The sequence below is a fragment of the Typha latifolia genome, chromosome 6 (assembly GCF_019914945.1).
Source record: "Typha latifolia isolate L0001 chromosome 6, TyphaL0001v2, whole genome shotgun sequence".
NCBI classification, from domain to species: Eukaryota; Viridiplantae; Streptophyta; class Magnoliopsida; order Poales; family Typhaceae; genus Typha; species Typha latifolia.
In genome coordinates this window covers 10,628,273-10,689,792 of record NC_133091.1, presented here as the reverse complement: position 1 = coordinate 10,689,792, position 61,520 = coordinate 10,628,273, and the positions used below count along the sequence as shown (strand labels likewise).

Sequence of the window (61,520 nt, the reverse complement as noted above, 5' to 3'; positions counted from 1 at the left end):
GCCCAACCTCCACCTTCTCCTCGTCTCCTTGATAGAGAAGGATAAACAAGAGAGAAAGGGATGATGCTGCCGGTGATCCTCGTCACCGGCAGCCCCCCGGCTTCGGCAACTCCTCCCCAAGTCGACTTGGGTGCAGGAGCGATCAGAACCTTCGGCCAGTGCAGCCGGAGGGTGAGAGTTGAGGAACTCCATGGCCGGCGGCCATGGAGCTTCCCGACTCAGTGCAAGGTGGGCTCGAAGCTCTCATCTCGGGTACCTATCTCTTCCAAGTGAAGAGGTGGGTCAGTCGAGGTTAACGAGCGAGGCCACCACCGTCGGTGGTGGCTGCTTGTGCCAAAGAAACCCGACGGTGGGAGGCGACATGGCATTGCCTCCCTCGCGCCCCGTGGGTACCCAATTTGGGTATCCACAGTAAGGGATTGAAGCGGGGAAACTTCCCGGACTGGTGGGTTGTCGACCCGAGGTCGCCGGCCGACAAATTTCTCCGGTGAAGGCAGTCATAAAAAATTCCTAATTTCACATGATTTCCTAGGCTATTTTTAAATTAAACTAAAGAGGGAATGGAGACTAACCCGAGGATTGAGGTGAGGGGTTTTGGTTGGCTGCCGGCGCTCCGGTGACTCGCTGCCCGCGACAAAAACTTCGGCGGCTCGGGAGAGAAAAGAGAGAAGGGAAAAGCGAAGAAGGAAAAATTTCGAAAGAAGGAAACTCGAGGGGAAATAGTGGAGATTAAATAGAGAAGAGGTGGAGAGGGCAACGGAGTGGAGTTAACTCCACTTCGGCGCACTTCTCTCCCACCTCTCGCAACTGACTGCGAGAGGTGGGGGAGGGGGGAGAAGGAGTCAGCGCACGTTGGCGCGTGCGCTGCGGTTAGGGTGCACGCGCATGGCGCGTGCGCTTAATTAATATTTTTTTTTTACGGGTGTTACAATGACTCTGCATATTATTATTTGTATCTATGTAAATTATAACGGTGAAGTATGTAAATTCTAGAAAAAACAACGAAAGTTATTAAAAATCAATGAAAGTTGTTATTATATTTATGAAAGTTGTTTATATATTTTTTCTTCTTTTACTACTTATTTTCTGCTATTGCTTTTTCTTCTTCTTTCTTCCTTTTTTTTTCCTTTTTCTATGCCTTAATTATTCTTTATTTTCTATACAAGTCTCTCTAATAACTATTTAATAAAAAAAAGTATGGGATAATCAGAGATAGTTGTGACAATTTACATTTCATTGTTATTTAACAGCTTTTTTTTCTATACATATTTTGTTATCTTTTAACAAATTTAGTAGTGAAGTAGATTAATAAGAAGAAGCAACAACAGAAAATAAGAAGAAGAAAACATATTAAAAACTTTCATAAATATAATAATAAATTTTTGTTGCTTTTTCTATACATTATCTATCTATACACTATAGAATTTATATATTTCACTGTTATAGAGCCATATTTTTTGTTATTTAATTAATAGAAATGACAAAAGATAATTATGATTAGTTAAAAAATAAAAAACATGACTCAACATGATTATTGTTTATTTTTATGTGAATTCTATTTCTTATTTTCTGTTATTCCTTCTTATTCTTTCATTCATTAATCATTCATTTTTTTTCTATATAAGTCTTTATAATCGCTTTTTAATTAATAAAATAAGAGATTATTTTGAGATAGTGGTAAAATAATTAGGACAAGTTAAATAACAAAAAAAATATAATTCTACATGATTATTATTTGTTTCTATATAAATTGTAATATAGAATTTCATATTTAAATATAAAATTTTGTACTTAAACTAAGAATTATTCATTCCGACACAGATAGATTCATAATATGAAAAAACTTTGATTACAAAAGTCATAGATTATGATGTCACTGATTATTTAATTAGTTTCATAATTTTTGGACATCAGATAATTATCTTTTAGCTATTTTTTTGAAACTATGAAGAATTGAAATTCTTTGTTTAAGTATGAAATTCTGCATTTAAGTATAAATTTTTTGACTATGATTCATAATTTCATATTTAAACTATGGATTATTCATTTCGCCATAGATAGATTCATAATCTGAAGCAACTATGAATATAATAGTTGTAGTTCATGATGTCACCGATTTTATCAAATTAATTTCAGAAGAAAAAGATAGAAAAAAGAGTAGCATTAGTAAAAGAAAAGGAAGAATAAGAATTAACACCCGCAAATAAAGTAGAAGATGAAGAAGAAGAATTAACATTAGCATATTAAGTAGATGATAAAGAAGAAGAATATGAAGATGAGTACGTAGTCATTTCTCTCTCTTTCTTTTATAGTGTCCTATCAATATTTTAATAATATACTAAATAATAGAAATGACAAAGTTGGAAGAAAAATAAGAAAAAAATCTTATGTGCAATGGAAACGAAAAAAAACCCTAGCTTGCCAAATCAAAAACCCGGTGAATTTTTAGTACAAATAATGCAAATAAAATAGATATTAGAAAAATAAAAGAAAGAGCTTTATTCATGGTAGTTAAAAGATAATTGTTGATAAAAAAAGAGAGTTTTTGATTAAACTAAACCTCTTCTTCTAAACTTTATATACCAATTTAGATTTCACCTCAAACTTAATATATAAGAGTTTATTTTACATTAGCTACTAGTAAAATATTGAATTGATCAGATTTTACTCAAAAAAATTCCGGTAATAAGTACAGCTAAAAAGTTCAGCATATAATATATATATAATATTATTATTTTCTAATTAAAATGCTGAGCTATACAACGTTTTATAAATAAATAAACTCATTAGTATGCCTTTTGCTTTAATTTTTTTTTAAAAGGCCAACTAGAAGATCATAATTTTATAATTAATAATCTAATACACGATTATTTATATTAGTCATTAAAAAATATTGTTATGAAGATAAAAAAGATGCCAAGCGTTGGAATGATGTGGCTATTTCTCCACGACAAGACTTGTAAAAAAAAAGGACTATACGCCCTCCAAACTTTTAATTTTTAATTTTGTCCTTTTTTGCAAAGAAAAATGATGAATAATCAAACATTTTCGAAAAAGACAAGATGCTAAATTGTTCAATATTTTTCTTTTCTAAAAATAAAATATTAATACATTTAGTGTTTTACCTAGAAGATAAAAAAAATAATAATAAACTTATCAATGTATTACTAACAACTGTAGTAAAATAGACCAAGTTTGTTATTAAGTTTGAGGTATTATCTATTATGGTAAATAAAATTTAGGAGAGAGCTAAATTGGTTAAAATATAAAAGAATATGTTTTAGCTAGCTTAGCTGTTATATTATAAGTTATCAAAAGAACAATTAAATTATTTATAAATATAAACGGTTGATTAGTTCACTATTTTTCATAAATTAGTGAAACGTTGAACAATTGAGCATTTTATATAGAATACTCAATTTAAATAGAACATGCAGCAGATAGAGAATCCAAAATATTTATTAATAAAATGTTTACTGTTTAACAATTGAGACCCGTTTGTTAACTAGGGCTGGCAAAATAAACAAGCAGCTCGAGCTCTGCTTGACTGAAGCTTGTGCTCAGCTAGACGATTGAAGTTTGAATTCCGCGTTTTAGATATTGCTACAGTAAAAATAAGCCCAACTGCTACATGATTATAATTATTCTTCCTACCTTTCTATGCTATTTCCCTGGTACCAATTTAGGACTTTCCCAATCTTTAGCCCTACCAAAATTCTATCGAACTTACAAATTTTTAATTCCACCGACTTCCTTGCACGTTAATTTTTTTTTTTTTCAAATCCGGAAACACATTGCTCAAAACAAATAGGGAATTTTTCAACCCATTAATTGATGTCTTTCTTCCTCTCCCTCAACAAATAGAGAGAGATAGAAGCGTAGAGATAGAGGACGGGATCGATGGGTGGATGCTGCTCAGATGTGAGAGGAGGGATGGAGGCCGTCGGCGTGGGCCCACGCGGCGGGCCGGCTGGTCCCTCGGCGGCGGCGGCGCAGACCGAGGTCAGCCAAGCCGTGGACTACTTCTTCCAGTCTCGTGGCCTTCGAGGCTTGTACATGCCGCTGGAGGTGAGCGCATCTTGAAATCCTATGAAAAAGGTTCCATTGCTCTGCATTCTTTAGTTGATTCCTTTTACCGTCAGCCCAAAGAGGAGTCTGGTTAGTAGATAATGTTGTGAAAAGCGCCGGCGGTCATATGACTGCATAGTGCCTATGCAGTCTGTTCTAGCAATAAAAGTATGAAACAAAATTATATATGATTTACCTATCCGTTTTTTTTTTAATCTAAAAAATTAGTAGCATAGCAAGCTAATAGATAGGTAAAAGTTGCAAAGTAACATATGGAGAATCATTTTCATAATATCCTATCCACAAAAGATACTGCTTTCTAAGCATACAATTACTCAATAAATATAAAATTAATCAATACAAATTGTTATGAAGTGCTAAATATCCATTATTATGACAGTGCTTTCATATGCATATGATGGTAGATATGTATATGCAGTCAATATGCGGGTGCCTATGTGTTTGCAGTCCTCATATGAGATCTATATGCAGTCGCACTGCATATGAGGACTGCATAATGCATTTGTTGCGCGATTGACCCACTGTCAGTGCCTATGTGGCCGCATTTGTGGTTTATGCAGATAGATAGGTAAGTATATAAAATGCAACGTTTTTTATGTCCTTGTTTAATGCATTTTGTGGTTGCGGGATAAGGAAATCCCCATTAGTTTATTAAGAACCAAAGAGGTACTGTACGTTGTCTTTTGGTTGGGAGAATGGGACTAGATGCTGATAGAATTGAAACTTGACATATGACTTTTTTTCAATAATATATAAAAACTGTTTCTAATATTTGGTATTGGCCTTTGGAACTTTGGTTTGTCATCCTATTTCTTTTCCCCGTTATTCATTATAAGACTGGTCAGCTATGCAGAAACCTTGATAATCTCAGTTTGACCACAATTTATTGGGATCTTTTATCCTGTCTCATTTTCCTTTTTGTTGTTAGATATTGGTCACCATGTTGATAATATTGTCATTTTCCTTTTTGGTAACACAAGAATGACTACTGAGCCATTACATATTTATCTTCAAAGTTATCATGATATTTCAGAAAGACAGAACACAAGATAAAATTTTTTGGAGGAAAGAATAATGAAAATTTTAAAAATAAGTAGTAATGTAATAATGTTCCTAATTATATGTTTCTCTACCTCAATTAGCAGACTAATCAGTAGGAAATTTCACTTCTCTGTAAATTGGAGTGACGTAGGACAATATAGGGGGTGTTCTATGATGTGATGATGGGCCTGATACTCTATGATGTCCTACTGCAGAAAATAGGCAAGAAAAAGATATTTTAATAGTGATATGTTAAGAACAGTACGAAAGAAAATTATGACAAGAGTGTATAAATGCAACTAGAGAAGAGAAAAGGGTATGTAATAGATAATACTAAGAGATAAAAGATAAAAAATAAGAAGTGACAAAGAAGACACAAACCTGGCTTCAAGCATTTTCTTTTTTATCAACAATCATTTATACATCCATAGGACTAGCTAGTTCACCTCTTTATTTAGAGAATACAAACCCTGAGTCAAGCATACCCTAGTTAGACTCTGACAACACTAAATAATAATACAATAAGTCGTGGCTATTGTTCACATGAGTTGGTGAAAATTTTTAATATGACTTCTGCAGCCAGTTGACGTTAACTTCTGAAATTAATCTTAAGTTCGAAGATATATAAGAGTAACAAATTAAATTCCTTGATGCAATGTCGCTATGCAAATAATCTTGCTACTTATTAGTGCATTTTTTCTCTATACAGCTGATAAATAACATCTTCTTTTGGAACAATTACACTGTATTTTGTTGATTGAACAACATGGATTCATTGCCTTTACATGTACATTTTCTTAATATTCTGACAATGCTTCTTTCTTAGTTGTCATTGTCTGCTTCGAAGTTGCGGAACATGGACATACTTTCAAAGGTACACTTCCCAATCCCAATGAGGAATTTTTAGAAGTAATCTTCAAAACGCATTCTATTTGAAGATAGTATTAGAATAACTTAAACAACTTTTCTCTATATTTTCTTTCTGGTGCTCAAGTCTAAATGGTTCTCAAGTTTTCTTGTTGATTTCCTTAGGCTTGTTTATTTAGTGGTTATTGGAAAATCTTAGTGCATATTGAATACTTCATTGTTCCAAATTGTTATGTCTTGTACATGGGTGCTAACTAACTTTATCAGTTTATCATACAGCCTGTTTTGCGCGTAGTTGCTGCTAACTAATGTAAGAATATAAGATTAATCGCCCTGGTTGCTTAGTAGCTTTTGTGTTACTTGGAGTGGAACTAATATAATATCTAGATCATTTTAATGACTAGAAATACAGTAACATGACTTGAAGATGATTACACTATACTACCAACTCTAGTGTTGTTTGACAAGCTGGAACAAGATGGATTTTTGGGTCTTCGTCCTCGTCAAGTCATTGACTGCTAAATGCGTTCTTTGAATCAACAAATCTGGAAAAGGATATAATCCTATTTTTGAAAGTGATGTGGGACAAAAAGGAGGTCCTATGATTCAATGTTAGACCTTTGGGTAAAAGAGATTAAGGATAAAAAAGATGAGAGAGAGAGAGAGAGAGAGTTTCAGGCGAACAATAACTGTTATAGTCAACAATATTGTGCCAAGTGTCACTACAGTACCCTCAAAAATAGATTAAGGGTAAAAAAGTGGAAGATGAAGATACGAGAGAGAGTTCACGTGAACAATAACTGTTATAGTAAACAATACTGTGCCAAGTGTCACTACAGTGCCCTCAAAATTTTCAAAAAGTTTGGCTTTTTTCTTTCCGAAGAATGTTTTACAATTCATTTCCATTCCATTTGTACCTGTCACAATTGATACCTGCATCGGAGGTGGTCTTTAATTCCTCTGTCTAGTCTTTGATCATATGTATGGAACTCGGAGAGCGTTTGCCAAAGTTTCATGTGATTCAGTATAATGACTTGAAAAATTAGACATAAATAGTCAAAAGTAAAATGTACTAATAACTCTAAACCTAACACCTATGTAGACTTTAACTTAAATTTTTACTTCATCAATAACATTTTTTTTTTCTGGTCTTATCTGGGTGTAATCACCACCAATCTGTCTCTCATCATATATTCTTGTTGAAAGTATGCTTCCTTGATATGCTGAAGGTATAATCATATCATTTCTCTAGAAATTTACATACATTGCTGTTTTTCATTCTTATACCTTTTTTATTTTTCCTTCTCTTAATCCTCTTATCTACCATGGATAACATGGCTTTTACTGGTCTTTGATACCCACCTTTGGATCAAACTTCTTCAGATCTTATGAATGATATCCACTTGTGTACCACTGATGTGATACATCAAAGTTAGGGAAAATATAGTTCATAGTCCCTAGATCACCTTTCTGTTTTACTTCCCTTTAGTATTTGTGGATATAACAAATTTTAAACAAAGACACGATACACCAAGGGCACTTAGGTTGTGTATTTACTTGAACATATATATGTAAATATATCTATGCAAACAAAAGATTATATTTGTGTATGCTTGTGTTATATTGAATTAAGATTGTTATTACTACAAGTCTACAACATGTGATAATATATTTGAAGCACATCTTTAAGTTGTTCATTAACAAAGCTAATAATTTATAACGAATTTAGACACTTATATTAAGAGTGAAGAACATCTATTTATAAATCATAAGTTGGTTATGCATCTGTGGCATGAATCCTAATATTGGTTCCCTCCAAATTCATAGATCTTTATAAAAGAATATCTAGCATCAACTTTGGAGCTATCTGAGATTGTATGTGTCTGTTTTTATTTTTAATACATAAAGGAAGTATGCGACATGTATTAATGAATTTTCTGATAGCACTATATCTAACATGATATGGATAGAGTTTTAAAATATCTTTCCTAGGTGTCAATTACTAGGTGAAATCCTACAAAGTTTTTGGTTTTATTTGTTACATACTCTCCTTTGCTTGAAGCACAATCACATAAATAAAGTGATTTTTTAACAGTAGGATACTTGTATTGAAGTATGTCTGCCCGACTCAAAATCGGAATCATCACCGGGCATATACTGTTGAGTTGAGATACACAAAGCCGTAACATTAACTTTCCAAAATCTGCAATATAAATTAATAACTCCAAGTCAATTAAAAATTCTCAATGTAATAAAGAGGTTTAAAGTTAGAAAACCAATGCCTTTCAAATAATACTGAAACAACTAATGAGACTAAAGTGAAAACTAAATCCTAAGTAGAGGTAAAAAAAGTCTCAATGCACCACGTTTACTTGCCACCCTAATCAACATCTAAAATATTAAGAGAGTTTAATGAGCTAACAATTTAGCGCAATGGATGAACCCACTCTCTGTAGATAGAATAACAATTGAAAACCATAATCTGTAAAGCATTTTTTAAAAATCTAAGTTTAACAATTTCTAACACAAATAAAATCAAACATGTTCATATGATGAATAATACAACAATAACATGACAATACGCTTAAATTTTATTATGTGTAACTTCTCAATCTCAAACAAATGTCATATTTATTTTTTTGGATTTGTGCTCGTAGATCTATATCAACTAGAAGTCACCCTCAAAATGACAATGATATTTTTACCTTATAGCTGATTTGGTTAGACTTATCTAGAGGTGTTACTGAGTGATAAATGCACATTGTCTTTTTCTCTAACCATTAAATAGGGGTGTAATTGAGTCGAGCTCTGATCAAGCTTGAATTGAATTAATTTCGAGTCTAATTATAGAATTAAACTTGAATTGAAATATTTCAATTTGAGTCAATTTTGAGCCAATTTTGTGATCGAGCTAAGCTCTAGCCTAATTGAGCCGATCAATAAGCAATTTTAAGTTTGAATCATTTCAAGCCTAAATCAAGCTTGAGTTCAATCAAGCTTGATTTAATGATAAAGGTATAAGAACTAACGTAATAATATTATGAGCTTTTAGATCTTGATCTAAAGGTTCATATTAGTTATATGTATTATACATTATATACTATTAAAAATTACCTTGTCAAGTTGAGCTTGATTGAGCTGCCTCTTGATTAAGCTTGTCTCAAAATTAATTTTGACCTATTATGTAGATCAAGCTTGAATCAACTAACTTTTTGAGCCGAGCTTGATTGAGCCTTAGTGAGCCAAACTTAGTTGAGCTCGAGCCTGCTCGATTATTTTATAGCCTTATTGTTCAGAGAGATTAAAGTAACCTTGGAGAGATTTTTAGTCTAGCTTGGGATTGTTTCCTAACTTTGTTTGAGTCACTTATACCAAGGTTTTGAAACTCGGTATTTGAATCGTGATCGACCGCTAGGAAAATCGATATATATTAGCTGAATCGGTTGTATCAGTTACGGTCGTACTATTTTCATTTAAATATGCAGAATTTTTTAAAAATATTTAGAAAAAATAACAAAAAAATAAGAAAATAAAATTTAGTTATATATGAAGCCTAAAAACTAAATAAAAAATCACTCAAAATTATGATGAATTTCGACTTGAATCTACAAATTTTTATGCTCATAAATTACTACTATAGCACAATAGTAAAGAGAGAGATCTCTCTCTTACTATTATTCCATAAGAGTAAGAAAAAAGGAGTTAAAAAGTGTGAAAAAGAGACAAGAGAAGTGAGGAAAAAAAACACTCAATTGAGTTCAGCAGAGTGTAGAGTAATCGGAAGGGTTCACTGAATCGGCCGCCCTGATACGATTCGGACTTCACCGACGTCGTCTCGAGCATGAATTCACTTTAGGAGTGTTTTATTTCATATTTTAGTGTTTAATTTCTATTAAAATAAGTTTTCTGTAAGTCGCGTTCGAACGCGGGTGGAGTGAGTTCGAACGCGGTTTGTGAACGGGGTTGTGAACATGGAGAAGAGAATGTACTGTGCGTTCGAACGCACTGTGAACGCGCACTGTGAACGCCTGCATCACGTTCGCAAATACCGACAGGCGCGTTCGATCACGCGTTCGAACGCCTGCATCGCGTTCGCAAATCCAGAAGAGCTAATTCGGTGCGTTCGAACGCGGTCGGGCGAGTTCGAACGCGGTCGGCGAAAATTGTGTTTTAGGGTTAATGTGAGTTGTTGGTTAGCCTATAAAAGGATGTGTAGGGCAACCAAAATTATCATTGATTATTGAGATTGAGTTTTGCCTTGCATCCTTCGTCTTCTTCGCTCCCGTTCTCTCAATCCCCGGCGACGCCGCGCTAACCTCCCTCGTCCAGGCTAATCACCCTAGTCCCTAGGGGTGGCCCTCTTCTCCCCCTTCGTCCAATCTATCCAACACTTGCCCTAATCCTTCCATCAACCACAACCGTTCCACCATCACTTTTCACCGGTGCCACCACATTAACGCCGGTCCACCACCATCCACCACTACCTAGGATCTCGTGCCTCCATCCACGAATCCAAACAGAGTATCCTGATGTTCGACCACTAAACGAACGATATCTCAAGATCCCCAACTCCGATTCGCCTGTAACTAGATTTGTTGGAAAGCTCTTTTACGAGGCTACAACATATCAAAATCTCACGTCGATCCGACGACAGCATATTTTGGGATCTAATTTCAAAGTTCCGTGCCAGATCGTATCAAGCTGGTATCAGAGCCTTAGCCCCAAAGAGAAGATCGTATCACGCCCGAATGAGCTCGGTGAATTATAAGGGGTAGGAGGAGACTGTGTGTGAGAGATAGAGGGTAAAAATTGAAAACTTGAAAAGAAGGTAGCTGATAACATTAATTATTAATGTCTTCTAGGCTAGATACATTTTAAATTTGACCTAAATTTAAAAAATAAATAGTTTCAACAGATATGACTGAGATGGATTGCTAAAACTAGCCAATCTCTGACCCAATGTTAGCATCGGCTGATTTTGAGAACCATGACCTAAATGGATTACCATAGTGATGAGGAATAAGTTTGTTCCCTAAACTAAGGTAGGCTTGAGTTACCACAAGAAGATTTTTGATCTTGCTTAGGATTGTTCCCGAAGTCATACCTATTCATAATGTAGGTTCCACTAGATGTATAAAGAATACTATTTCATGAGGTACAATATTGTACAAAGGATAAAATGACACAGAATAATATAACACAGAATATTATTGCACGGAGAATAAGTAGTATACACATATTTTTGCAAAATACTATACGGAGTAAACTAAGTGAATCTCAAATTTTTTAATTTCTTGTAATAACAGTGTCTGTTGTCAAGATATAATTGCTGACTGGTTCCTTATGCATTTAGATATTTGATAGAGGGAAAGTTTCAAATTCTGATAAAAATGCTTTTTTCCTCATAACTTTAGTGTTTGAGCTTGTAAACTATATCTCAAAACCTTTTAGTGTTTTGTCACTATATCTCAAAACATTTTAGTGTTTTGACATTATAAATTCATGTTTTTCTTCACTATTTCTATTTTGAGTATCATTACCAAGAGAACCCTAGTCACTGGAAAATGTCACTTTCCTTGAAGTTGACTGTCATTATAATGTAGTTCGGAAGTTAAGACAAGGTTACTGTATTTTTGTGATATCAATAATTTTTAAGTATATAATTCTTCTGGAGTACATAGTTTATCCTAATGTTGCAGAAGTTGTCCTTGTTTTATTCCTGACCCATTGGGATGTGCAAATTCCACTTGTGCTAACTATGTCTATTCCACTGATGGTTCTTCTGTTACTTGACTCTAGAGTGATCCAATGGCAGTATTATATGTAAAGAAGCAAGATGGAAGTTTAGAAGAACTCAGTCGTACTGAAGTGATATTGAACACATTGAATCCTGCTTGGATCACAAAATTTACCATCAATTATCAGTTTGAGATTGTGCAAACATTAGTGTAAGTTTCTTAAAGATGGTGTCTATCTTGTTGGAGCTTATTATTGCTTCTTATTTTCTTCTTTATCGCATGGCAGATTTCAGATCTATGATATAGATACCAGCTATCATAACATTCCTGTGAAGGTATTGACTCTTGCTCACAGTTATACTTCATCGTGGTAATTGAATGAAGTGCTTAACTGCTTACTCAACAAGCTACAAGAGATATGGATTCTAATTTTTGGATTCTTTTCCTCTGTTTGTGTGTCATTTGATTGCTGAAGTGGATGCAAATTTCTGCTTGTACTTCTCATTCTTTATTATCCTGCACATATAGTTTAATTCTGATGCATTACCTACTAACATTTTTCTTCTGCTGGTCTACATTGAGACAGATATATTTTACTTTTTTTTCTGTATCTGTCTCAGTGATATTTAACATCATGAAGGCCTGAAAATTGTAGTTTGTTGAAATATTAGTAAGTATTTTTCTTAAAGGATTACTAGGGTCATTTTGTTACTTTTGGTAGCTGATTCATGCCTATGCTAATTTAGTTGCACATTGCTGTAGCTTTGATCTCCACTGTTCAGTGAACTTAACAGTATTTTAGAACATCTTCAAATTTCAAGTGTTGATTTTACTTGGTTTGATGGCTTGGTAGTTCTCAAGAGTTCTAGAGTTTTTGAGATTTGTCCATGACATGCCACTTATGGTATCATAATCAAATCAAACTGTCTTTGACAATTTTCCTCCACTATTTTTGCTGATAATTCATTGGTTCAGGGCTTCAACTTCTGTGCTGTATCATGCAGGTTACTATACTAAAGTCAGGCCTCATTTTTATGTTAAGAGCAAGGCAAGATCGAAAGTTGAGAGTTATCTGCAAATTATTTGGAGTGTTCTTGTAAGGTTATATGAACCTGTACAAGGGGGCACGTAATATGCTAGTGCAGCTTGGACAATTATGCAAGGGAGTGGTTTGAACCTTTGTCTTGAGCGTGAACAATAATCCAGTATCAGAGTTGATAAAGGGGATGCTTAACACTCTATTTACTGAGCATATCGACTACCAAGTCATTCCTACTCATGTCGATGTGATACAATGAGGGTCATCTCAATTAGTTTGACTTGAATCTACTCATCGACCAGAGTACGCAAGATATGAGGAGTAGAACAGCAAAATTTGAACTTCAATAAACAGAAAGCTTATTAGGGGGAATATTCATTCAAGTGTGTCCTTCGACGATTTACATGGTGGGAGTTTTGGGGAGCTTGAAGTCCCATTTTAAGTCATGGTCATCATGATTGATGCATAAATAAAGACAAACAGAAAATTACAAATTACTAAAAGCTACTTCTTTGGTTTATAACTTTACATGACAGATGTATCTAGTATCTACCCTTTCCCAAGGAAGTCTTTTGTCATATATTAAGTATCACCCTCAGTAGATCATATATCATATCTAGATGAGTTTAATCAGATCTAAAGATATGATCCTCAACAAATATAGTCAATTATAAGTAGTCTTTTTTAATTTTGACCAGATATGCCTATTTCTTTTCCAAACTTGGGTAGAATAATGTACTGTGTTTGATTCTAAGGACCTATCAATCGATCACTTGCCATGCCATACTTAAGGTCTTGTGCTTCATTTTTGATATAGGTTCATGATCAAGGATTAAATATGGATCCTCTTTGTGGATCCTGCTAATATCCTTTTGCCCCTGCATGATCCAACCCATGGATGGGCATGCACGATGGGATACAACTCTACATGCCATGCCATACTTAAGGTCTTGTGCTTCATTTTTGATATAGGTTCATGATCAAGGATTAAATATGGATCCTCTTTGTGGATCCTGCTAATATCCTTTTGCCCCTGCATGATCCAACCCATGGATGGGCATGCACGATGGGATACAACTCTACATGCCATTGCTACAAATTTTCCTTGTTAACGAGTTGCTTCTAAATCCCAAAATGCTAGTTTCTGTTGTTGAATTGATATATACTTTATGTTGTAATTCCTGTTTTTCCATTAATGCATCTTTTGTGCATGCAACTTTTAGAGAGAATCTGTATTGCAGTAAATGCTTAACCTTACTCAGAAACTTACAATTGCTGGCTTTGCAGATGCTGAAACTGAATCAGCAAGATTATATTGGAGGTGCTTCTTGTGCTCTTTCACAGGTCTACTCACCTCTTATGTAGTACTTCTGAGTTCTTTATTCTAGGTGTATATTGGGAGAATCAGTAGCCATTAAATTATGCAGTTAGAGGCTAGTGTCTATGAAAAGTTCGAATTCATTCATCTCATTAAAATACATGCAGATTAGGTGTAGTTTGAAACCATATGTGAACTGATAGGACCTCTGATTGTACCCTATCCCTCTTTCTTTGTTTGTTATGCAACTTCTGTGCCTTGATTTTTCCATGTACATTCCTTCAATTTGATATTAGCATGTAAAGATCATTATGCTCCTTTTTCATCCTCTTTTTCCTTGTACAGATTGTGACAAGACAAGACCGGAGCTTGACGCTAAATATTCAGAGTGGACCGTCAGGAATGCATTTAGGGACCATAACTGTCCATGCAGAAGAATCAGTTGCTTCAAGGATAGCAGTAGAGATGACATTCCGCTGTTTAAACTTGCAAAATAAGGACATCCTTTCAAAAAGTGTATGAATAAGAGAGCTATAATCTTCTTTCTAGTTTAAAATATATGTGGATATCTCAAATTTTGGTTCATCCTTTCTCAATTCTGACTACCTCTAATGTGTAGGATCCTTTCTTAAGGATATCCAGAATAGTGGAGACTGGTGTTTCTATTCCTGTGTGCCAAACAGAAGTGATCAACAACAACCTAAACCCATTATGGAAGCCTGTAACAGTAACAGCACAACAATTTGTTAGCAAGGCAAGTTTGTCCCATTTAAATTTAATAGCTTCCTACTGACAGTACACCAGACACCACACACCTGTGGTTCCTTTTGGGGCTAAGTTTGTGAATATTTCTTACTTACAGGAGAACCCTCTGATGATTGAGTGTTTTGATTTTAATGCAAATGGCAATCATAAACTTTTAGGGTAAGTATTTAGTTATAATAAATAAGATAATTCTTCATGCTTTCTTGGGTTTGATTTCTCATGTGGATCTAATTCTTTGAGCAGAAAATATCAGGGAAGTGTTATGGCACTTGAAAAACTCAACAGAGATAAGTCTGGGGCAAACTTTTATGTTCAATCTTCCATTCATCATGATCACAAGAAGGTGCCTATATTTGCACTTTTCTCCCATAAAGCTTTTCAGCTTATAGAGTAAGTGTTTACATACCTACTTTGGTAACTGCATTTTGTTTCAGATGCTGAAGGGACAGCTGTTTGTGGATAACTATTCTGAAAAGATTCAGTATAGTTTCTTGGACTATATCTCCAATGGTTTTGAACTTAATTTCATGGTTGCTATAGATTTCACAGGTGAACATCATTGTTGGCACTTGGCAGTCTTATTCTTTTAAAATTTTTAGGGTAGAAAATCATGCTTGCTTTTAATATATGTACTTTCTCAGCTTCAAATGGTGATCCTCGAATGCCTCAATCATTGCATTACATTGATCCTTCGGGCAGACTAAATTCTTATCAGCAGGTAAATTCTCCGTTTCACCAGATCTTATTGACACAGTTTATGCTATATTTGTATTATTGGAGCTAGCATTCAGCTATTCCATTTTCTTTGTAACAGGCTATAGTAGGTGTTGGGGAGATTTTGCAGTTCTATGATTCTGATAGTCGCTTTCCTGCTTGGGGTTTTGGAGGAAGGACAGCCGATGGTTCAGTATCACATTGTTTTAACTTGAATCAAATGCCTTCTGATTCTGAGGTGGATAATGAGACCGTAAATTTCTTCTTTTTTTCCCTCTCTCTTAGTTATATGTTATTCTTCTTGATGAGATGCCCAAAAAAAAAATTGATACATATTAATTGCTTGAATCGGCTGATATAATGTCAGACTATTTAATTACATAAAATTCGAAAAAGAATTTAAAAATGTAGGAAAATTTCTAAAAATTTAGAAAAAAATGAGAAAAAAAAAGAAAATTAAAATTATTCACATATGAAGTCTAAAAAGTAAAAAAAAAAGTATTCACTCAAAACTATGATGAATTTGACATGGATATGGTAAATTTCTATGTTCATAATTACTCTTGTAGAAGTTATATGAAGAGAGATATTTCTTAACTATTGTTCTGCAACAGTAAGAAATGAGTTAAAAGTGGGAAAAGAAGAAAGGAAAGAAATGGAAAAAGAAAAGAAAAACTCATCTGAATTCACTAGAGTGCAGAATAGCAAGAGGAGTTGTCGATGAGCTCGGTGAAGTGTGATAGTGGGAGGAGAGTGTATCATAAAGAGATTGTAAAATTAAATACTTGAAAAATGAGATAGTTCGGGACATCATTTACTGATATCTCTCCTCTCCCCCTTGGTCAGCTCATTAAAATCTGACCCAAGTTATTAAAAATCCATTTCGGCAAGTTTTGTCTTGATTTGACAAATATCGATATAGTCCATACAGCCGAAACTAGCCGATACTAGATCGAAATTAGTTGGGATTAGAATTGGTTGAAATAGGGATCCATGGCTTTAGGAATGACTAATAGAAATATCGTAGGAAATCTTGTTGTTTTCTATCCTTCTATTTTCTTCCTATCACCATGTTATCTTGAAAAAAAGATACCACACGCTTGGTTAGGAATGTTATATGCATATATTGACTTCTCATAAATAGGGATAATGCTGTTCTTTCAGTGAGATGTTACAAACCGGATGAAGGTGATGATGGTGGCGGCTTGCGGATGAGGATGCGATAGATGGTTAAAGGCTATGATTGACCTATAATTGTGATAGCGGATAAAGATAAAAATCGTATGGGAGATAGAGACGGTTAAAATAGAGAAGACAAAGGAGGAGAAATAGGTCTGCCCTACAGGATTAGGGGGATCGGCGGAAGAGGCAGATTAGAAGCTAGACGAGACCGTGCTAATGGAAGAGGTGTCGTTGGTTGGTAAAGGAGGAGAGAGATGTAGAGGCCGATGACCTAGTTGAGAGAGATGCCAGGGCAAAAGCCAATTAATCTTTCATTCCAAGCATGCCTAAGATACAAGTCATAATGCCCTATTTATAAAGATTAAATTAAAAAATCCTAAACAAATATAACTAAACTAGTCTTCCTTATCTTCTCGGATTAATCTTTCATTTCGCGGCAGATAGTTTCGAAATATGAAGAAGTCGTAAATACCAAAGTTGTAGATTTGGAGGTTGGTAATTTTATCCAACTAGTTTGATATTATTCAGACATCTATAGAATATTCTGTGAATATTTTTCTGAAATTGCACAGAGCTAAATTTAGCTAATTAAATAAAATACTAACCTATTAAGGCTCTAACTAAACCAAATAACCAAATAAGATAACTAGACTCAATCCATTGAGTGCAATGTCTTTCGAGGTGATCCGATCTAGTCCGAATCGCATCATAAGATGAACTCGTTCAATTTATAACTGCCTTGATTCAGCTTCAGAACATGAAACTTCTGGACATAGGTTTAGAAACCAGAATTCTCCGCCAAGAGCCTTCTGCCAATTTAAAGAGAGAGGGGTGAGGCCCTCTGCTGCTGTCTGATAGGACGTGCAATCATTTGTTAACTTCTGAACACCTCAATAATTAGGATGTGCCTATTAGATCGAGCACTTGCTTTGGAATCTCTTCATACCGTTGCACACCCTTCTCAGTGTTACCACTTCATTTCACTAAAATGTAACAGAAATTATCTTTTAGTGTAAATGTATAACCTATAGGTAAAGTCTGAACAACATTTCAACAACCTCCCTCTTCCATCGATATGCTTTTAAAAGAATTCCAAATGTGATGGTTTCCCTGTTCAGGTAGTTTGACTAGACTGGCTTTTTTTATTTTAAATACAGCAATAACTGAATTATCTTACTTTTAAGTATGCAGCAAATAAGTGAACCTTCTTACTTTACAGCATTAAGTGGGCTCTCTGATTTTTGTCTGATATTATATGCCTCAAATCTTTGTAAGATCAAAATTCCTCTCATTTATGCACTATTTCCAATTCTGAAAACCACAAACCTTCTGAAGAATTTGCATTGTTGTCAGCCTCTTTGTTTTCTACAAGGTCTGTGTTCCATTTCCTTGGCAGAGATATGAGTATTTATCTCCAAATAATGGTTGCTGGTGATGGTAGTCCATTTGTGATTGTTCAGCCAGTATTTTGTTTATTTATGAACTATAGCTATTACCTGATATCCAAGTAATTTAAATTATTTTGCAAGTTCATGAGTAGATAAAACTTTGACATGTTCATTTTTGATATACTGTCACGGTCTACACTTTATTTTTGAACATCCTCTTTACTTCAGTAGCTTTAAACTGTCTTACTTGATCAGCGTGGCAATGCTTTTCATAACATGCAACCAGACGTAAGATAGGATCAAGCATCTGATACTAACTAATAGTGTGAGCTTGGTGAAGTTTGGTTGGTTAAAGTTTAGTTTTTTTTTTTTTTTTTTTTTTGTCACAGGTTGCAGGAATCGAGGGCATTATGTCAGCGTATTCAGTGGCATTGCGTAGTGTTTCTCTTTCTGGACCAACCATATTTGGACCAGTGATTAACAAAGCTGCAGAAGTTGCTACTCGATCCCTATCATTTAGTCAGAGTAAATATTTTGTCTTACTGATAATCACGGTAAGCTACCAAATTGTCTGGAAGACACCCTGCCAATAGTATGGTTCCTTCCTTCTATCTATATTGCTGTGCTCTTTTTCAGGATGGTGTTATTACTGATGCTGAAGAAACCAAAAATGCTATAATAAAAGCATCTGATTTGCCATTGTCAATTCTCATAGTGGGTGTTGGAACTGCTGATTTTAAGGAAATGGAGGTAAAGTTATTATGTCTGATCATACATTCCTACCATTCTTCATTTCTTGAAAGATTATTATTTGCCATTTAAGTTTAGAATGCCAATATATTAGTCTCTCCCAGCACTTAAGATAGGTCCTTTCTTTATGCTTTCCTGCACTGACTTGGTGTTTGCGGATGAGTGAAATTATAATATTTTCTGTTTAACTTGCATTTTGGTGTTCCATTAAGTAGATTCTGGATGCTGATAATGGGAAACAACTACAGAGCTCCACAGGACGGATAGCAACACGAGATATCGTACAATTTGTTCCTATGAGAGAGTTCCAGGGTATGGATGATCTTATGTTTCCTAATCTTCTAGTGTTCTCCAAGTGAGACTTCTTTAGTTTCATTTCATTTGTGGAGAAAAAAAAAAGAAAAAACTTACCTACAAAATGGCTTTATATATTTTGTTGGAAGCATGCTGTTCTTGAAATACGGACACACGAGGTACTTTCACAGGGCAGTTGTTATTTTATTAATTCTGTTTGGTTTCTGTGAGCAGGTAATCAGGTTTCCATTGCTCAATCTCTTCTGGAGGAGCTACCTGTGCAATTCTTGACATACATGCGGAGCAGGGGTATCGAACCAAAACTTGCTCAGCACACTGACACCTCATGGCAGGCAAACTCATCCCAAGACATCAGACTTAGCTGACAGATTTGTTACCTATTGCTCACCAGCTTCCACAAAATAATGTACAGATTATGCTACACATATCTGCTTTGTAAAAATGTCTTACATGTTAGCTTTGTAAGGAACTTGCTTGTAAACAATACATCACTATTCTACAAATGTCTGTCATTAAAGTTTTAGTTATATATGGTGCTGTAAGATGAATTGTTGGAGATTAATAGCTATGGAGTCCAAATAGGATGGCCGGTAACTGAAACATCTGCTTCAAAATTGGAGATCTTCTAAAACGCATTATCATCTTGTTTCCTTGGAAGAACTGCACTAGAATGAGTAGTACTGTTGTGAAGAACAGGTTGGTCGACAAAAAAGAACATTTCCTATATGAATTTGGTGAATTTGGTCTCTGAAATCTTCTCTGGAAGCAGCCAGATCCTTCTAGTCCAAATTATTTCGTTGGCATCGTGTATAATTTTCATAGAACCAGCCAAAGTCTATTTGAACGGTCAAAGCCTTTCTTAAGTTCATAGAACCCGTCCTTAAAACTGTTCAGTTGCTGTTGATGTTAGATATGTCAATACACTTCAATCAATCTTAGTATAACTAGGAGGAAATTTGCCTAGCAGGGAGCTTAAGGAAGAAAGGAGACCTCAGATCTACCAAAATTTATGTGTAAACTTGTAAGCTTCTCATTAAGACTTAAAAGATACCCATAACATTTTGACAAGAGAGCTCACTGTCATTAATACACAGTAAAAGATCATCAGAATATATTAGGTAGCTCACACCACAATTATTAATAATTTTAAAAGGATGGATATGATTATTTAGAAGAGCAACCTTAATAAGAGAAGAGAAATCTCAGAAACCAGGATAACGAGGTTAGGGGACAAAGGGTCTCCTTATCTAATCCCTCTTTTGCTACAAAACCAATCAGATAAAATTCATTTACCAAAATTGCAAAGGTAGAAGAAATACACTCATAAATTCAATCTACTAAAACTGTCAAAACATCCATGCAGGTTATTGTCCCTGTGATAGCCTTCCAATGTAAACGATTATAAATTTTCTCAAAGTCGACTTTAATCATGATAAAATTCTCTATGACCGTAGGAGACAAAGGAATGAACAATCTCCTAAGCTAAAGCTATATTATCATGAACGTGCTTGACAAGCAGTAAAGGCAATCCAGATTCAACCAAAAAGGTAAGAACATGCTTAATCTTGTAAGAATTTTGGCCAAAATTTTATAATTTACATTATAAAGAGAAATAGGTCTAAAATCTAAATTTTCCTTCTTGGAGTTAAGAGTGAAAAGATTTGACCCAAACTTCAAGGAAGAGTGCTGTTAATACAGAACAGAAGTATACAAATCCTCACCAACAATATCCTATTAATTTTTATAAAAGTCAATATGATAACCATCTGGGTCAGGGTCAGGATACAATCCAAGAAAAGATAAAGCTCTCTCTTCTCTTAAGGTTTGATTAAACAGGGAAAAGCAAAAGAGCACTAAATGATTCTCTCATCAATTTTCATCTTAAAAATGAAAAATAAGTACCTCTTAAAAGAACTTATACCTTTAGAATGGAAGACTCAAGATTTCTAAATATTCACTTGGATAAGATTAGCTTTCCCAAGTTTGGCACGAATTTCAGCTACAACATCATTACTATAACTTTTGACAGGAATAACACAGATCAATTGGGAGGACCATGACTACAGAAATGCAAAGTGTTGAGCCCTATTACCTAAGATTCCCAAACTGAATGGGCCTTCATTGTGGAACAGCATGAACACCAGCAAAGTAAGCAAAACCTCCAATGGCTGGAGCACATCTGACTAGGCACGAGGGTATACATGCCTAACAGAGCAGGAAGAAAAATAAGTTACCCAAAGGTAATTAAAGGTCTTGTAAAATGCAGTCACAGCTGCAATTAATGGTGGTGAGAATTACAACCAAGATTCCTCAAGGCGCAGCTAACCTCTAGTGAAATCCGATGATACTCATCCTTCCAAGAACTACAGCAGGGATAAGGCATCATGTCTTAGGCTTGCTAGATGTCTGTGCACCATCATCTGAAACAACTGGAAATTGCTTGCTTGAGCCATTTACAACTACATCCGCTCCTTGCATTCTCATATCCCCAAATGATCTTTTCCTTGATAAAGACTCAGAAATGTCCATCTCTTTAGCCTTCTTACCCTCCTCTCTGCCAATGTTCTCCTCTTTCTCATTCTCTTTCTGTTGTCCTTCAGAGCTTGGAGGTGGGGGTGGCGGCAGATCTTGACCACTCAACCGGCAGTAGACTCTCTCCACAGTTTCGGTTATCTCTTTCCCCAAACCGTTGTTATCAAGTATCAGCTCCCAAACTGCTTTTGAGGCTTTCTCAAGAACTGGAGTTCTGCATAGATTGCAATAATTTATTTAATTTCAACAATCAAGAGAGAGAGAGAGATATGTTGTCACACTAGTACTGCAATTATAGTGGTGTTTTCAACATGACCCTCCCATTTTTTCTTTAATGCAATGATGCCCATTGAGTTAGACTAAAAGTGATGAGAGAAAATCCTTATGGTCAAATCCACCACCAGATTCTCAGACAAAAGATGTGGAGTACTAAAGAAACTCACCTTGATAATACCTTCTCCTTCTCTATAGTATTCAGATACTTTTAGTTTCCAGATGGTACTAATCCTTTGAGTTTTTTGAGATAATTTAATTTAACAGAATATTCCCTGATGGCATCCTATATTAAATTAAGATAAATTAAATGATATTTTGTAGTAGAATCAAGATTCCAAGTATCAGACGGGATCGGATTCGGCTGTCTGAAAAAATGATACGTATCGGCCGTATTGGCGGTATCGGCAGTATCGGCCTGTATTTTAAAATAATTTTTAAAATATAAACAAATTCTTAATTTAAAAAAAAGATATAAATATAAATTATTCATATATAAAGTCTAAAAATTAAAATATATATATTATTTTCTCAATTTTTATTTCTCCCCCTTCTACTACTCACTCTCCCACACAAATTAAAAATAATTCTTACTCTCTCCCACTAATTCTCTCTCTTATCAAACTCTCTTTCTCTCACTAACTCTCTTATCAAACTCTCTCTCCCACTAACTCTCTCTCTCTCTCCTACTAAAACTTTCCCTTAGAAAAGCTCTCCCTCTCCCTCACCGACTACCACCTCTTTCCCTCTTTAACATAGTTTTTTAATTTTTGTTCTTTCTCTACATCTCTCTCCTCTTCCCTCTCTCTCTTCTTCCCTCTCCCTCTTACTGTTGCAACCCACAAACTCTCTCTTTCTCCCTCTCTCTCTCTTTCTCTCTCTCTTTCTCTCTCTTTCCCTCTCTTGCTCCCTCTCTTTCTCTCTCTCTTTTCCCTTTCTTTCTCTATTACCCATGCTCGTCTCGGGCAGACCCGAAACGAATCAATCGGCCAATACCCGAATAGATTGGTTTCGGCCCGGGATCGGGATCGGCTATGGCCGAAACTAGGAACCATGAGTAGAATAGTAAATGAGAGGATCATCCTAAAAATATTAAAATACCATCATTTCCTCCTCTTTTTTCAGCAATAACCTGTTTATGCATGTACTGTCCATAACAGTTCTTGCAGCATCTACAGAGAGATGCGAATGAAATTGCATCTGACCCAAACAGGACTAGGAAGTACACAGCACCAAATATACTTATGTAGATAAACAACAAACAGTACAGCTGTATTACAAATATGAAAGAAGTCAAACTCTAGTAACAGTTCTTGCTGCAGCAGCAGCAACAGAGAGATGTGAATGAAATTGCATTCAACCTAAAAAGGACTAGGAAGTACACAGCACCAAATATACTTATGTAGATAAACAACAAGCAGTACAGCTGTATTACAAATATGAGAGAAGCCAAACTCTAGTAAGAAGCAAAGAAGAAATGAAGTTGGAAAAATAGTGTTTTAGAATGATGACCACCCTTATCAGTCTTTGAATAGATCACTTCTGTGAAGTTAAAATGACTCACTCTAATTCTCGCCGAAGTGCATCAAACAACTCCCTCTTAGTCTTTTTCTCTGCTCCTGGGGTGTTCAGAACTTTACTTTGCTCCACCATCATCATAGTATTCTTCTTCATATCTTCCTGCAAAAAAAAATGCAACATTGACCCGATGAAGATCTTTTTTTTCTCCACAACTTCCTTGGAGCAATCAAAAGAAAAAATTTGTAATTATAAGAGAGGATAAAACATTTAGAAGTTTGAGAGAATATTCTCCTGTGATAATTACACTAAGCCCTGAACTGTTGCCCATTTCCACATGCACTCTCTCATCTTTTTTTGGGTAAATATTAAACCCCTAAACTATAAGCCTTTCACCCCATGTTCATGGAAAACGTCAAATAGTTATTTTACTCTAAACTTTTTCCTCTCTTTCCTCTAAAATGACGATAAAATATAACACTGATTATGGACACTCACATGCCATTTTGTAACCAAAAAAATCTAACAAATAATTAATCGAAGGGGCAGTTTGAAAGTTTTCGGTAGTTAAGGGGTATATTTCCATGTAGAAATGGGCAACACTACAAGAGGTCTAGATATAATTATTCCTATTCTTTTTCACATCTGTCTAACTAATAGCCCGTGGTACAAATGGTTAGATAGCTCTTATAAGAACTATTATCGAAATTACAAATGACACTAAGATGGAGATGTAGGAAAAAAGATCTTTGCAACTAACAAAGGGAGCAGGATTATCAATTTGAAGGTAGCAATATACTGACTAAAAGTTTCAATCATATTTATTAGGGTTAACTAAAATTTTAGAGACTATAAGATTTTCCATCCAATTTAACAAAGTTGTCATAAATTACCAAAATACTCCCTCATAATTGTTAGACAAAATGGTTGGAGGGAAGATTTTTGCTTAAAAGTGAAGTATGATTCTATTCTCTCTCTCTCCCTCCCTCCCTCCCTCCCTCCCTCCCTCTCTCTCTCTCTCTCTCTCTCTCTCTCTCTCTCTCTCTCTCTCCTCCCTCCCTCCCTCCCTCCCTCCCTCCCTCCCTCCCTCCCTCCCTCCCTCTTGTCCTTCCGTAATCCATGACCTTGAGACGAGAATTTCATTTATTTTTTTATTTTTAGATGTATTTCCTTCGTCCTTCCGTAATCCATGACCTTGAGACGAGAATTAGATTTTCATTTATTTTTTTATTTTTAGATGTATTTATCTAAAAAATAGATTTGTTTTTAGAGTGCCCAATTGGTTAAAACTCCTAAAAATCTAGGAAATTTGGTTGTTGGTTTAGAACTGAAGAAAAAAAACAGGGATCGCACATGCACGCACCTTTCACCCTCTCCACCGTTATGCAACGAGGTGGTGGTGAGTTCGTCAACCTAAACCAAAATTCAATTTCTTCTTATAAATAAAAATCCTAATTTCACATTCTTCCCTAACTACAACCACTCTCTCCTCCTCTCTCCTCTCATCTTCTTCTTTTCTTTACCATCGAAGTCACTTGACAAGATTGGATCTCAGCCAAGGGCCCAAAAAAATGGGCCCATGGGCTAGTTTTTCCAACCTACTACCCTAGTGTCAGAGCAATCGAAGACCACCACTCTTCTCACTGGTCAGTCCTCTCCCACCTTTCAAAGTAAATTAAAGTTAAATAGGTTAAATAGGCCCGTGACTTCGGGTCGCTATCGCTCGTGTGTCGGAGCTCCACATCGTTGGTCTTGAGCCGGAGGTGCGCTTCTTTTGAGCCTTTGTGGCTCAATTTGTTGTAAAGTTGATTCCATGGTCGCTAGCCATGGAATAGGACAATCGATTGTCGACGGTGGCTTCTTCTCTTTGTGTGGTCAACGTGGTTGAGAGGATGGTGGGGAGCTTGCGATGCGGCCGTTGGACCACCGACAACAGTGATCGCCGATGGTTTCTCCCTCTCTTTCTCATTGATTTCCTCGAGGAAGAAGATGGTTTGGATCTAGATTTCGAATCTAACAGACCCAGCCCAAATTAATAAGTCGTGGACTGCAAGCTACATCACAGTACAATCCATGTATACTAGTGGGTTTGGGCCTTAAGCCCAAACCATTTATTAGTTGTTGTATGGGCTGCTGGCCAGCCATAGCCCAGCCCAACCATTTGGGCTTAATCTAGCCCATTTGAATAATCTAATTAGTTTAAAATTTTAGAAATTATAATATTTGTTAAAATAAAATATATTATTTATGTATTAATAACAATGAGGATATTTTCTAGCGCGTGGACTAGAGACTTCAGTTATTTGATCTAGACTCAGGTGAGTGGATTCACTCACATTTTTATCCGTATTGTATTTTATACTTTTTACATGATCACACATTTTTCGGTGTGCAAATTAAATATCTTATTTCTATGTGCATATTTAATACTTATAATTCTGTGTGCAAAATATAACTTAGTGCATTGTTCCTTTGGAACAATAAATAGGGTTGCAATGCAAATGTGAAGAAATATAATTTTTTCAAATTCCAACAAAATGCGTATAGCACAAAGTATATAAAAATGTAGACCGTCATGTTTCAATAGGGTATAATGTTTGCATATCTAGAAATAATTGTAGTAAATAAAATATATTAGGATTACAATACTAAGCCATATGTGGGTTAAAGTTAAGGCAACATAAGGAATATTACTACCACCTATACAAGCACATGGATTGCATTTCAGAACAATGTACATCACAATTACTATTTGATCTTACATAGCAATATACGCAAATTAATAACAAATTATTGAAGGAACAGCTAAAAAACCCAAAAATTGTCAGAGGAACTTTTTTCTGAAAAAGATGCATAGAAAAAATTTGTGAATCAGATTCTGCATTAATTAATCAAGAAAAGAAAAGCTACTCTCTAACAATTGTATAACTCAATGTATCAAAAATAGAGATATAACCAAAAGAAACAAAAAGGAAACTTTTAGCATCGATGCCCTTACATTTGCCTTTAGTTGAGCAATTATCTTCATCCTAATACCGTCAATCGTGCCATCATTCATTAGCGACTCAAGCACATCTTCTGGTGTCACCACATGCGAAGCCATCACATTCGCATGCAAAGAATATTAAGCTTCTCCTTCACCTCGATCGTTTTATAAAATTCAATGCCCTAATATGCCACCTGCATCACCAATGACAAAAAAACAAAAACTTAATGGGTCGGGATTGATTGCAGAAATTTCGTAGCAAAATAGCAAGAAGATATGATTTTTGGATAGAGTTCTTCAAATAATCTTCAAATTAAATGAAAAACTAGACAATATGCTTAGGGATACCAATCAAAAGACTCAAGTCCTTGATGCCCTGAAAGAAATGAAAGAAAAAGAACACTTATATGCTTAATCCAAAGATTAGTAGGAAAACAAAAGGAGATCTATACCTCTAAGATGTGTTTAGTTGTAGGATTGGAGAAAGAGAGATAAGTTCGGTTATCCCAAGAGATAACATATCCGATGAGATTACTGATCTCATATTCCAATCTTAGTCATTATTAGGTTTATATAGCATTATTAATAGGACAACTAAATAAAATTGCATTATTATCCTCGATAAAGAAAACTAGTAACTCCAATTATTTATTTTAAACAGATATTGATTATCTCAAAATTAAGTTATATTATTAAAATGGATTTTGTATTCTAAAATAAAAAGTAAAAAGGTAATATTATATATTTATTTTGAAAAAATCTTAATTATCAAAATTAATCACCATTTCTTTTCAAAAAAATTAGATAAACCAAAAGTAATAGAAATGATAGAATAAAGTTAACATAAAATGCATACTAATAAAAAAATAAAAATAGGAATAATTAAAACCTTTTGAGATAACAATGCATTAAATAATGTAAAATTTGAAATATTAATGAAACATAAATAAAAAGTTAAAAAAACATAATAAAATTTAAGTAATTATATTGTTAAGACGTTAATTATACAACATAATATCTAAATTTATTATTTTTTTATATAAATACAATATAGCCATAAGACCTTTATCCCTTTGCTTGAGATATACCATCCCACATAGGGGTGAAATTGGTTGGATACAAATCAGATAGTGTTTAACTCACATTTGAATCTATATTTTTGCTCTGAATGTAGATTTCGATATGAATATCAGGCAGAGAGCAAAATTTAGAACAATATTCCAACTAAAAGGATACAAATATAAATTAGATAAGGATTAAGTTTTAAAAGAATACATATCGGATCTTAAATGGACACTGATACTAATAAGCTCTGATACCAAATTGATAAGATTTGGACCCAAAGATAGGCTACGCAACGATTCCTTCAAGATCTGGAAGTATTACAGAAATCAGTCCACGCAACTGTGGAAAAATATTCGTCAGATCCGTAACTTCTTGATCTACAACTTTCATATTTACGCCCTTTTCAGATTCGAACTGTAGCAGGGACAAAAACACAGAATAACGTGGGTGATGGTGGTGGTGACGGGTGGAGTAGATGTTAGGATTGTGGATGGATATGGAGATGAAGGTGGATTGTGGATGTGATTTAGGGATATAGATGAATGGAACGAAGTGGTCGAGATCCCAAAGAAGAGGAATGGCTTGATAGTCGAGAGAGATTAAAAGTTAGAAAAAACCTTACCAACGGTAGAGGTGAAAGGATGGTGAAGAGGGAGGAGGGAGATTATGATAGATAGATAATAGAGAGGTAAGAAATCAATATTCTAGTAGCATAATGAAGTTGGCTGCCATCCACACATTTATAAAGGCTAGCTAACAAGTCCTAAAACAATATGAAACCCTAATTCTAAAGGATTCCCGTCGATCGCGTTCGAACGCACAATATGCGTTCTCTGTATTTGCTAACCTGATGCAGGCATTCGTAAGGGCGTTCGAACGCGACCCCTCATGCGTTCAAACGCGGACTATAGAAATTTTATTTTAATGAAAATAAACTCCTAATGCAATAAGAAAAAATCCTAACTAAGCATATCATATATATGATCAGATCTTAAATAAATATGATTACAGACCATATCTTAATTGATTAGTGTTTTGAACTAATTTCTGATCACAAAAGGGTTAAAGTAGCAACCATACATAACAGCTTGATGATCATAAAATGTTTTAAAAAATTACACCCTATAGTCATGAGTAATTGCATCTTTCATGAAATCTGGAATCACCAAACAAACACGTACTTCAAAATGACAAATTTGCATCATATAATCTAAATATACACCACACGGTCAACCCACTACAAACATGTTTAAACAAATTGGTCCTCATCTTCCAGTAAGAAAAGTAAAATATAAACATAAACATGGAAGTACAAAGTATTGTAGACTAACATTACTCTAGCAATTGACCGAAGTCATTTCTTTCCCCTGATCTTTTTCAGTTCCAGAACTCTTTCTTCTTCTTTCTTAGTTGTTGTGTTCGTTGCAACTTAGTTTCAAATCGACCCAAAGATCTCCGGCTTGCTTCTCTTCCGGAAGCAATGACATCATTAGTTTCTCCCACTGATAAAAGTTGGCGTCTAAACTAAAATTAGGATTGCGATGAATAGGATCAATGAAATTATACCAATTTTTAAGACCACACTCTTAATTGATGGGCTTGAAGAATGTGAAACAGAATCCTGAACCTTCTTTCATTTTTATTGATATCCTCTCCAGGTGGAATTTCTCGGCTTCTATTGGGGCACAGAATTTTTATCTATTAATATAGTCAAAGTTGAATTAGTTGATCAAGTCAGAAATAAATTGTAGTTATAGGAAATGATGAATAAGATTATTGCATTTGGATAACATGCCTACAGTTTCAAGTTTCAACGTTATGCCAGGAAGCACTTTGCCAAATAATTTAATCCCACATCCATTTGATTCATAAAAATGTTAATATAAACGAATCAACATTGGCATAGTAAGCTTGCAGATTATGAGAACACAGAAGTAACTACAAGCATATCGACTGGTTCGTTGTTGCTAAGCCCCTCAATAGTTACTTGCTAGAGTGGATGTTAGAATTAAAACATTAAGTAATGCAGGCAACCAAAACAGAAGAATAAAAGTTTGATTTCTTCAAATAAACGAATCATGGATCTGAGTAAATGAATAGGTCGAAAAATTGCCAAGTGCTGACACTTGGAAAAGTTGTTACAAACACATGCCTAAATGAGATAACACTTGTCACACAAAAATTTCTAATTATCATTATCATTATCATCACTCACATGTATCACCATTTCATAAGAATAATGTGGATATGAAAAAAGAGTTAACATAACAACAAAATATGGTCCTAGCAATATGCACATTAACAAGGTCTAATGACTTGCTTCTCATTCTAAGAAAATTTCTATCACTTATCATTTTAGAAGTCTAAACCTATTCCTCATATTCTTTGTTTCATTCTTACCAAGAAAGAGAATTTTCCAGTAAAAACTACCACGATTCTGTTTCTACACACAGTGCACCATTCTCCATATTCATATCAGCTGAAACTAAACAAATAATTGGAAAGTTTTCCAACTTCACTTAAAAAACACCCGAAGTATATATATATAACACCAACTCTCCAAGGTTTTAGCTATCAACAGAGCTCGAGTCCAGGGTTCGCAGCTTAATCTCACAAAAAAAATATAACGCAAACAACCCAGTTAGATACTTAGATCACAACACCTGACTAACAAACCCCATTTGTTAGCTAAAGTAGGAACCATACAAAACTAGGCTGATTTCACAAAAGAAAAAAGATTTGGCAAGAAGCTGAACTAAAAGAATCACCTCGCTGTCAAGATACCCGATCACGGTTCCTGTAATGCAGGGGATGTCGTCGGAGGGAGATGGGGTCGGCGGGCAGCAGGTGAAGAGGGAGAGTCAGAGAGATGGGGGCGGCAACCGGCGGGTGAAGAGGGAGAGTCGTCGGAGAGATATGGAGGCGGCGACCTACGGGTGAATACTGAAGAGGGAGAGACGGAGATTGTCGGAGCGAGTGAGGGTGAGAGATGAAGACGGATAGGGTTTCGTAATGGGGCGAGGATGAGGAGGGGGCGAGCGAGGGAGAGAGACGGAGATTTTTATTTGTTAGCGCGTGGGGAAGGGTAGACGTGTATATGGGTTAAAGTATCCGTTAATCATATTCTTATTCGTATTCGTATACGTATAAATTTACTTATAATCATATCCATATAAATTTACTTATATTCATATTCATATTCATATTCAAATCCATATTCATATCCATATAAATTTATTATAATGATATTCATAGTCGAATCCAAACTTTAAACAATTATATTTAGGAACATATAGCAATTTTGCACTATGAAAATATAGAGGAGAGTCGAATTAAAATTAATTCAACTTATTTTGGTTCATAGGTTGAATTCCTAAACCTAATTACCTACTTTCATTTTTTAAACTTGATTAAGTTTGCAAGATGTTTATCCGATTGTTTCCATTCCCAAGTTTAATTTCTAAACATAATTAGATTGCTCATTTTTAAACTTGAATAAAGAAGCAAGCAATCAGTTATACGAGGTAATTGATCAATTGATATCATGAATACTGCACATTAGATAATTGCAAATATGAAGAGAGAAAAAAAAAGAAGAGCCTGGTGATCAAATTTGACTTTGAAAAAACTAATGATAAAGTCATGTGAAATTTACTAAAAGATGTGATAAGATGGAGATGATTTGAAGAGAAATGGATTGTTTGGATTATAAAAGTTGTTACAACTAGATCTTCAATAGTTATAGTTAATGGAGAGGTTAGAAGTTATTTTTGATGTAAAAAAATGTTGACGCAAGATGATCATCTCCCTTCATATTTCTCTTTGTGAGAGATGAATTATATTAAATGCTTGATAGAGTTAAGAAGAAAGGTTGGCTGACCGGTCTAGCGAAAGATTTGTTACCTAATTGTTGATTAATTTGCAATACACAGACGACATTCTGAGGGCAAATAAAAAGAAAGTCATGGTGCTAAAATTCTTCATCTATTATTTTGAGGTAGTATCTAGTTTTAATAAATTTTGAGAAGAGCTCATTGGTTTATTTAGATAGTAGCATTGAGGATGGTGGTTATTTTGTGAAATGATAAATTATAAAGTGGAGAAACTGCCCACTAAATTTGGATCTACCTATGACAGTAAATTGAGAAAAAAGACTAGATCCCTAATTTTAAGAAAGTGGAGAAAAAATTAGTTGATGGGAAGGATAAATTAGTTTTTAGTCAATCGAATTATATTAGTTAACTTGGCGTTAAGTGTTATCCATTTGTACTATCTCTCATTTCCTATGCTTGGATGGGTGAAAAAAACGGTTAATAAGTTGTGGAATTATTTTTTATGGAGTGGTTCTCTTAAGGATAAAAATGGGTATTATATATCTAATTGGCAAAGAGTATATAAAAAAAAAAGATTTTGAGAATATGAGATAAATTTGGAAGAGATAAATATAGCTTTATTGGCAAAATGATGATGAAGATTTTTGAAAAAGGACAATCAAATATCATAAATGTGATAATGCAGAAATATTATAAGAGAATTAAAGTGAGATTTTTCAGTTCAACATTGAATTGAAAAATTAGTTCTAGCAAGTTAATAAAATTTTGGAAAGAACTCTAGATTATAGATTGCAACATTGTGTTAAAATTTTTAGGCTTATTTAAGATCATCTAAGACATTGAAGTTATAGTGGCAGAAATCTAGAATAATGATGACTAGCCTCTACAGTATAGAAGGTATTTTAATGGCAATTCATTATTAACTATGTGAAGAATACTATGTAGGTACCTAAAATAATGGATGAGATAGTGTGTATTTCCTAAAGATAAAATTTATATAGAGAGATCTTTTTATAGTTTTATAACAATGGGAGATAATTATCAAATGTGCTACTTAGTATTTGGAAGATTAAGGTACCATTAAAGATGAAAGCATTAATTTGGCTAATTTGCGAAAGTAAAATTTTAACTAAAGATAATTTGCTGAAAAGGTTTTGGACTATAAACACTATATGTATTTTTTGTGGAAGAAAGAAAATGGTTAGACACTTATTTTTAAAGTGTGATTATATGGTGCATGTGTATTAGTGCTTGCATAAGGTGTTTAGCTATATATCTCTCAAAGCATATTGTGGAAGGATAAGTGCAAAAGGAAAGAAGAAAACGGGGGGAGGGGGGTGGCAGGGGGCAGTGTTAAACAGATATGCTAGGAGAGTAGAATCATTGTAAAGTTTAAAAAAAAACTATGCACAATGGTAATAAATAGGATTCGATGATATTGGATGAAGACTGTGCAAAGCTGTTGAAGGAGTGTTTTTGCTAAAAATGATGTAGGTTTTTTAGTTTTTATTTTAATTATATGTATAGAACTCTTGTTTGCATTGGGGGATATTTTAGCGTTTATTTAGTAATTAAGTATCTTGTAATATATTAGTTGATGGTGCTAGTTTCTATATTTTGTTAGTATGTGATGTATGGGATATTATAAGTGTTTATTCAGTAATTAAGGATCTTGTGATATATTAGCTGATGGTGCAGGTTTCTATATTTTGTTGGTCTGTGATGTATGAGATATTATAAATGGATGTGTGATATTTAATTTTGGAAAGACTAAAACTATGTGCCGCATTTTTTTTTTTGATATAAGGTGGTTACTATTTAAATTTCTAATGAAGCTCAACAAGTGATGCCTATTTCTTTTTAAAAAAATAAAATAATAAGCTAATGGCCCAAGTTTAATCCACATCCGTAAGGTAATTAATTAGATTCTATGTCTACAAGACAATGAGTTGTCTTACACATAGCGCTATCGCATATCCCAAAGTTAGAAAGGAGAAAAATAATAATGTAGTAAAGAATATTTTGCTTTTTCTTTCGAATCACAAGGCTGCAATCAAATGTCAAAGATATAATTTTTTAAATTTTAGCAAAATTTATGTAGCACAATGTACATTAAAATGTAGACGAGTGTAATGTTTCATTTGGGCACAATATTTGTGTATATTTAGTAATAATTATAGTTGAAAATATTATATATAAATTAAAGTTGAAGCGGCATAGGAAAAATTACTACCACCTATAAATATAAATGAGCCAAGATGTGCCAACTCAACTCGGCATGAGAGCTAGATTTTCTCAGCTTGAGCTCAACTTAATAGTTCGATAGGCTTTATGGGCTAATTGGGTTGAGTGTGATATATATAATAAAATAAATTCTAAAAGCCAAATAATTAAAAAAATATAAATCCTAAAAGATAAAAATTAGCTACATAGTGATATAAAATTATAATAAATAATTAACATAAAAATTCATAATTACTTATGTGGATATATGATAATGCATCCAAATTGGATGATTCATCTAACTTGGTATATATATATATAGTATTGAGCCCAAAAGCCTCATGAGCCCATGGGCTTTTTTGATAGCCCTAATACCGCCAATGCAAATACATAGGCTATAATTTTAAAATAGTGTATATTATAATTATAACTTGATCTTATCTTAGCAACATACTAATGGTAATAGTAATTCAATGCGAAATAGTTAACACCCCTAAAACTGTTTGAGAAACAATTTTTTAAAAACTTTGGATTGACAAAATTTATGAAGCACATTCTGCATAATTAATCAAGAAAAAATAACTATTCTCTAACAATTGCATAAATCTATATATCCCAATTAAAGATATATCGAAAAAAGAAAATTACCATCCATGCCCTTACATTTGACTTTAGTTGAGAAATTATCTTCGTTGTAATACTATCAATCATGCCATCATTCATCAATGACTCAAATACATTTTTTGTGACATCACGCCTGTATGCAAAGACAACGTACATGCCTTGACAAAAGAAAGAAAATTCAACGGAATCGAGATCGATTCCACAAATTTCATATAAATTAGTAAAAACAAATTCTTTGGCAAGAAAAGATATGCTATTTTTTTATTTATTTATGAGAATTTAAACAAGATATTTGAGGATACTAAACAAAAGCTTGAGTCCTCAATACCGCCAAAGAAATGGAAGAAAGAGGAGAATACTTATACGTCTAATCTAACGATTAACAAAAAACTAAAGGGAGATCTAAGCTAAAGGAAAATCTAAAAATTTGATAGAGAGAGACAAATCACCACTTATCCCATGGGATAACATATTCCTTAAGATTATTAATCTTATATTCTAGTAATAGTTCAATAATATGATAACTAAATAAAATTATATTATTATTCTTGATAAAGAAAACAAATTACACCAATTATTATTTTAAATGATATTTGTTAACTTAAATTAAATTATATCATATTAAAATAAATTATTTTTATATTTAAAATAAAAATAAATTATTTTTATATTTAAAATAAAAATAAAAGGTTAATATTAATATTTAATTTAAACAAATATTAGTTATCAAAATTAATCATCATTCAACTCAAAATAATCAGAATCAAATCAAAGTAATAGAAAATAGAATAAAGCTAATATAAAAATAAAAACAAAATTTTAAAGATTTTTAATATAGTAATACTATAAATAAATAAATGATAAGACCTTTATCCTTCACTTGAAATTTATTATAGAAGGACAAAAATCTACCCAATTTGATAACCTAATATGATTATTCAACTTTTGAATCAGTTTGAATTTGGAGAAATCTTTCAATACTTTCTCGAATCGTTTTAAACGGATCACTTGGAGAAATCTTATTGTTCTTGATTAACTTTATTTTTTATGATATCTGAGTTCTTAGATCTCATTTCATAATTAGGACCTCATTAAATGCACTGCTTTGATTCTTGATTTATCTGATCCTTAGTGATGCAGTAATTTGGAGGCTAGGGATCTTGAGGACAAGGTTTAGTTTGATAGTGTATGGATTGAACGAGAAGCTATTGATATAGTCCTAAAGCCTCTACTCAGAGTGATATTTTTGTCTCTTACATTTCTTAGGTAAAATTTTTGGATCTGTACTGATGCATAATGTTAATATTATTAGAATAATGAATGGTGTTTGATTTCTTGGCTCATGATAAAGCTGGGAAGAAAGTTGATGGAGAAAAAGCTTTTAGTAAGGGTAAGGAGGTAAATTTTTTTTAATTTTGTTAATGATGTCTATTGTGCTTGAGAAATACTTTTTTTTTGTTATTCAATTTATGATTCTTTCTAATTATTTTTCTTTTTTCATTGCATATTGTTCTTTCTAGTTTAGCAACATGCAAGAATAGATATAATGCTTCCATTAGTTTTTGCTATTCATGGTTTAAAAATTTTCAACAACAAAGAACCCTATCAACCAAAACAACCACCAAGGCATCTCTAGTTCGGATTCTCACCGACTACATAAAGGCTAACTCCGCCACCATCCCTATAACTCATTTCCGTCACAAAGATGAAAGCATGCTCTTGCTACTACTAGGTTCATAATTAAGATTATTGGGGACATTTTTTAGTTAAATAATTGAATTGTATCATTTTCATGCTATATAATTTTTTTAATTATGTTAGCTATGTTATGTGAATTGCGTTGTCATGTGTTGACATAATTTTGGCTTGTTTTAGTACACAACTTATTTATTGAACATATTATATGCCCGTGTCATGTTACTCATTTATTAATTAGGTCATGCTCGTGCCTATCAAATTTGACTCCTTTAATAGTAGGGATGTGTTCATATTAAGGTGAAGTTGATTCGACACGATCCTACTTAACTAAACCCGAATTTGTTTAACCAAATCCGATTGCTTCTCCTATATAGAATATTATATCACATTATTTGAAAAATAGGTTTCATTGGGTTTTTTAAAATGAAATGTAGGTTTCATTATTAGACCTCTCTTTATATATGGAGCAAATTATAGTAAACAAATGTTCGATAATACTATAAAAATATAAAATAAATTTATTAATAATTATTTATTTATATATAGTTTACTATTGAAAGAAATAGTAATATCAACAATTACAAATATTATACAAAAGGTGACGATGTATCATCATGCCTGATTTGGGAATATGATGGCCACATATCTCTAGCATAAAACTAAAAGAAACATGAAGGCTCAAATAATAGTCAAATTCTAAAAAAGGTTAACATAATGGAAATGTATTCAATCTTTAGAGTCTCTAATTAGCTTTTAAAATTTTGATAAAATGACAAATCCTCATGAGAGCCCAACAAATAATCTCACCCGTTTATGACTATGTCTAATAATAAAAAATATCCTCTGATACATATATTAGTAGAAAATAAATCATAATAATATACATAAGCTGTCTTAGAAAATAAATAAGTTTCTTATCTCTTATATCATTTCAAAATCTAATATATGCTAAATTATATTATGAATTAGATATAAATAAATCACTATAACAACAGAATTGATATATGCTAAAGGTGTACTATCCAAAAAATCATTTAAAGCTAATAAATTTATTATATTGTCTCATAAAGGGTACTTTGATTTATAGCCACATCGCGCTACTACTCACTATCATGTTGGCACCCTAGAATATATATATATAAATTCTCCTTTATAAGTTATGTATAGAAAATATGAATAAATAATAATCTAAGATTTCTCATAAGGTTCTCAACTCATAAATAATCTCTTATTAAAGATCTTCTCAAAAATATTTTATAAAGATCTCTTATATATTTATTTTCTAGGAAAAAATTTCTTTTTATATCTTATTTTCTAGAAATTTACTTGTTCAAATGCTGCATAGAAGATTTCTTTTCTTCAGTTTGATTTGTCTTCAAATTAGGGCTTTTTACAATCTACCTTTTGGGATTGTTAAAAAGAGGACTTGAGGGAAATAGGGCATTACTCTAGGAGACTATTAGTCATCTTGGTTGATATTCAACGAGGAGGTAAGAAGAGCAGATTTGTGAGGTCTCTATACCATATTGTGATCGAAGTTCCACTATAATCAAAATTCCATTTGACACGTTCTTCGTAATCATAAAAATAGATTTTTCATCCATAAGTGGCATTAAGGTTGGATAACAAGCACGAGAAATGACACGTTAACAGGGAGTCAAATAAATCACTCCAGATTTATTCTGGGTAACAACAGAAGGTCCATAAATATTTTGAAAAGGTTGATTATTAGAATGTCTAGTTTGATCTTGAAGAGAAGATCCATAATTTTGCACTCATTTTTCATGAGGAAGTTTTCCATATTAATATTTTGTATTTGTTGTGTGCTTTTTTATTTTATATTACAAATAGTATTTACACCTTCTAAATTATAATTAAATATTTTCATATACATATCAACCCAAATGGGATGGTCGACAACCGTGAAGAGATTTTACAAAATGTAATTTTCTTTTTGTAATTTTACCAAATGAATTATTGTTTGATAATAAATGGTAGACATTGTCATCTTGTTTCCTTTGAAAAACTACACTAGAATGAGTGATAATGTTGTGGAGAATAGAATGTCGACATAGTGCATAACCCTGGAGCGACAAAACAGAAATATTTTTTTATTGAATTTCATGAATTTGGTCTCTCAAATCTTCTTTAAAACCAACCGATGCCTACTTAAACATAATTGTGAAGGCCTACATCTCAAAAATAATTTCTGTTCTTACCATTTTCAAATACCTTACGAACGCTTTGCAAACGTCTTATAAACACCTTCAAGAAAACTTTTTTTTTTAATTTCTTCATTTCTTGCTTCAATTTTATTTTCGTCAACCTTCGTAACACTTGTGCATATGTTCATACAAAATTTCTAGATATTATTATACATTTAAAATATTTTAAAATATATTTTCAATTACATAAAAAACTTACACCTTTAATAGATATATGGAACTATATGAGCATATCCATTGCAATATTTTGAAAGCTAACCTCATGCTCTTTTAGTTCATTTACCCCCCCTGGCAGCAATTAAGTGCTAGGATCTTAAGCAGGATGATGCAACAGTGACATGGCACAAATAATTTGAGCCCCCTTGAAAGATTCCAAGAAAGAACAAGAGGGTTGACTTGGTCCATAAGGTGGAGTGACAAAGAAGAGGACAACGAGCCTTTTATTTTTCACGAGAAAAATAAATGAAAGAACATTTCCTATTGAATTTGGTCTCTCAAAATCTCCTTTAATTGAAACCAGTGAAAGCCTTCGAGTCTTAATTATTTGGTCACCTTCGTGCATAATTAATTCCTCTCACGTACGTCAGTTTTAATCCTTTTTTTTTCCTCTCCTTTAAAGTTCTTTGTTAAGTCCATGGAATTAACCATTCTTCCTTCAAACTATACACTATGCTGTTGATGTTGGACGTGTTTATATACAACTTGACATCCGAGTAAATTCTATAAACAAAAAAAAAAAAACTTGTAACTTTCTGTCCGAAATTATGGTTAATTTCTTATTTTATCTTTTATTTTTCTAGCAGCACCATTCTCATCTTTCCAACCTCTTTCAATCTTCAAAATATATTGCTTTCAAATTAACCATTAAGAGCATCTCTAACGGTGGCTCTATATTTGGAGCCCAAAGGCTCTAAATATGGAGCCAAAAATAGAGCAAGAGCATTCCAACACACCGGGCTTCATATATATTAAAATAATAATATAATATATTATTATATTAACTATTTTAAATTACTTAATAGGTCATCTTAGCATTATTATTTTTTAATAAAAAATATATGGTTAGAAAACTCTCATCGAGATCTTTAAAATAAGGCTAATATTCAATAGTTTCAGAAGTAATTTTAAATTACTAACTTTTTAATTAAACACATCAAAATTACATTACACGAAATAAACATCGAAATAAGCATTACATATCACTAACTAAAAATATCAAAATTACATTACATAAAATAAGAAGAAATTAACCAAACATAATAAAAATAATAGATGTTTAATATTCTAGTAAATCATCTCCGTAGCCATCGGTTCCGGTTCCGTAGCCACTAGTTTCAATTTTGTAGTTACCTTCTCTTTTTTGATTGTATCCACATTTTTGCGATGAATCTCTGACTTAAAAATAAATATTATTTCTTTTACAAATTTCCTGTTTTTTTCTTTGAAAGAAAGCACGTTCATCCGGATCTTCAATTTTATTTAAATCAGTTGACAAGATCTCTCTATCCTCGCAATCATGATCAATATTCAATTGCATAGCTCGTAGCTCTAACTTTTTTTTTTTGTCATTTTCTAATTTAGCCATCATCATTCTTGTGTGATACTACACAAGAATGACTATGGAGGATGAACGAGATGAGGAACCCGATTTTGTTGATTCTACTCAACCTCCAGTCGCTGAAGAGCTTGAAGCCAATAATGATAAACGATTTCAACGATTCCTTGCTCGACATAGGAAGATCTAAGATTGAGAGGCTTATTTTGAGCTTCGAAATGTACTGATTGAACAGTTATGACAGAGGCACGGGAATGAAGGAATATAAATTTTAATGTAATTTTTATTTGATGTATTTCATTTTTAATGTATTTCATATTTGATGTATTTCATATCTAATGTATTTTAATTTTTAATATTTACATTGGAAATAATTTTGAGTAATTATATTTTAGGACACATAATTTATTAGACTCATTTTTATAAATAATAAAAAATTTAAAATTTAAATTAACTCAAAAATAATTTAATATTAGACTCATTTTAAAGATCTCAACGAGACCTTTCCAATGGTATTATTTTTGTTAAAAACTGATTAATAAAACTAATTATATACTCAGTTTAACTAACTAAATTATTTAATAAAGAATACAAATAGAATTAAAATTATTAAATGTAATAATTATTGAGCAATTTTAGTATTTTTAAAAGGTTAAAATGACAAATGGAGCCGGGCTCTATTTTTATGTTGGAGCACCACTATTGCTAGCTCCAAATTTGGAGCTAATTTTAGAGCCCCATTGGAGCTCGACCGGGAGTTGCTCTAAGTTCTTTTGCCCCCTTGCAGTAAGTGCTAAGGACGATGCATGCTGCAGTAGAATGCGACAGTGACATGGCACAAATAATTTGAGCCCATTTGAAAGATTCCAAAAAAGAATACGTTGAAAACCAATAAAAGTAAAGTTAATTGTTCTGGTATAGATGCATTGAGCTTTATTCTTTACAAATTAAACCACATGAGGATTGGAAGGGCGGACGTGGAGCCAATGACTCAGTTTGGTCGTGCTGGTCCATCGATCATGCATATCTGACGATTATAATTATATTATTTCAAAGATTATATGGTGTTTTTATCCCTGGGGTCAGTTTATACCAAATCCTCTCGTAAGATTTGGAAACAAAAATGGCAGCTCCAACTTTGTTTCGAAAGTGAAGAAAGTAAGATGCTCTATTTCAATGTTGACCTAGCATGGATTAGCAATAAAGATATTAGAGTTATGGGTTTCAACCCTTTTTTGTAATAAAAAAATAGAAGTAGGATGGTGATTTAGTTCATCCTCATCCTCATCAACTTTGACTTCATTTAATCTGATTTTAGTAGTTGGAAGTGATTTTTATTAAGGGAGAAAAGTTGATTCCAAAGCCGAGGTAAGATAGATAGATTACGCAAAGAAATGAAAATAAGTCCACATACAACTCCAATAATTAACCTAAATACAACTTTCAAATTTGAATGGAAAGAATGGACCAAAACTGAGCTTGATAGGAATGAATGAGAAACAAGAAAGCACAATTTTACATCAATCCCTATCTACTAGTAGAGGAATCAGGTACTGTAGTACTAAGGAATATGTGACAGAGAAAGATTATCTTTTACTTTATTTATCAAATATATCATGATAAACTCTTTCATATCAAGCTCTCCATCGATCTTCTTTTTTGGCCTCTGCTGCCTTTCAATTCTGATAATATGGTGCTATTAACTTTATCTTTTTTTGCGAAGTTAATAAAAATTAACTTACATTTAATTGTTATTATCACTTTTTTTTGGGGGTAAAATAGCTAAATTGTATCACCACAAAGTAAGGAAAACAAAAAGCTTCAGTATCCAACCGGATACCTTTGGGCATCCCTATACAAAAGTTCTAACAGTTCATGAGAGAGTAACGAATATTTTAGCCTCTCTAAATTAATGATTTAAAAAAGTTACATGTAAAATATTCAGGAAGGTGTGACGGATTCTCCAAGTACTTTTTTTTTTTTTCTTTCTTTTGTAGGATGAAAACCAATACTCCCCAACGTCACCTTCTCTATTTTGTGCCACAGCTGCCGACGACTATGGTGGGAGTTGGGCAGTGGTGAGGGATGAGTTTAAAGATGTGCGTGAATATATTGCTGTAGGTTCGGGTGAAGTTCTTGTCTCTATCTTCGTGCTGAGCCAATATGCTAGATCTTTTGCTCATGTTGTGATATGTACTCCTCTCCTCGCTTAGTTCTCTGGTGGGAGACGGTTTGTGTGCACATCAGTCCTGATACCTTTTTCTCTTACTTTGTTAGTATTTTGATGTTTGTGAGTGCTAGAGCCTTTTATCAACACTACTAGTGTTTATCATTTCTCTTGCTATTGGGGTTCGCATGCCTATGTATCTTTAATTATTGGATCTTAATGGAGCTGCAGATTGACTTAAGGTCTTTGCTTCTGCCATGTACTTTTTTCTAAATTCCTTGGCTTGGCTTGATACCTAATGTTATCTGTGGTAACTAAGTAGAGGGACTTATGTCGCCCTACTCCCCCCTCTTATTGTGTATCAGGCTATACTTATTTTTTAAATCTTAGAATTAATAAATACCTGCTATAGCCTTCTTTTAAAAGAAAAAATAATTAATTTTCAAAAGTAGCAGAATATTTGCAATTTCATCAACAATTGTTAAGACAAAATGTAGGGATGAAACGGTGAATACCTATCTAGTAAGGTGTAATTAATAATAAAAAGAAACGTTATTAGACTAAGATTCATATCATCAAGAGTAAATATAGACAAAGAAAAGATCTAGAAACTTATAATCAAGATATAAAACCAGACAGGTAGTCCACAGAAAAGAAGTACACTATCGTGACCACGACCGCTGATTTTAATGAAGAGGTCAAAATGGCTACTGCTTCTCTCCAGTGGTAATTATAACGGCTAGCATTAAGCCATGGGGCCAGTCCAATTAATATTCCATTATTAAGTGGTACAAATTTAAGCATAGTATAAACAATGCTGACTCATCATCTCTCGTTTAGTACAATTTTAGTCGTTCAAAACATTCTAGATGCACCGACACGATTATTGTGAGTAAGACCAAACAGGTTTTTTTTTTTATAATACTAAAATTTATTTAGCCCTAAATAAAATGTTAAATTGTTAAATATTTTACCGAGCTAAAAATAAAATGCTAATCAGATCAGCTTTTATTAAAAGAAAAAAATGTTGAACAATTAAGCAATTTACTATAAAAAGGATACACATATAATGATGAAAATTTAAGAGTTTTATTATTAAAAATCTAAACAAAAAAGATATAAGTAAAAATATAAAGAATAAGTTTGTTACGTCTCTATTTTAGTTATAAAATATATCATATGTCATTGTGAAGACATAAAAAAATTCTATAAATTAGAATAATGCAGTGATTCTCCGAAACTAATTGTACTTATAATCGCAAAAAAAAAAGATCATACTTTTGCTAAATTTATTTTTAAATTTGTTTGTAAAAAAAATGCTCAACCCTTTAATATTTTTTAATGTAAGAGATACGTTCCACATTTTACTTTTAGATAAGTAAAAGACTAAACTTATTAATATTTTATGTAAGACTACGGTGTCACACGGACTCATTTTGATATTAAATTTAACGTGGAGTCAGAGATAAGTTGATAGTTTGGTCCAAAACTCCACCAAGGAGAGAGTGCTATTCGTTTGTATATATCCAAAAGAATAAGCAACATGGAATCCATGAGGTGGTGGTCCCTTTCCTTCTAGAAAGCCAGCCATCATGACGTCACCACCTTCTAGAACAAAGAGAGTGCCACTCATTACTCCACCACGTTTTCCAACGCAATCCAGCAAGACACCTCAATATCTTAAGCCAAATCCTTTCCTGATGTTAATGGTCAAATCGATCACGTATCTAGCACACTTACGTACGTGACCACACACACACACACACACACATATATATATAAATAACCTTTCTCCCCTACCATTTCGCCTGACAACAACAACGCAATGGGTGCCACTGAACCTCCTAATTACTTCCCACCCTCTGCAACTCCAACGCCAACTCCAGAGGGTGGAAACGAATCGTACGCCGAGTTTGATCCGGCCAAGATAGACGAGGACGACGTCTTGTCGTTCGAAGACGGTGATGAAAGCGTCGTCGAGCATTCTCTCTACGAGCCGATCTACGTAGAAGATTCTGATGACGATGATATTGATGGAAGTACAGAACAGAGTTGGAATTGCACTGAAGGAAAGAGAAATCTGAAGTGGGTACAAGAGATGACTGTAGCATTCGGAGCTCAGGAGGAGAAGAAGAAGAGGAAGAAGAAGGAGAAGAAGATAGAGAAGGAGAAGGAGAGGGAGAAGGAGGAGGATCCATTAGATGACGGGAGGGAGGCGGATAGGGCATTTTGGGCGGCATGCTTGGCATCAGGTTACCCATGATGCTACGTTCGTACATATGCATGATGTGTTGGAATTTCAAGGATGTACATATTTAGGTAGCCAAAACTTAACTCTTAAGTCTTTTCTAGGAGCACTATAACCTGGATAACTTGTGTGGCATTTAAACCAAAAAAAGAAAAAAAGAATGAAGCTTGTGTGGCATCTTTTATGGTAGACTCCTCGACCAAAGAATGCCAGGGAAGTTTGTTTGTTTGTTTATTTGTTTGTTGGTTTGTTTGTTTTGTTTTCTTTCTCCTTCTGGGCCATATCTATGCATTGATCCAGTTGGGAAAAGGAAAAGGTTCTCTTGAAACACAATAGATCTTCATTTTATTGATTATGTATGGTGCTTGGAATTGTGATCATCTTGATCTTATTTTGGCTAATTATTTTGAACATATTCTCAACAATGTGATCAGGATAAGAGTATTCTTGAGTGCATGCATGATTTCGACGTTCTTACCTTTCTAATAAATGGTGTCTCCCATCAGGGGGGGGCGCTGTAGGCACCTTTATTCTCACTACTAAAATATTGTCTCTCCAAAAGAATCAATGACCACTTAGATGCAAGGGTTAGGGTAATCTTATTGGCGGATGGTCTTACTTTTATAATCTGCTAATATAAAGTTGCATGAAAATTAAAGACACCTATAAAGGTTTGAATATTGAGCATAAGTAGGAAAATGTATTAGTATTTTATAGGTTTAATTACATAGTAACACTATCAACTATGACTATCACATGATACTCCTAAGAAAAATAAAAATAAAAACATATCATCTGCTCTATTTGTTTGTTTATTAGCAATTTATGAACAAACTAACTCTGGATATGTTGTCCAAGTCTCCAGTAATAATGTAAGCATGATAGGAACTACAAAAATACGGTTCTTTACACGTCATGGTGCAAGTCAGCGAATCAAGATGTCAGGAGAATTCACGTTGAGCATGAGCATTATATTGGTGGTTATATTGGTGGTTCTGGATCGTTGTTCGAGCAATTATTGTCTTTATCTTTATAGGAATAAATCTTAACGGTAGAACTCTTATAAGCTTCTAAACCTTAGTCACCACCTTCCTCTAAGAGCCACCCTACCTTACAGCCATCCACCACCCTTCGTCGACCACTACAACATCGAATATTTGTACTTCTGTCCTATTCTAACCTTCCCTCACTATTTTATTTTTAATTTTCACCTCAACCTCGGATTCATATGAAACCAAAGCCATTAGATCTGTAACTCATGAGGTTATCACTCATAAAAGTCTTATAATTTTTTTACATGCGGATCGGTCCATATCTAGTTCATAATAGTATTGAATTGTTAGGTTTTGCAATTAGTAAATTCATGATGAAACAAAGTTACTCATGATGTATCTTTCATAGTTAATCATTTATAGATTGTAGCATGTTTGATGAAACATCGCCCTTCTTCTCCTCTTGCCCATTGTCCGATGAGATGAGTGGTCGTAGAATTTTTGACCTATTCTAGAATTCAATTTATATTCCTTCTATGAAACAAAAACCTAGATTCCTTTTTTTCCTCTTACCATAATGTTCTGGCCGCTTTTGGTGAAGATGATTTTCTACTTGATTTGATAATCTGGACATAATTTAGCATGAAACTTACGAAGATAATAAGGATTGATCCAATCGTTAACGCAATCAGAATCTTATTGATCAAGTTAGTATATCGAAAGTTATGTAGAAAATAATGACCAAAGGTCTGCTTTGCACAAGATGAGGTGAGAGAAGAGAGCTTCTAGGTATGGCTTGCTGCTGGAGGGAGGAGGAAGAAGCGACAGAAGATTAACCTTGATTATAGATGAGAACGAGGGTTAAATTCCGAAGGGAAGGAAGAAGGAGGGATAAGTTGGCTCAAACTTAGATGCAAATTAAGTTTCAAAAATCCAAAGAGGCTACTTTTCCACATATTTGGAGGCTACCCAATCATCCAAAAACCTTAAACAAATCCTATTATGACCCAACTTATCCATCGCACGTTCGAACGAATCGCAATTATGCTCAAACGCCCCAAAACAGGTCTTTGGATGTGCGAACACGAAATCAAGCGTTCGAACAGTAAAACCCATTCTCTGTATGTGCAAATGCAAATCAGGTGTTCGAACGCCATCCATTTGCGTTCGAACGCACCTACCAGAAATTATCTTATTTTTTTAAAATATAAACAAAAATTAATACAACTTGAAGTAGTTTAATCATATCCACTATGCACCTAAATCAAGAACCATAACACAAAGTCACTATTGTCTTATTTCTCGTTTTCTTCCTCCTTCTGTATCATTAGAAATTGTGTCCTAGGATCAGACCACTGGAGCAATTAGTGTCCTTCATGCAACTCATCAGCTAGTCCTCTTCCACCCTTCATATTTAATTTGAAGTTTAATAAGGTAAATTATAAATACCTAATTTCATTGTTTGCAGCTTCATCGAAGAAATATGCCGGATAATGGCTTTGAATCGCTGCTACACCATTATTGGAAGCTTTGTGCCTTTAACCTCTTATCGTAGTTGTCTTTCATTGCAGCTCTCATGGCTTGCATTGCTTGTCAAGGAGAAAGTCCTCGCCGTCAGTGTAGGAAGGCTTCGCCCATCATCGACGAACCTTTTTTCTCCTTGAGTAGTTGGCTGTAATGGCGAGGAGCCATCGAATGCAATCGATGGACCACCGGTGGTTTTCGCTTCCCCTCTTGTTGGGATCCCTCATGGAGGACGAGTTCAATCGAGCTCACTCCCCTTTTGTTTTAACTTTCAAGCTGGGTTTGGTTGGGTAAGAGAAGACCCAGCTCGAACCAATAATTTGTATGCTACGGGCATAGACTATCCCAGTTCAATCCTTTTGAGTTTGGGCCCCAACTTATTAGTTGGACTAGTGCGCTGTGGGCTAATCACAGTCCAGCCAAAGTTCTTGGGCTAGATTTGGCCCATTTTATAATTAAATAAGATTTTTATCTATAAAATCATGATATTGATTAAATTAAAATATATTATTTATTTATTATTAAAGGTAGTGAATCTTTTTAAGGACATGGACTACAATTGTTTCACCTAAGCTCCGTTAATGAGTTCACTCACATTTTTATTAATTCTTGCACTTTGTGCTTTTTATATGATCATATATCTTTCTATATCCAAATTAAAAATTATGATTCATTGTGCAAAATATATGACTAAATGCAATTGCTATACTTCATGTAACGCCAAAAAAAAAGAAGCGGGGGGAGGGGGGCGCGACATATGCCCTCCTTCACCCCACCTTTCTCTCCCTATGTCGGCTTGACAAAGGAATTCCTTTGTCAGGCAGGCTTAGCCCCCCCTCCCGCGCATGCAACTGACAACTTGCGGGGGTGGGCGGGCCTTGGGTAGTGGGCCACTGCCCCTTCCTTTCTCTCTCTCCCTATTTCTCTCCCTCCACTATCGGTTCACTAATCCCACCTCTTTTCTTCTCATTCATTCCACCACTTTCCTCCCTCCTCACTATCCGATTACTACCATGGTTGCCATTTTCGTGGTCGGAGCTAGTGAACTCGTTGTCGTAGGTGAGTCTTCCTCCCTCACTCTCTCATTTCAGTAGATGATGTTGTGGTGTAGCGCTTCAAGTGTGGTGTTCTTCCTTTCCCTTTTTGCCTACGGTGGTGTAGATTTAGTTGGCTACCAACGGAGGGCCCTATCCCCCATTTGTGGGGATGGTGTCTAGCGGGGAGGGGGGAAGAACCCCTCCCATCTGATGCAGTGGCCCAGTCGATTAGGTTGGGGACCGCCCGCTTAAGCTTGGGTTGGGTGGAGCAAGCTCGAGCGTGCTTAGACTTGGGCTGGGCTTCTATAATAATCTCAAAAAAATGTTTAGTTGGTTTTGCATGCCATGTACAGTGCCATGCAAATTGTGGCACTTGCTCAGAGTGCCATGGACCTCGGGCAGTCGGCCTGGCAATCGAGCCGGGCCAACTAGCTATGGCGGCCCCGTCGCCGCCACCACTTACCGCTCACCATCGCCTCTCCCTTCCTCTCTATTTCTCTCTCTCAAACTCTCTCTCTTTTGCTCTCTCTCTTTTTCTCTTTATCTCTCTAGTATCATCATGAACTGCAGATCGCCAGGAAGAGCCGACGCCAACTCTCCCTTACCGGTGAGCTTCCATGCCTCATAATTTATATCTCTCTCTAACCTTCTCTTTCTCTCTCGGGGTCATTGGAGGACCAAGCCGCTGGCGAGAGGCCGACCACTAAGTGGTCACCAGCGGCCTTTCCCCTATCTTGCGGCCCAACTTCCCATCCCCCTTCTCTTCTTCTTCTTTCTATCTCTCCTTCTTCTTCTCTTTTCTTCTTTTTCTTCCTTTTCTTCACCGTGCTTCTTCCTCCTCACTTGTGGGCTACAGTGTTGGGCTCAACCCAGCACTATAGCAATGATGGTGCAGGGTCGAGCCCAACACTATTTAGCAGCAGGAGGTTTATCCTTTTAGTTAATGTAGGTTAATTAGTTATTTAATTATATTGTAGCTAATCTAAATTACGTTGTTCCGAAAAATAGTTAGTTATACCATGATTAGTGGAATAAATATAATATAATTATTATTTTAACCATAGTCAGTATAATTATTAGGAAGGTTAAATTAATTTGATTCTAAATACTTATATATATGGACATTATCTATATAATAGTATAGAGTGATTTTTATATACTTAAATGAAAACAGACTCTTATATATATATATATATATATATATATATATATATATATATATATATTCAATTCTAGTATTTATTGAATTCTAGTATTTATCAAAAGAACAATATTCAGATGTTTATGTTTTGAATAATGATATCATTATATATTTATAATTAGTAAATACTAAAACAAGTATAGTAATTAATGATAATATGAGGATGAATTATCAATTATAAATCAAATTGGATATTTATGATGAATTATAATATGTGATTACAAGGAGAAATTATCTTTTTGTCTGATTAATAATAATTAGTAAAAAGACTAATATTACATGTCATAAATAATTTTAAATTCTGATCCCCCCTGTTCAAGACCTCGTGGACCTTGCTAACGAGGATTGATCATCGATATAACAAATATAAAAGGTGGTTGTTTAGTATTTACAATTACAGTGAATAGTCTTATCCTCTAGATGTCTTTCTTAAATTAGAATATATTATATAATTATATGCATGCATCATGTTTTGGTCTGTAGTGTGATTATATGATCCTATATAAAAATGATTATAATTGAGCATATTTTATCATTCAGTTGATTAGGCTAGTCTTAGATATGAATATTGTAACAACCTGCCCTTAAAAAAAAATTTAGCACGATGTGGCCAGCCACAGTTGCAAGCTACATGAGTAGCTTGTGTGATGAGGCGCCACGCGCCCACCGCCGCTACTACAGCCAACCGGCTGTGGCTAGCTGGCCGGGGCGGGGCCCCCGCCGCCGCAGCCTCTCTTCGCCACCGCCTCTCTCTCTTTATCTATTTCTCTCTCCTTCTCTCTCTCCCTCTCAAATGCTCTCTCTCTCTCTCTCATTCTTCTCTCTTAAGCTTCCCCATCTCGGTATGCCAACGCCGGCCACTTCGGACCATCGCCATCGCTTCCACCGGTGAGCCTCCTCCTCCTCCTTTCTCCTCTTCCTTCTTCTCTCTCTCCCTCTCTCTTTCTTTGTTTTTCTCAATTCCTCTCCCTCTCTTTTTCTCTCTACTACCGTCGTCTTCGACCACCCGACCCATCGTCGAGAAGCGACCGGTGCTCCCTCATCCCCTCCCTTCTCTTCTCTCTTTCTCTCTCTATCTCTCTCTCTCTCTTTCTCTCTCTCTCTCTCTCTCTCTCTCTCCCGGGTTCATTGGAATAGAGCCGCCGGTGAGAGGCCGGCCGTTGGTTGGCTAGCAGCGGCCGAGCCCCTCCCTGCCGCCCGGTCCCCTTCCCTCTTCCTTTCTTCTTCTTCTTCCTCAGCTGCTTCTTCTCTTCTTTCTTCGCAACAGTTGCTGGGCCAAGCCCAGCACTAGTTCTAGTAATCCTTATTTTTATTTTATTATTTATTTATTTAGATATTTATTTTTTTAATTAATACAAATAGATTTAGACATTACTTATTTTAATAATAATATATATTCATCAATATGATTATTTTTAATTATAATTAATTAATGATTAATTAGGTTATAAACCATTACACATAAATATAGGTAATACTTATATTTATTTATTTATTTACTTATATGTCTATTAGATTAATAGATAAATTTGTAAATTATAATTATTAGATTTATATTCTAATATTCTTATGATATATATTTTAAGTAATTCTATTAATTTATTATATATTATTAATCTGCAACAAATAAAATACTAGGCTTATTTAGTTATTTATTTATTATCTTATCGGGTAAAGACGGCATAGTCCCTAATTAATCAAGACAGAATATGAATTATAAAATTAATTATAATTAGACCTTGTCTATACTTATAGTTATTTAGCCTTTTATTTTATTTTATTTTGTATTTATATATTTAGAAATATTCTTATATAAAAGGAAAGATACCTGTTCTCCTTATACTATAATTATCATTTTATGATAATAGTATAATCATAGTATTTAAATGGTATCTATAATATAGATCTAGTTATGTAATAAAAAATAAAAAGAAGTGATTCTAAACCTAATAAACCTTTATATTTGACTTGAATTAATTCTAATTAGATAAACGACTAACTTCATGCTACTTAAATATTTTTAGATCCCGAACTATCTTATTTGAGACCTCGTGGACCTTGCTAGATATGAGTGTCACTCGGTTGATTGGCGGATGTAAGGGATACTAGTTTGTGTCTTCTAATTAGTGTGAGTAGTTTTATCCCCTAGATGCCTTTCTCGAATTAGGATATATTATATATTATGTACATGCATGTTTTGGCCTCCAGCATGATTATATGACTTTATATATAGATGATTTCAATCAATCATATTTTATCCTGTATTTGATTAGGCTGATCTCGGATATGAGTACATTGGTGATATATAGAGATGATTGGAGATGATTATACTGTTATAGTTTTATGTCAGGATGATCTCTATTATGAGTATGCATGTGATAGACTAGCAGGAGTATTTATGTGTTAGATACATGGTTGGAGTCTGTATTACATCATTTTTTTTCTTGATTCCTATTCCACCTAAATTTCTGTTATACATTGACTTATTATCGTACTAGATATAAGCATAAAATGTGATTGATAGGATAGTTGATAGAAAGCGTGAGGATACTCGAATGGGCGCGAAGATTAGGGGGTGCCTGGAGATGATTGATCGCTCGACATAGTCGCGATCCTGTTGGCCTTACGTCCAAAGTCATTAGTTTGTGTGCGCAGCAGACATTTGGACATATATCGTTCGCTAGGGCATATGTGGCGAGTTATCCTCATGCGATTTCTATCAGGTAGGAGGGTGCCCGGTCTGTATGGATGTTGATACCCTAGCGGGTGGCGGGGTATAGTTATATTTGAGATACTTATTAGGTTTTTATTGTTGGCAATTATGTATAAAATATTTTAAGTGCATTTATACATGTATATGAGCTTTTATACAAGTCTAGAAAGTATTTGTTTTGAAGAATTAAAAGATTATTGGAGAAAAGTTTATGAGTTCACATCACGTTCACACCGCGTTCACAACGCGTTCTCATGCGTTCACACAGACAGAGAGCAGCATTCACAAGCGCGTTCTCATGCGTTCGCACAAATTGAGAGCAGTGTTCACAAGCGCGTTCGAACGCGGGCTAATGCATTCACACAGATAGAGAGCAGCGTTCACAAACGCGTTCGAACACGGGCTCACGCGTTCACACAGACATAGAGCAGCGTTCACAAGCGCGTTCGAACGCGGGCTCACGTGTTTACACAGACAAAGAGCAGCGTTCACAAGCGCGTTCGAACGTGGGTACATGCGTTCACATAGACAGTAAGTGTTATTTCTGCGCGCATTCGAACGCAGTTTAGGCCATTCAAACGCAACCTGTGAAAATCAGGCTGCTGCATTCAAACGCACTTAGGCCCGTTCGAATGCACCTGAGATCAAGTCAGGTCGTTCGAACGCACCAGGGCCGCGTTCGAACGCACCTATGAACTTTGCAATTTTTGGACTTTCATGAGTTCAGATAAGACTTGGATTTGACTCTATCTTGGAGATCTTATATAAGTATAGTGTTGCCCTAACTCTAGGGTTGTTGAAGAAGTAATTTTGAAGGAGACTTCTTGAGGCTACATTGGTTCTTCAACTAACAAGGTCCTACTCTTTTAAAAAGCTTAATCTTTCATCTTAAGGGCTATCTAGACTAAAGATCAATCTCGAAGGCTATTAATGTTGGATATCAATCACGAGAAGCAGTGAATTATGGGTTCTAACGAACAAGACTAAGAAGAACAAAGTCGTGAGAATTGACGGTTTGTCTCGTGAGTCAGTTTTGTAACTGCTACTATTTTAGTTATTGGTTTTGATCCGAGTTTGGATCTGTAGTTTTTTTCCGTTTGGGTTTTCCCACGTTAAAATCTTGGCGTTCATCTCTGCTTTCGTTTTTAATATTTCTTTGGACTTTTACTTAAGCAAACGAGTGATATCATTACCTAGAATTTAGATACATACGTGTGTCTAGGGGTTTTTTCAATACTCTTGCGGGTGACGGAGTATACTCTGAGCCTTCGGACATGATATTAAGACCGGGTACCGGGTGTTGACTATGCATAGTGGTCTAGTATGATGATGGCATACAGAGATGACATTGATGACTGAGATGTTGAGAAATGCATATGATTTTATTATTATCTGATTACTTAATTATCGAGTGGTTAATATATATTATATATGGTTGCATTTGGTACAATAGCATGGTCATGGTCGGCATGCATCATGCGTCATATTTAAATAAGAGAGAGAGTTATGATGATAATATGACCTAGTGATCTATTTATTTATTGTCGAAGATTATATAATTTTATCAGTTATGACATATTATCTACTTTTCATTTATATGTTATTGAGAATATATTTGTATACTCATTCATGACATGATGCTCTTTCTGATTCATATTATCCAGTACATGATTTACTCTCTGTTTGGCATCACTGATTCGGGGTAAGGTCTATTCACTTAGCCTTTTGCTCATGACTCTCTTTATTTTTTTTCTAACCCCCTCAGATATGTGATACGTGATAGCAACTTGAGATATCTTGAGGAGATATTTTAGAGCGAGGATGAGGTGATCTATAGATGTGAGATGGTATAGAAGATAGTTTAACCAGATATTGAGTTGTACAATTATTTGATATTTATGCTTTATTGTATCAGACAGTGATTTGTATAATACATGTCAGATTATAGTGTACTCGTGTATTAGTTGTTTAGTTGTATCTTAATAGTTTATTGTAGCCTGTGTGGGTCCTGCTAGATTATATAGTGGTCTAGTATATATTATTATAGACTTGGATATTCATATGTTAACAGGTTTATTTGGTTGATAGTATGATTTATTTGGTGTTGGATTATGTGAGCATGAATATGTTAGCATGTAGTATTTGATGATATCATGATTATATGTGCACATGAGTGAATCTGTGCGTGACGGATCCCGCTCGTCTTGTCGCGTGCATCACGCGTGCTGTGTGGGCACGTGGGCGTGCACGTGCCCGTGCCGGGCAGGGGCGTTACAAATATGCTCATGATATATAGCAATAATCAGAGATGAATAGATTATCTATATTTTGTGTTGAGTTGGTCTCTAGCAAAAATATTCATGGGTTAGATATATGGTTGGAGAGTATATTGCATTATTTTTCTCTTGACTTTTTTACCACCTAAATTCTTGATATGCATAACTTGTTATAGTACTAGATATATACATACGATCTATCATATATAAAGCAATCATGAAAATATATGTATATGTGATAGAATGGCTATAACAATATCTTATCCAAACTGGTACTTGACATATTCTTATACATATGATCGAATATAGTGGTGGCTAATGGTTGTACTCTTAGTGTATAATATTGTACAACTATTATTGATATATCATTAGCATATAATAGTGTATGATTATGACTGAGTTATTCTTAGCATATGACAATGTATGATTATATTAAGTTTTGATATACGTCACGAAATTGACAGAAATAATTTGAGATATTGGTATATTGAGAAGTTATCTAAGCTACTACTGAATAGGAAATAATATTACTGAATTATGCATTGATGTACTATAGAGGACATGTATTGATTTTGATATGTTATATCTATGAAGCATCATAATATTGGAGATGTATACATATTCATATGATGCGATAAAGTGTAAAAATTCATAAACATATAGAGATATTTATTTTATACAGAAGTACTATTGTTAGTAGATTTGGGGTTATTCTAAACAGATATTACATATTTTATATTTTTGATCTTTTTTTATGTATATACTTGGGATTAGGAGATGACGTAAAAAGGTATATGTGTAGATAGACTATTTTGATTCTTTACAAGGATTATAATTATTGATTATAGATGAATGAGTAATATATTTTCTAGGTAAGAATATACCTTATATGTGGTGGACTTTATTTGGATTAAATTGTTTGGTATATGTGGTGGACTTTGTTTGGAGGATATGATAGAATATTAAGTTGGAACTCTTAAAGAATTATTTAGGCGATTTAATTATTATAAATTAGAAATGAGATATATGACGATTTTTAGTCATAGATATTAAATTGTGATATTATGTGATTTGACATGTTAATTATTTTGAGGGTACTAATTGGAGAGATAACTAGATATAGTTATTCATAGATCCTATAGATATAATCATTTATTATGACTAATAGATTTTTAAAAAGTTAGACTGATTGGTTCATAGGACAGTAGTGAAGAGAATACGAAGAATTATTATTATGTATAGTAAGCGTACTGATGGATATTTATTATTCTACTAGATGACTCACATATAATGATGTATAAAAAGAGATCCTATTAATAATTATATAATTGTTATTCTATATATTAAATTATTATTGGAAGTTATTGAGCAATCCCTTTTAGAGTGAGGTTATGGATCTTAATAATTTTAATGATCTACATATTTGACCTTTATTGCTAAGGTAAAGATGTCTCATTCGGAAATAATGATTACATAATTGGTAGATTCATTATAGTTTTGAAAAACTTGATATATTAATGACTTGCAAAATTAAGGATGTGAATTGATCTAAGATAAGAGAGAAGATATACTAGTGAGGCTGAATTAATTAGTTCCAATTGCTTTATTGGTAGATTATAATAGTATAAATGATTTGGGAGATTGATCTCATCCTTGAATTAGATTAACTAAGTCGGTGCACTTCCTACCTATCAGCATTAATGACTTGATGGAGCAACTTGCAATCTAGTTCAGGGATGAGATCTTTTGCTGGCATGGGGTTCTTATTTCTATCACTTTAGATCGAGACCCCAGATTCGTGTCCCTATTTTAGCGTCATTTGCATAAGTCGTTCAGGACCAAGTTGCAATACATCATGACATTTCACCTTTAGACGAATGGATAGACGGAGCGCATCATTCAAACATTAAACGACATGCTTTAGGCTAATGTGATGGATTTTGGACTTACTTAAGATCGACATCTATTATTGATCGATTTTGTTTATAATAACAACTACCATTCCAGTATTGGAATGCCTCCTTATGAGGTCCTTTATGGATGCAAGTGTCGTACACCGATTCTGTTGGGACGAGGTGGGAGAAAGAAAGTTGGAGAATGCAGTCCTAGTTCAAGCTACCATCGACAAGGTCTGATTGATCCAGGAGCGCCTATGCACTACTCAGAGTCGATAGAAAAGTTATGCAAATTATCGTCGTCGCAACCTTGAGCACCAAGTTGGGGATAAAGTTTTTCTTCGGGTGTCATGTTAAAAGAGAGTTTTCCATTTCTGGAGAAAGGTCAAATTAAGCCCTTGCTATGTGGGCCCATACGAGATATTGGAGCACATTGGACCAGTGGCATACAGGGTTGCCTTGCCACTTGACTTGGCGCAGATCCATAATGTGTTTCACATTTTAGTGCTAAGGGGTTATGTGCACAACCCTTCCCATGTGCTTCAGCATAAGCTTGTCCACACCTATGATGAGCTAGCAGTCAGTGCAAATTTTTGACAGAGGGATAAAGACGCCGAGAGCTAAAACCATTCCTTTGGTCAAGGTACTTTGGAAGAACCATGTGGTGGAGGAGGCCTCCTGGGAGTGTAAGGAAGAGATGAGAATAGCCTACCATTTCCTTTTTGAATCAACGAGTGAGTAATCAAATTTTGGGGCAAAATTTTATTAAGGATGGTAAAGTTATCACACCCCTAATAAAAAATTTGAGGCAGGGGGGAGGGCACATGCTCTCCCTCACCCACCTTTCCCTCCCTAAGCTGGACTAATAAAGGAACTCTTGCCAAGGCAAGGGAGGGGTAGGCCTAGTCCCCCTTACCCATGCCACCGACGGGGTGCGCAATGGGCGGGCCTCTGGCAGTGGGCCGCCTCCCCTTCCTTTCTTTCTCTCCCTATTTCCCTCCTCCTATTCTCAATTCATTTCCCCCACCCCTCATCTCCTTATTCCACCACTTCCCTCCCTCCTCGCCATTCGACTGCCGTTGCGGTTGCCATTGCCGTGGTCGGAGCAGGTGAACTCATCATTGTCGGTGAGCCTTCTCCCTCGTTCCCTCATTTTGGTACCTGATGTTGGTGTGGCACTTCGGGTATGATGTCCATTTCCCTTTCCGCCTGCAACAGTCCGGTGTTAGTTGGCCATCGACAAGGGCCCTTTCCTCACTTGTGGGGATGTGTGTTTAACATGAAGGGGGGAAGAGCCCCTCTCCTCTAGTGTAATGCCCTAGCCAGTCAGGTTGGGGAATGCTCGCTTGGGTTGGTTGGTGTTGGCTCGAGCACATTGGGGCAGGCTGTGTGGAGCCAACCCAAGCGTGTCGGGTCAGGCTAGGTGGTGCCAGCTTGAGGGCACTTGGGATCGAGCTGGTTTTATGCTAGGCTTGGCCACCTTGATAGCTCGAGCCCCTTTTAATATTGGGCTAGGCATGGCCCTAGCCTAATTTTTCGTTGGCGAAATCTGTGCCCTTTGTGGGCATTTTCTTTCATTATTATTATTATTATTATTATTATTATTATTATTATTATTATTATTTGTTCCCTCTTTCACTATCCCCGTTAAATATTGAAATAACTGCTGACCTAGTGATCTTGTCACATTGCACCTTGGGACTAACGATCACTCCGAAGCCGACTGTGATTCAAGTAGCACTACTTATCGCTAAAGAATTTTAGCAAATCGAAGCAAGTGGTCTATCTACCTTTGTTATTATCGCTTGATGCAATGTGTCATAATATAAGCATCTATGACATGCTAATTCATTAACGATAGTGAAACATGTTTGTTTAATATACTGCCTGACAACTTCTATTATTTTAATTATTATGTGCATTCATCAACATGCTTAGATATGAAAACCCTTCTTACAATTACATTTTGCTAGCCATATTTACCTTATCATGCCATTAGCACACAAGCACAATCATAAAGGGAATGACCTCTGCATCTCAACATTACTCGACACCTCCCCAGCTAAGGTTAAGGGCGAGGGATATTTATATTATTACATAGTAGGGCTCAAGCCTGAGGTCTTAATCTATGAATCCTAAACAATCAAGTAGCCGTTTCGCCAAGCGATGGGTGATCTTTTATCTATTGGCGAGAGTTAACCCTTTAGGGTGTTTAAGTTAGAGAGATAAGATAGGATGACGTAGATCTAGCGATACCTAATGAAGTAGGGTAAGGGAGTCTATGAGCGATGGCTTGTGAATTTCTGCACGGTAATGCGATAATATGGAGCCATGGGGTTAGATGGTCGTATTAATGTGCGATATTGATTTATGTGACGGGCTTATGACTAGGTGGCGGATGATCAATCATGATGTTTGTTAGGTGATGGGCAAAAAATTCTAACAATATGGTTGTTGAGCATAGTGTTGGTGGCCGAGGGCCTATGTGGCCGAGGGCCTATGTGGAAGATATGCATGCTTCATTTTACGTCATGATTAATTGCATAGTTGCACATGCATTTCCATGCTGGGTGTATTATTATCCATGATGCTTAATTAGTGACAGTGCCACTTGTTGAGTATTAGGTTCATTCTGTGTTGATACATAATGCAAATTAATTAATAGTATAGAAAATTATTTGGCTGGTCATGATTTCGTTTTCAAGTCATAAAAAAATATTAGTTCAATAATTTTAAACATACATTATCTCCCATTTTTTTATTATAAATTGATAATAACTATAAAGATAATCAATAAAACACATTCAAAACATGTGAAGAACTATAGATAAGATAATGTCTCTAAAAAAGGAAAGTTTCCCTATCTATTCCCCCCCCCCCCCTCACGATTTCTCCTATACCAACCCCACCTAAGCTTCTACCAGATCCCCTAGCACTCCCTTTACCTCTTGAAATAATAAATGCACCTCATGTGAAGGGAGTTATTGATACTCCTGCTCAAGATAATCATCAAGATTCTACATCTTTTAAGGCAAGAAAAACCCAAAGAAATTATTTTGGCTCCAACCTCCAACAATAGTGGGAACCTTGATGAAAAATCCAAGCTACTCCTACCTCCTGGGCACAGTTATTTAGAGGCTCTCGGATCTCGATAGATGGCTTTAATCCTAGTCCCACCTGTAATACCATCCTCCAACAGCTACAGTTGATGGCTTCTAGCTCAGTTGACCTAAACTTGGAAAGGTTAAAATCTAGCTAGGTGGAATGGAGATTTAGCTTAATAGGTAAATTTCTAGGTAGGCCGCCACCTCTGGCCTATCTGACCAAGGAATCTACTCAGTGTTGGAAACTGGTTGGCCAGCTGGAGGTCATTGATATGGCCTCTAGTTTCTTCACCTTTAAGTTTAATTTCGAGGATGATATGATGAAGGTTCTAACTGGTGGGCTATGGATTTCTGAGGTATGGTTCTGAACCTTATACCTTAGCGGCCAAATTTTCAGCTGCTTAGAGAGGAGATCCTAACTGCGCCGGTTTGGGTCCAATTCTTAGGGTTCATGGAGGAATACTAGCTGGAGGATCTCCTCCTAAACGTGGCCTCGAATATTGGTCGACCACTTAAGATCGATGGGTACACCCAGGCTCATATGTGTGGGAAGTTTGCCTGCATTTGCATCAAAATTGATCTCTCTACTCCACTTAAACAATCTATGGAGGTTGGGCTACCGGGGAAAAAGATCTATCATGACGTGGCCTATGAAAACCTCCCTATTGTCTATTTTAATTGTGGCCGTATTGGTCATAATTTAACTGCCTGTACTCCGATGACCCCTTTGGAGGTTGTAATCAAGGTCATCGACTCGCTTTTGGGACAGATATTGAAATGCAAGAGGAGTCGCTTCATAAAAACCTGGAGTCGTGTTCGTTAGCGGCTTACTTTAAGCAAAAGAGAAAAGAGGTTCCCACCTCTTCTGAGCTACAAATTCCCTCCCTTGCTAATATTGATCGTTGTTCAAAACTTTTCATTAATAAGATGAGACCTACTTGGGATGGATGTTTCACTCCAAGTTCTAGTGCTAGTGGAGGAATCCTGATATGCTAGAAAATAAAAAAGGTAAAATTTTATGATGTCCAATCTTCAGACCAAATCATCCATTAGTATATCTTCCCTAGAAGGTAAGTGCTCCTGGATTGTATCTACTATTTATGCTAGTATGACTACTATGAATCGTAATTGGTTATTTCATAAATTAAGTAATGTTGATTTCTCCTGCATACTGTGGATGATTGTTAGGGATTTAAATTGCACTATTAATCCTAGTGACATGTTGGGTGGTACCTCTTTTAGAGCTAACTACTCTGTTATGACTTTTAGAAATTTTATTTCAAAGACTGTCATATTTCAATGCTGAACCACAAAATTTATGCTTTCCTTAGACAGTTAAGTCTCAAGTAGTGGAGCAAGTCTCGTGTCAGCTGGCTTAAGGATGGGGATGCAAATACTACTATTTCCATCTGTCCACCAAAATCTGCAAACAAAAAAATTGTATCAATTTTGTTATAAATCAGGGTGGAAATGTGATTGTTAGTGCCACTGGGATTGAATCCAAATTTGTATACTTCTATAAGGATCTATGGCATATTAATGTCGAAGGATCTAGACTTTCAGATGACTGGCCTACGATCCTTTCTTGATTTCTGTCTGCGATGATGATTTCACTAAGGACGTTAACCTAGTAGAGATGAAAGAGGCCTTGTGGCTTTGTCGGCTAAAAAGGCCATTGGCCCTAATGGCTATCATGTTGAATTTTATAAATATTTTTGGGAAATCCTTGGGCAATACCTTGTTGAGTCAATTACTCATTTTTAGCACTCTAATGCTTTGGCTTGGACCTGGGGCCAAACCTTTATTTCCCTTATCCCTAAGAATGAAAACCCTGCCAAGGTTGTAGATTACAGACCTATTTCCCCCTGCAATATTAGTAATCATATTTTAGCTAAAATCTTTGCTAATAGGATTAAGCCTATCCTCTAAATAGATAACTTTTGTGACTAATATAGCCCTTATCTAGGAGATTGTTCATGTTTTAAATTCTCCTAGGATGAAAAAGATTTCTATTTTGATAAATTGAGCTTGAAAAAGCCTTTAACTAATTAAACTAGGAGGCTATTATTGATTGTATGGCACACATGGGTTTTCCTATCAAATTTATTAACTAGATTTTTGCTTGCCTATCTCCCACTACCTATGTTTTGTTGATAAGTGGTAATGCTTCTAATTAGTTTAATGATGGGGTATCCATCGGGTAACTCCATTTCCCCTTATCTTTTTTATCCTGGTGTCGAAAACTTTTTCCCCCTTAATGAGGGAAGCTATGCTAAAAAATTATCTTACTCCTTTCATCATTAAAGATTGTTCTATTAGTCACCTCATGTATGAGGATGACCTCTTCCTATGCTTTGACACTAGTGCTTCCTCCTGCACTAAAATTATGGATATCTTTGAAAAGTATAAAACTATCATTAATTTGAGGATTAACCTGTCAAAGTCTGAAGATTTTCCCCCTCCAAGGCCCCATACTTTGAAAAACAACCTTTTGCACATTTTTAATATGATAGAAGAGAGTTTTCCTGTAATGCTCCTACCTTGCATAGGCACGTGCACGCCCACGCGCCCATACGGCACGCGCGGCGCAAGCGACAGATTAGGCGGGGCCTATCACGCACAGAT

General features: G+C 34.7%; 2 protein-coding genes and 1 long non-coding RNA gene across 5 annotated transcripts; 1 reads left to right on the top strand and 2 right to left on the bottom strand.

Moving 5' to 3' along the window:
* Positions 1-3,900: 3,900 nt before the first annotated feature.
* LOC140790395 (protein BONZAI 3-like) lies at positions 3,901-19,806 on the top strand. 2 transcript variants are annotated; one of them, XM_073140455.1, is made up of 16 exons: positions 3,901-4,068; positions 5,957-6,004; positions 11,797-11,945; positions 12,022-12,070; positions 14,062-14,118; positions 14,438-14,608; positions 14,712-14,846; positions 14,955-15,016; positions 15,101-15,200; positions 15,292-15,406; positions 15,499-15,575; positions 15,672-15,809; positions 18,531-18,695; positions 18,778-18,891; positions 19,107-19,203; positions 19,420-19,806. In XM_073140455.1, exons 1-16 carry the CDS (start codon positions 3,901-3,903, stop codon positions 19,569-19,571), a joined length of 1,797 nt encoding a protein of 598 aa, XP_072996556.1. In that variant the 3' UTR covers positions 19,572-19,806. The 2 variants fall into 2 exon arrangements, with proteins under 2 accessions (XP_072996556.1, XP_072996555.1); XM_073140454.1 differs by having other exon boundaries at positions 15,672-15,824.
* LOC140790397 (uncharacterized) lies at positions 4,065-8,117 on the bottom strand. The gene is made up of 3 exons (XR_012109397.1): positions 8,101-8,117; positions 5,223-5,339; positions 4,065-4,219 (listed from the first exon to the last, which is right to left on the bottom strand). It is a non-coding gene; the product is annotated as an uncharacterized lncRNA (long non-coding RNA).
* A 1,106-nt stretch (positions 19,807-20,912) lies between the features above and the next one.
* Positions 20,913-30,677, bottom strand: LOC140790396 (uncharacterized). 2 transcript variants are annotated; one of them, XR_012109396.1, is made up of 5 exons: positions 30,349-30,677; positions 26,528-26,709; positions 23,576-23,691; positions 21,533-21,952; positions 20,913-21,411 (listed from the first exon to the last, which is right to left on the bottom strand). XR_012109396.1 is itself a non-coding variant. In XM_073140457.1 (4 exons), the coding sequence occupies exons 2-4, from the start codon at positions 26,630-26,632 to the stop codon at positions 21,589-21,591; spliced, it is 585 nt and encodes a 194-aa protein (XP_072996558.1). In that variant the 5' UTR covers positions 26,633-26,709; positions 30,349-30,677; the 3' UTR covers positions 20,913-21,588. The 2 variants fall into 2 exon arrangements, 1 of the variants encoding a protein (XP_072996558.1); XM_073140457.1 differs by having other exon boundaries at positions 20,913-21,952.
* Between the last annotated feature and the right edge of the window lie 30,843 nt (positions 30,678-61,520).

Excerpts from the sequence above, each read along its gene's own strand:
- LOC140790395 (XM_073140454.1), top strand. The coding sequence starts at position 3,901 with ATGGGTGGATGCTGCTCAGATGTGAGAGGAGGGATGGAGGCCGTCGGC. Across the intron at positions 15,825-18,530 it reads CTGAGGTGGATAATGAGACC|GTTGCAGGAATCGAGGGCAT; the intron begins GTAAATTTCTTC and ends TTTTTGTCACAG. Across the intron at positions 18,696-18,777 it reads TTGTCTTACTGATAATCACG|GATGGTGTTATTACTGATGC; the intron begins GTAAGCTACCAA and ends GCTCTTTTTCAG.
- LOC140790396 (XM_073140457.1), bottom strand. The coding sequence starts at position 26,632 with ATGGCTTCGCATGTGGTGACACCAGAAGATGTGCTTGAGTCGCTAATG. Across the intron at positions 23,692-26,527 it reads TTGCTCAACTAAAGGCAAAT|GAAGATATGAAGAAGAATAC; the intron begins GTAAGGGCATCG and ends TTTTTTTTGCAG. Across the intron at positions 21,953-23,575 it reads GCACTTCGGCGAGAATTAGA|AACTCCAGTTCTTGAGAAAG; the intron begins GTGAGTCATTTT and ends CAATCTATGCAG.